This window comes from Durio zibethinus, chromosome 15 (assembly GCF_047325235.1).
Source record: "Durio zibethinus cultivar Kanyao isolate XHJ-2024 chromosome 15, ASM4732523v1, whole genome shotgun sequence".
Classification (NCBI taxonomy): domain Eukaryota; kingdom Viridiplantae; phylum Streptophyta; class Magnoliopsida; order Malvales; family Malvaceae; genus Durio; species Durio zibethinus.
In genome coordinates this window covers 19,011,653-19,079,002 of record NC_143176.1, presented here as the reverse complement: position 1 = coordinate 19,079,002, position 67,350 = coordinate 19,011,653, and the positions used below count along the sequence as shown (strand labels likewise).

Genomic DNA, 67,350 nt, shown 5'->3' with positions numbered 1-67,350 from the left:
ACTCGGGATGATACATTTATTCAGATTTACCGAGAGCCCCAAGTGCAGGATTCATGGAAAAATTTTCAGAGCTGGCCATTCAAATGGTGGATGATGGAGAAAAGAAGAGTCGAAGTGAAGAGCTATTCGTGTACCCTTGTCCTTCAGATTTTGAGTTGGATAATTGGAAAGTTACAGAGCTACCTGTTGCCTTTAAAACTTTGGAAAAGTAATGTGAAACTTAAAATCTCTAATTACTTTCTACGAGTATTAGGAGATCTTTTATGGTGTGTTTATGTTTGTCATTTTAATAAAAGACTTAGAAGATGCATCCGTATTTTTTCTGTCATTTTTATCTTCGTTTTACCTTTCATCCTTTTCTTTCCTACATTTTCTTGCCATTCCATTTTTGTGTGCCAATATTCTCTCCATATTACCCTTTTGCAGGCTCTCAAACAATGAACATGAGGATAATCATGGCATTAATCTCGGATTTGATTTTGAAAATTTAATTCATGTTGATGAACTTGATAGTGAGGAAGATTCAGATAACTATACACTGCCTCTTGATTTGTTAAAATTAATAGAACATGAAGATAAGCCAATTGAACCCCACCAAAAAATTACTGAATCAGTAAATTTGGGAGATGGTGAGAATAAAAGAGAGGTCAAAGTTGGTACATCTCTTTTACTAGCTGAAAGACAGAAGCTAGAAGAGCTGCTACGAGAATATGTAGATGTGTTCGCATGGACTTACCAGGATATGCCAGGACTAAGCACTGATATTGTAGAGCACAAGTTACCTTTAAAACCAGGATGTAAGCCGATGCAGCAAAAGCTAAGGCGCATGAAACCAGAGATGCTGCTGAAAATTAAAGAGGAAGTGAAGAAACAATTCGATGCTGGATTTTTAGAAGTGGCAAAATATCCTGAATGGGTAGCCAACATAGTGCCAGTTCCTAAGAAAGATGGAAAAGTGAGAATGTGTGTTGATTATCGAGATTTGAATAGAGCAAGCCCTAAGGATAACTTTCCTTTACCTCACATCGATACTCTAGTGGATAATACTGCTAGGCACTCCACATTTTCCTTTATGGATGGTTTCTCAGGCTATAATCAGATCAAGATGGCTCGAGATGATATGGAGAAAACTACATTTATGACCATGTGGGGAACATTCTGTTACAAAGTCATGCCTTTTGGGTTGAAAAATGCTGGTGCTACTTATCAAAGAGCAATGGTGACTCTTTTTCATGACATGATGCATAAAGAGATAGAAGTGTATGTAGATGATATGATTGCAAAATCTCGTGAAGGAAAAGATCATATAGTCAGTCTCAAAAAGCTGTTCGACAGGTTGAGAAGGTTTCAGTTGAAGTTGAATCCTGCCAAATGTACATTTGGAGCCAAATCAGGAAAATTATTAGGCTTTGTAGTCAGTGAAAAAGGAATTGAAGTTGATCCAGATAAGATACAAGCCATTCAAAACTTATCTCCTCCTCATACTCAAAAGAAGTGCGAGGTTTCTTAGGGAGATTAAATTATATTGCTCGCTTCATCTCTCAACTCACTTATAAGTGTGATCCTATTTTTAAGCTTCTCAAAAAACATGATCCTGGAGAATGGAATGATGAATGCCAAGAAGCTTTTGATAAGATCAAAGAATACTTGTCAAATCCACTTGTGTTGGTGCCACCAATGCCAGGAAAACCTTTGATTTTGTACTTGACAGTGCATGAAAATTCAATGAGGTGTGTGCTGGGGCAAAGAGATGAAACTGATAAGAAAGAACGAGCAATTTACTACTTGAGCAAGAAGTTCACTGATTATGAGTCAAAGTATTCACCATTAGAGAAGATGTGTTGTGCATTAACCTGGACAGCTCGAAGGCTTAGACAATACATGCTTTATCACACTACTTGGCTCATAGCAAAGTTGGATCCTATTAAGTATATCTTCGAAAAGCCCTCATTGACAGGAAGAATAGCAAGATGGCAAGTTATGCTTTCAGAATATGATATCATTTACGTGACTCAAAAAGCTATTAAAGGGAGTGCAATAGCTGAATTCCTTGCTGATCGTGCAGTCGAAGATTATGAGCCAATGAAATTAGATTTTCCTGATGAGGATGTGATGGCCATTGAAGAAAATAAACCTGTTGAAAAATCATGGAGGATGTATTTTGATGGAGCTGCTAATGCTTTGGGTCATGGTATTGGGGCAATTTTGATATCTCCTGATGGACACTATTACCCCATCACAGCCAGATTGAATTTTAATTGCACAAACAATGTGGCTGAATATGAGGCCTGTGTTATGGGTTTACAAGCAGCAATTGAAAAGAAGATCAAAGTGTTAAATGTGTTTGGAGATTCAGCTTTAGTCATCTATCAGTTACGAGGTGAATGGGAAACAAGAGACTCTAAGTTGATTCGATACCATAAATACATCTCTGAGTTGGTCAAGCAATTTAAAGAAGTTCAGTTTGAGCATCTACCTAGAGAGGAAAACCAAATTGCTGATGCACTGGCTACTCTAGCTGCAATGATCAAAATAGATGCAAATACTGAAATCCAACCCATTAAGCTGGATGTGAAAGATGTACCAGCACATTGCTCAAGTGTTGAAAAAGAAATTGATGGAAAGCCATGGTATCATGATATCATGCAATACATTAAAAGCCAGCAATACCCAGAACATGCAACTGAAAATGATAAGAGGACTATTAGAAGATTGGCTATGAATTTCTTCATTGACGGAGATATCCTTTACAAAAGAGGTCGAGATCAAGTGCTCTTAAGATGTGTAAATGCAGCTGAAGCAAAGAAGATTATTAAAGAAGTGCATGATGGAGTTTGTGGGGCACATGCAAATGGTCATATGATGGCTAGACAAATTATGAGGGTTGGCTATTATTGATTGACAATGGAGAGTGACTGTATTGATTATGCTAGGAGATGTCATAAATGTCAGATTTATGCTGACAAGATTCATGCTCCACCATCAACATTACATGTTTTAGCTCCTCCCTGGCCATTCTCAATGTGGGGCATGGATGTCATTGGTCCCATCACTCCAAAAGCTTCGAATGGGCATAGATTCATTTTTGTGATGATTGATTACTTCACCAAATGGTAGAGGCTGCATCATATGCTAGCGTGACCCGATCTGTGGTATGTAAGTTCATGAAAAGAGAGATAATATGCAGATATGGGCTTCTGGAGACAATTATTTCTGATAATGCCAAAAACTTGAACAACAAAATGATGAATGAAGTATGCACTCAGTTCAAGATCCGCCATCGTAATTCGACACCATATCGTCCAAAAATGAATGGGGCAGTGGAGGCTGCGAATAAGAATATCAAGAGAATCCTGGAGAAAATGACTGAAACTTACAAAGATTGGCATGAGAAGTTATCTTTTGCCTTGCATGCTTATAGAACATCAGTCAGAACGTCTACTGGAGCCACACCGTTCTCTTTGGTATATGGTATGGAAGCTGTGCTACCAGTCGAAGTGGAAATTCCCTCACTGAGGGTCCTGATGGAAGTGGAGTTAGAGGAAGCAGAATGGGTCCGAAATCGCTACGAGCAGTTAAACCTTATCGAAGAGAAAAGACTGTCAGCACTTTGTCATGGTCAATTATATCAAAAGAGGATGATGAGAGCACATGACAAGAAAACTCGTCCCCGTTGCTTTAGGGAAGGAGACTTAGTGCTAAAAAGATTCCTTCCAAATCAACATGATAATCGGGGGAAATGGACACCAAATTGGAAAGGCCCGTATGTGGTGAAAAAGGCTTTTTTTGGCGGGGCATTGATTTTGACAGAAATGGACGGAGGTGATTTGCCTGCCCCAATAAATTCAGATGTTGTGAAGAAATATTTTGCTTAAAAAAAAAGAAAAAAAGAAAAAAATGATGACTTATCTAAGTTGAAAACCTGAAAAGGCGGCTTAGATGTGAAGTAAAAGCATCATCAAGAAAAGATCTCACAATGCAGGGGCAAGTGTAGTTTGATGAACTCTGAATAATCAAGGAAGTCATCTGATTTAGTTTTAGAGAAAAAATCTGAGAATATTTTGTTCATGATTATCTTGTGATCATTCTTTTAACACCTTTATTTCAATTCAAACACTTTGACATACACTTGTTATCAGCCATAAGAAATACATTATCCTTCATTTGAAATAATGCCTATCCTTTCCTTTATCCTTATTTGATATTTTTTATCCATCAGAGAAATGTGTGATTGCATTTTATTTGTCTTGAACTTAAAATGATGAAAAGAAAAACAAACATGAAAGATCTCAGCATTACTTTTAACGTTGACAAAGGCGAATGAAAAAGGATGAGAAAAGCATGACAAGACATTGAGGTTGCAGACTTTTGAAGAAAAAAAATATTATGGTCAGATGTTGAAGACAGATTGGTCATATAAGAATTTGGATAAAAGAAGCTGAAAGTGAGAGATTTTGAGAACCTTTTTACTACAATGAACGATTTTGATTGCATTACATGCATTGCATCATGAGCACTCAGTACATGCATCCATGAGAAGTTGTAGCAAAGATAGAAATTTTCCTTTTCTTAATGAAAAAAATAAGATTTTGGTAAAGATAATGATCAAACAAAGGAATTCAAAAGAGAGGAATTTACTTGTTCAAGGATGAAAACTCAAATTTGAAAACAAATGAGATTTTTAAAGTTGTTGAGCCTCTGTTGAGAGGAGCTTTTTCAGATGAGATTTTTAAAGTTGTGGAGTGGAGCCTCTGTTGAGAGGAGCTTTTTCAGATGAGATTTTTAAAGTTGTGGAGCCTCTGTTGAGAGGAGCTTTTTCAAGAAATAATTTTAAAGTTGTGGAGCCTCTGTTGAGAGGAGCTTTTTCAAGAAGAAATTTTAAAGTTGTGGAACCTCTGTTGAGATGAGCTTTTTCAAGAAGAAATTTTAAAGTTGTTGAGCCTCTGCTGAGAGGAGCTTTTTCAAGAAAGAATTTTAAAGTTGTTGAGCCTCTGTTGAGAGGAGCTTTTTCAAGAAAGAATTTTAAAGTTGTGGAGCCTCTGTTGAGAGGAGCTTTTCCAAAATGAAATTTTAAAGTTGTGGAGCCTCTGTTGAGAGGAGCTTTTTCAAGAAAGAATTTTAAAGTTGTTGAGCCTCTGCTGAGAGCAGAGGAGCTTTTCAAAAATGAAATTTTAAAGTTGTGGAGCCTCTGTTGAGAGGAGCTTTTTCAAGAAAGAATTTTAAAGTTGTTGAGCTTCTGCTGAGAGCAGAGGAGCTTTTTCAGATGAGAATTTTAAAGTTGTGGAGCCTCAGTTGAAGAGGAGCTTTTCCAGATGAGATTTTAAAGTTGTTGAGCCTCTGCTGAGAGGAACTTTTTTCATGAGAATTTTAAAGTTGTGGAGCCTCTGCTGAGATGAGCTTTTTAAGATGAGATTTTAAAGTCGTTGAGCCTCTGCTGAGAGGAGCTTTTCCAAGAGAATTCACTTTCGGACAAAATCGTTGTCTTTGTCTTTGCCCTATTCCTGATTCTCAGTAATGTGCAAAGAGGGGCAGCTGTAGACACCGGTTTTGTCCGGGTCTACCGTTTGATTTTTAATAATAATATTTAACAAAACAAACAAAAAAACAAAAACAAACAAAACAAACAAAAAAAAATGAAAATAAGATAAAAGTCAAGGGGTTGGTACGGCGCCGAACTGGTCCGACCAACTACCCAACCGGCCTTCTGACAAGCCACCAATCACGGACGGTAGGTATGATTTTCGAATCCCAGAAAATCTGAAATTTGAATCTCAAACAAGCTCTATAAATAGAGCTTGCAAACCAGAGGGAAAAAGAGGGAAGGACCAAAAAAGAACGGCCAAAAAAAAAAATCTACAGAAACGAAAACAAAAACCAAAAAAATAACACAGTCCTCGCCGTAGGCGAGGAACCTCAGCGCCGAGCCACCTGCAAAAGCCAAGAAATCATCAGTTTCACCGAAAAAAAAAGAGAGAAGAAAAACCGAAAACTTCAAAACCCGATCTACGCGAATCAAGGTCGTTTTCGGTGAAAAGGAGGTCAGATCTGTGCTCAGGGGGTCGAGAAGAGTTCGTGAGAGAATTTTGGGGTTTTTCCGACCATCGGAGACGACGACCGGCGAACGACGGCGGTACCGACGACCGGCCGGCGTGCGGTTGAAGAAGAAGAGAGAAGAAAAAAAAGGGGCTTCTTTTTTTTTCTGAAGATCGAAAAAAATGACGAAAAAAAAATAATTTTGACTTTTATATAAATTATCATTGGCCAAAACGACGTCGTTTCAATAAAACCCAAAACGACGCCATTTTAACCAAAGAAGGATCAACGCGTTGACCCGAACCCGACCCGAGATCCGCGCAACCCGACCCAATGACCCGTTCCAGCCAGCCTTGAACCGATTCATACGAACCGCAGTGGACCGGACTGAACCGGTCAGATCGCCCGGACCGCCGATCTGACCGCCGAACCGGTCATATAGCCCGAACCGCCGATCCAACCGCCGAACCGGTCAGACCGCCCGGACCAGCGTTGACCGGACCGTTGACCGATCCGGTTTAGGTAAAAAAAAAATTTTTTTTTTCTAATTTTTTTTATTATTATTATTATTTTTTGTTATTTTAAATATATTTTTATATTTTTGCATGATAAATTTATAAATTTGTTAGAATAATTGTTTAATCGTTTTAATAATAATAAAATTAAAAACAAACAATAATTAAAATATATTAAAATGCTTTAAAATAATAATAATAATTTTCCCTGCCTAGATGTTGGAGGGAATAAAAATATTTTTCTAGAACAATAATTCTGCCTAGATGTTGGGGAATTATTGTTAATAATAAATAAACATAAGAAATTTTTAATTAATTTTCAAAAATTATTAAAATCGAACTTGCTTCAAAAATCCGTCTAGATGTTGGAGATTTTTAGAGATGTTCGTATTTTCTTAAAAACGAAACCTTAAGCGCTATTTCTTAATCCTAGGTTTTTAAAACCCTTAAAAATCCAAAATCCATTAAATCCAAAACCGCTCGAAATCCAAAATCCTTGAAGTCCAAAGTCCGAAAAATCCTAAGGACACGTGTGAAAATTCTATTGGAAGCAATTTGTTCCCGAATGCCGCCTAGATGATGGAGTATTTAGGAAATTTTACTTCATTAAGTCTTTTCACACGAGTTCATAATTCATATTAATAATAAGATTAATAAATAAAAAAAGTATAATAAAATTGGGATTTTAAATATAAACAGTCGCACCTAAGCTCTGCCTAGATGTTGGAGAGTCGGGGTGGTCTCATTATATTTAAGAATCCAACTCTTAAATTGCATTTTATTAAAAATAAGATTAATAAATAAAAAGTATAATAAAATTGGGATCTTAAATATAAACAGTCGCACCTAAGCTCTGCCTAGATGTTGGAGAGTTGAGGTGATCTCATTATATTTAAGAATCCAACTCTTAAATTGCATTTCATTTTACATGATATTCATTAGCATACATACGTTATCGTATTATCATCAATAATTGTCTGCATTATTCTCTCTTTAATTTACTCATGGTACTCTGCCTAGATGTTGGAGAGTCACCAACAATTTTCTGTAAAGAGTGTTATTTCATTTTAAGGATTGTTGTGTTAAATCTTAAGCGAAAATGGTTACTTTAAATTCTGCCTAGATGTTGGAGAATTTTAAGATAATTCTTTAACTTAAAGATTTTCTCAATATTCCTAAATAAAAATTTTAGCAAAAAAAAAAGAATATTTTTTTTAAATAAAGGAAATTAATGTTAAATTTCAAATTAAAACCATTTTTATCCGATATTGAAAATAGCGCATAGTTGAATGGTACCAATTTATGGACGTTGTGGGGGTGCTAATCCTTCCTCACGTGTAACCGACTCCCGGACCCAACCTGATTTTTTGTAGACTGAAATATATCTTTTTGATAAACTTTAAACAACCCGTTTTTATAGTTTTATTAAAAAGATAAACTTTTGGGTGGCCAATCACACCCTAATAAAGATTGGTGGCGACTCCCTTTTTTTTTTTTTTTTTTCTTTCTCAATTTTAAAACAACTCGTTTTTACGTCTAACGGTCTCAAAACCGTTACGACATGTGTATATATATATTTTGATGCCAATCAACTTTTCTTTTTGAAAAGAGCAAAGAATATTGTAAGAGGTAATAACAATTTAAATAATATTTAACTTATGTTATCTTCCTAAATGAGTATGAACTATGATATCTCTTTTAAATGAAATATTTGAATTGTTTCTCTCAACCCATATAACGCCAACTTAATCAATAAATGAATGATTATGAACTCATTGATCTAGATTAACATTTTTGCCATACAAATTTTAAAATCCTCAAATGAAGATTTATCCTTTAATTTGAGCAAGACTTAGACATAAAGATTTTCGTCTAAAATTTATTAGTGTCTCCATCATTTTTGCACTTAAATTTTTATTGTGTTGTGTTCTCATTTTATTTTGAAATTTATTATCAGTATCACAAAAATATAGCTAAAATAATATAGATTAATCATTTCAAATTTGAAACTATTCAAAGCTCGAATTGAGTATAAATAAAATTTACTTATTTTAAAATTTAATTTAATTAAAAATAATATAATACACATAATTATAAATATAAACTAATTTGACTCTATTTTAATTGATTTTAAAAGTCAATAATTTAGTAGTTATTTAAAATCTGAAATAATTAAATATAACTAAAATCCGAATTGAAATAGTAATTCAATCAAAATCTAATATTTTTTATTTATCTTTCCTAACAATTTAAAAGTTATTTATTTAAGTTTTTTTCCTTCGTCTTCAACGTCTTATTTTTATTGTTTTTATGATTGAATTAATTAATTAATTAATTAATTTTAAAAGTATTTCTAAAATAAAATTACCATATTCTAAGTAATTGAGTATACTTTTTTTATTTGAATTTTGGACAATTTGACTCTATTTTTTTAAATAAAAAGAAATATACACCAATTATTGAGTCAAATTTACTCAGTTGTATAAATGAATAATTTAATACACCATGAATAAAAATAAATGATAAAACTTAACACAATCTAATTAATTGTTGATCTTAAGTCTAAAATGTAACTCGAAATTAAAAAGTCAAAATTCAAAATGATTTAAATATAAAATATACAATTAAATAAAGATTTATCAAATGAATTTTACTAATGAATTCCTTTAAATCACTTTTAAGTTAAGTTAAATTATAATTTATAATAATTTTTATATTAAATATATTAATGATAATTATTCGATGAATTTCAGTTCTGTTGAATAAATATTACCTAATATGATAACTTTAAAATTTTTAATACAACAATAAATATTCTTCAACTGACATAAAAAAAAATAAAGAGGTACATAATATTTTTCAAAATAAAAAAATTTCATATTAATCCTAAAAAAATTTGAAACCAATACATTTGTATTTTTTTCATTGAACTTCATATATCCCTAACCTTCCTTATCATATGAAAAAAATGGAATTATGCTTAATCAATCAATCTTTTGTCTTATTTTTTTGTTTAAGATAATCTTCCATTAATACTTCTATCAATTGAATATAATTGTATGTTCTATTAATTAAAAGCTTAAATTTTCTTTTATTTAAAATTTTTTATTTTAAATAAATTTTTATTATAAAAGAAATTCAAATACATAATTTTAAAAAATAATAATAATAAAATAAATTCCTAACTTTGGCGCTTATCACATTTTATTATGAAATTTTCAATTATAAGAATAACAAACTTGTTATATAATACGTATATAATTTATAATTATATCATTTTCAGCATTAATAATATAAATTTTTATAAATGAATATAACTTTAATATAAATATATTTAAAAGATAATTCCAATAAATTTTGTCACACTTTAAAGAATTCAACAAAAATAATTAACTTTACCTCACTTGATAATTTTTTACTTAAAATAATTCATGTTAAATAGTTTAACCACTTGATAATTTTTTACTTAAAATAATTCATGTTAAATAGTTTAACCACCTAAATGACCAAAAAAGGCGAACAACTTAATATAATTGAAAAATATTAAAAAATTTTGAGAGATAAATTAATCATATATGAGCATACTAAGATAAAAGTTGAAAAAAAAGTTAAATTAATATTATTCTAATTAAAGGGAACAATTCTTATGACAATTTGACAAGATCTAATCTTAAACTTTTGGTAGTTCCATCAACTCCTGAATTATTTAATTCTACAAAAAAAAAGTCTAATTAAAGTTTAATTAATCACATAGTGCTAATTATTGATGAAGGAGAAGCAACTAATTTGTATTTGATTTGATATTAGGTTTTTTTTTTTTTATGGGAATCACAACTATAAAATTCTAAAGGAAAAAATAAAAAAGAAAAATTAATTATAAATGTTAGACTAAAGTGTAAGAATGATATATTAAAAAATTATTTTAAGGGACTAACAAGATTTAATTATGTTATTAATGATCAAATGATGAACTCATAAAACATATAAATAGTAAAATCATTATCATACATATATAGTTAATATATTAAAACAAAAAAATTGAAAGGCAAAAATTTTATAAAAAAAAGCAAATATGCTTAAATGACTTAATTATGATTATTTTTAGTAAATTTATTTATCAACATAAATTACATATACAATTGTTTTTACAACAACTAAGTAAACAAACGTTAATTATTTTATTCCTATGCACGTTAAGTTTTAATATTGTTTTATTTATATTTTCATCTGATGTGAAAATTCTACTTATAAAAAAAAGATTTAATAATAAAAAAAAGTCATTTAAATTAAATTTATAAAAAATTATTAATAATATTTTAATTAATCACTTTCAATATTTTTAAAACTAAAATTTAATTAAGGGTTTAATTAATCAATGTTAGTACTTTTTACTCTGATTATATTTAAAAAAAAATCTAATAATAAAAAAATTATTTAAATTAAATTACATAAAAATTTTACTAAAGATATTTTAATAAATCGCTTTTACTACTTTTAGAATTAACATTTTAAATTTTTAGGTAGTTTAATTTCTCAAACACTATTTTTTAATTATAGTTTACTTAAATTAAGTTTAAATAAATTAATAAAAATATATATTTAACGATAAATTTATTAATTTAAAAATTTATAAAAATATTTAAATCGATCAATATTAATACTTTTGAAGTTACCATTTATATATATATATTTATATTTATATTTATATACTGCAATAAATTGATTTTAAAGGCTTTTTCCACAACTTTGATTACAATGGTCTATATGGTACAAAATTCTTGTATTACTCGAGGTTTCTTATGTATCCATTTACCATTCAATCTTAATTCATTTATTGTACTGCCCTCAGAAGACTGTTTTGAATTGGGTTCTTTTATTTACTGTTAGATTGTTTACGTAAGTCAATCAGCTATCTTTGCATATTTATCAAATGTGATCCGAAACAACCTCTGGAAACATTCCATCAAAGACTTATCGCAGCACTACTTATCGAGCTAGAACAATACATCCCGTCCACTTCCTACCAGCCACCTGCACACCCCTATTCCAATATATTTATTTACAGGCTGCTTTGATTGTAGACCCACTATGTCCCTCCAAGCCATCGATGTTTTCTTCAGTTTCATGCCATCAGGAATCCAAGTTTGAACATTCTCACCATATTTCACCACCACCACTTTCCACCGTAGAGAATTTTGTTCATTTGCATATCTCCACCACCACTATGCCAGCAATGCAAAATTTTTTAGCTGCAAATCTTGTATACCCAACTCCTTGCTTTCCTAAGCCGACACTCTACCCCAACTAGACTTCGACATTTTCTTCTGGGAGTCACTTCCCTCCAAAGGAAGTTTCTTCTAATCTTGTCTATCTTATTAATTATTCTGACCGGCACTTTGAAGATGGGCTTATAATAAATAGGGAGGCATGATACCATCAAATTAATTAGAGTAACTCGTCCCCCAAACCAAAGGAACTTTCTTTTCCACATTGCCAACTTCTGAAACTTCTTGAGCACAGGTTCCCATATAGACAGTTCTGTTTGGGTTTTACCCCAGAGGAATTCCCAGGTATTTTAGTGGAAAATTGCCCTTAGCACAACCAAATTTGTGAGCCATACCATCCACTAATAGATCGTCACTCCCCATAGGAAACCGTATAGCACTTTTCATAATTCAACCTTAATCCAGACATCAACTCAAAATATTTCATAATTTTCCTGACATTTTTTACATCCTCAATGTCGGCCTCCAAAAATAGAATAGTGTCATCTGCAAACTACAAATAAGAAATAGTGAAAGCATTAGAAGAGAAGGGAATACCCTTTATTAGCGACTTGTTTTTCGCTTGCATTAACAGCATATGCAGAGTTTCTGTGATTAGAGTAACTCATCCCCCAAACGAAAGGAACTTTCTTTTCCACATTGCTAATTTCTTCTAAAACTTCTTAAGCACAGGTTCCCATATAGACAGTCCGTGTGGGTTTACCCCAGAGGAATTCCTAGGTATTTTAGTAGAAAATTGCCTTTAGCATATCAAAACTTGTGAGCCATACTATCCACTAATAGATCGTCACTCCCATAGGAAACCGTATAGCACTTTTCACAATTTAACCTTAATCCAGACATCAACTCAAAATATTTCATAATTTTCCTGACGTTTTCTACATCTTCAATGCCTCCAAAAATAGAATAGTGTCATCTGCAAACTACAAATGAGAAATAGTGAAAGCATTAGAAGAGAAAGGAATACCCTTTATTAGCGACTTGTTTTCCGCTTGCATTAACAGCACGTGCAGAGTTTCTGTGATGAGGATGAATATGAAAGGGGACAATGGATCACGTAACCTGCTTTCCATATGAAACTGATTTGTAAGAGAGCCATTAACCAACACTACTACCCTTGCCGTTGAAATACATTCTCAAATCCAATTTTTTCAAATCCTCCCAAAACCCATCCTCTCCATCACCCGATCCAAAAACACTCATAACACTGTCGTATTCTTTCTCAAAATCCAGTTTCACAATGATCCCTCTTTGTACACACATTTTCTTGCTTTAACAAATGAATCACCTCATTTGCGAAGAGAACACCATCCGTGATCTATCTTCCCGCCACAAATGCACATTACGTGTCGCTAACCAGTTTACCTATAACTCCTTTTAGTCTCCTTGATAAGACTTTTGCCAAAATCTTATATAGGGAGTTAATAGGCAATATGGGTCTATAATGATTCAATGCCATTTGATTGTTTACCTTAGGGATTAAAGAGATCAAAGAGGAATTTATTCCTTTTTCTAACCTTCAACTCCTATGAAAATCCACCATGAACTTCATCACATCATCTTTGACTATTTGCCAACCCTTCTTATAAAAGCTAAAGTTGAAGTCGTCACAAGCGCCTTATCCCCTTCACCATCCCAAACCACTTCTTTCATTTCCTCCATTGCAAATGGCCTTTCCAATGCTTCCACCTCCTCCAAGGACATCCTTTTGAGTGGGTGAGAAAAGTTCACAAAGCCTTCCCATCCGCTTATTTAGAAATGCTTCCTACAGAATTCAAACACCATCTTTTTCACTTCTCTCAGATTTGATGCCTATTGTCCATTTCTAAAAAACCTGGAATAAGATTCCTTTCGGCTCTGTATTTTGCTTTATAATGGAAAAACTTCGTATTTCTATCACCCTCCTTCAGCCATAGTGCTCTAGACTTTTGCCTCTACATTGCTACCTTTTGCCTCCATACGTCCCAAAGATCCTGTCTAGTCTTTCTCCTTTCCTCATCCTCTAATTACTTACCATTTCCAATATCATCCAACATTTCAACTTTCTTCTCTAACCTTACAATCTTCTCATTAACATCACCAAATTCGTAATGATTTCAATTCTTTAAAAAAGTTTTTAGAAGATTAAACTTTTTGACAAGGCAATAACCCACCCTTCCCTTGATATTCATATTCTTCCATTCCCTTTCAATATTTTGAAAAAATCCATCTTTCATCATCCCACAATTCATGAACTTGAAAGGCTGAGGCCTCAAGTTAACTATCTTTGACTGAAGCAACAAAGGAACATGATCTGAGACAGATCTTCTTTCACCCCTTTAGCAGAGGTTTGTGAACTTAATAATCCACTCTGGTCGAACTAAAAATCTGTCAATTCTACTTTTTTTATTGCTAACTCCAAACCAGGTAAAATGCTTCCTATTGAGAAGGAGGTCAATAAGTTCACTTACATCAATAAACTCGTTAAATTCAATAATGCCAACCTCATTAGACACGCAACCCATCCTTTCAGTTGGTTATCTAACAATGTTAAAATCACTCACCCGCCACACATCATGCCCTTTTCACTATATCCATACACTCTAGAACCTTTTCCCATATTTTTTTTCTTTGCCCCACTATCACCAGGCGCATAAATATTGCATACAACGCACTTGAAGTTGCTTCTCATCCGGTATTCTTCAACAAACATCAAATTTCTCCTGCAATCAAGCCTTTTCTCTGCAAACTCATATGCATCCCAAATCATCAACAAACCATCCGAACCCTCTTTTGCCATTGAAAAAACACTAGTAATAGTCATCATCAGGCCAAATTCCCTTAATCACATTATCAGAGACATCATCCAATTTTGTCTACTGTATTAGCACCATATTTGTTATATGCAGATTCACCATTCTTCTGAGTATAACCTTTTTTGTTAAACTACCCAATCCATGAACATTGCACGATAGGATTTTCATAACTACACGTCTTACCCAGAAAACCTTTCCACCTTAATATCATATAATAAGAGAAATTAGAACCGCATGCCACCTACCTTTTACTGACTGACGGAATCCAGCTCTCTTAACTTTCCAATAACCACCTCTTTCCTACAGCTTGCCGTCATTCCTAGCAATTTGCCAATTTTCCAAGTCAATTTGGCCTCCTTTAATGCTAGCACTTGTCCCCTATAGCAAAAATCCCCATCTGACAAAGAGGCATTTGCAATAACCTCTTCGTCTAGTGCTTTTGAGATCACATTCTTTGTCTTTCTTCCTTTTAGTTTGACTTTTGATAGAGAGAGCTTCATCAATTTCCCATAAGCTTTTTGCTTTTCTTCTTTTTCTGTCAATTTTCTTTATCAGCACTATTCCTTGATCACTCTCTTCAGCATTTCCAATTTCCTTTGAGGGCTCAAACAATTCATCTCTTCCTCAAGCCCATCAAAATCCAATCCATTATCATTTTCACCTCCCTTAATAGCTCCAATATTGTCTGGGCCTTCATAGGGCCTTTTCCCACCTCTCAGCCTAAAATCATCTATTTTATTGGACCCACCTAAATATTCTAATTCAGCCATTTTTTCCATAGTAGCTTAATGTGAAAGCGCCCCTCCTGCTTTTGAATCCCTTACACTCTTATATGCCAGGTTGTCATCATTCAAATTATCTTTTTCTAACTCAATTAACTCAGCATTGTCAGCTTCCATGTCACCTTTTCCCACAGGTCAAGGAGCAATTCTCAAATGCTGCTACCCCAATCCCACTTGTCACATTCATTTCATCGTCCCTGTCACCACCTTTCATGTCTTCCTCCGCCTATTCATCTTCCAACCCCATTAAACTATCGCAGGAATCAAATTCAGTGTGTTGCCTAACCGCGTTACTTTTGCTGTCATTGAAATTCTTAGGGTAGCAATGAAATATAGATACAAGCTCCTACTCTACTTTTGTTACAACAATTCAAAACTTTCTGCCATTACAATATAACTTCATGGTTTCATCTATCTTGTCAATCTGATCATCATAACCATCGTCGCGCCTTTGTTAAAATCTTCATACTGCAGTGTCTTACCATCCATGCATACAAGATCGCCCCATAAATTTGCAATATTCATTAAAGTTGTCTAGTTCTAAACATGTAAGGGGACTCTATAGCATACTACTCAAGTAACTATTTATTTCATCGCCACAAGTTCAGACCATTCCACGATCTCCACAAAGCATTCCTTCAACCACTACCACTTAAAACCTTTCATAGGTTTCTTTGTTTCTTCATTCTCAAATTCAACGAGGAATTGCCTTCCAGAGATCTTTTTTACACTTATATTAAATACCCCTTGCATTATGAAATTCTCCATCAATCCACATGTCTCATAGTACCCTCTTGTTATCCCCACCAAACACTTCTTCAATCTATGCGGGGCTTTGTTCTCCACTAGCCCATTGCCCATTTTTGCCTTGTGACATTCCTTCACTGCGATTTTTGATGGCCCTCAATTTCCACCTGACCCTACTTCTGACATCAGACTGACTTTTTAAATCATTAAACAGTACCTAAGCATATGTTTCTCACATTTTAGTTCCACCCTCACCCTTTCTTGTAGATTCAACTTCTATACCTTTAACTTCCCTATGACTTTGCCTCTCATTTTTCCTTTCAAAGTTTGTCATTTCTGTTCTCCCAAAACCCTAGCACCCTTATGTTCTTACTTTTCTCCGGTATTTTGCTCTCCTATTGTACTTTGCCAAATTCACCCTTATTTGGCAATCCAATAACCATGCACCATTCAATCTTTTATTGGCTCTTATTGCTCCATCCACGATCCATGTTCCCAAATTGTATAAAGCCATATCTTGTTCCACTCCAGCTTTTCTTCAAACGCAAAAACATATCAACAACTTTGCCATGATTCTGAAACACTTTCCATAACCGCCTCCAATGTACTCTAGTAGGAATATTATTTACAAAAATCGTTACTATTGTGCATGCCATTTTTATTTTCCACCTTGTGATAAGCACCTATATGGTGTTATTCTTTTCTAATTATGCTTTTTTATATTGGAGTTGCAATTTTCTGTTGAACAATTTCAAGTACTTTTTTCAAGAATAAGAATGAAGTTTACAAGCTATTCACGCGAGAAAATCAATCTGAAAACATAGATGAATTGGTGAGTTCACTATCTTCAACTCAAGTAGCCAATATGAAATATGGATATGTGTAAAAGGGTTCCTTGTTGAGGTGAAAAAGTGTTGCGAACAAGTAAAACAGGATGTGAAAGGCTACAACAGAAAGAAATATCGGAGTAGACCCTAAAGTATTGAGTGCAACAATAGGTGGAGGTAGGTGGTGAAGCAAGGCTAAGGAAAGAATAGAATGAGACTGAGCAAAGGATTTAAAAAGAGAAAATTGCAAAGAGAACTGAGTAAGTTTGTCAAAAGTTTCCTAAAAATCCCTCAATGAAATGTGAAAACTCTTATTTATAAGTTTCAAGAATAAGAGTTACATATCTTGAATATTGAATAATAAAAATGATGAAATTGATAATTATAAAAAATGTTAATGTATTAAATATGATTAATGGTGAATAATGGGGAAATTGGCCATTAAAAAATGTGTTAATGTATTGGTTAATAAAAGTTTAATTAGCTTTTGGTGATAGGCATAATGAGCACAAAAGTTCATTATCTGTTCTGAAAGAAAAGGAAAAGCACTTATATTTCAAAGAAAGGTTAAGAGAAAACCTTTTAACTATCTCCATATTTGATCTGCTAAGCCAAGCTTTTCAGAACATCTTAATAGTGAAATTAACCCAAGAGCCTTACTATATTCTAAGGTTATTTTCACTTCTTCTTTCTGTGAAGTAACATTCGGTGAAGCATCTTTTATGAAATAACTCTTAGTGAAGCAACTTTTGATAAAAAAGCTTTTGATAAAAATATTGTTGTTCTGTAAGGAAATTATTTCATGAACAACTATTTCGTGAAGGTGTTATCCTGAGAAGGAGTTGTTTTTTGAATAACTGTTCTATAAACAATTGTTTTGTGAAAGAGGTGTTCCATGAATAACTGTTCCGTAACATAACTTTTACTAAAACAACCTTATCATTTGTTCTGACTTATCCTCAACAATAATAACTTTTGAGAAATTTAAAAGAATAAAATATTAGTAATAAAATCTAGTATCTACATTTTGCCCTATGCATGAGAATTTTTAGTACAAGATGTTCTCATGCACTAGTACAATTAAAAAGTAAAATTAAGATATAAGGTATATTTATTCTTATAATATTAAAGATGAATGATATAAGTTTCATGAAAAGAATAAGAAAAAAAATTATATTGTTTTATGACTACATATGTGCAGATTCATTGCCCTTATATAGAAATTGTTTAATACAAATCAATGAATGTTCCATGTATGGAATAAGCAAATTTTAATATTATAAATCAAAGAATTACCTATTAGACAGAAGTGTTTCCCAAAAAATAAAAGAGTTATAAAAAAATCATTTATGAAGGTGTTTCCCTAAAAAAGTAGAATTATTAAAGGAACAAGTAATGAGAGTGTTTATCTAAAAAATAAAAGAAATATCAAAAGGAACACAACTAATGAAAATGTTCCTTAAAAAATAGAAGAATTATCAAATAAAATAAATAATGGAATGTTTTCCTAAAAAATAAGACAACAAATAAAGGGAATGTTTTCCTTAAAAAAAATAATGGGAGTGTTTCCTTAAAAAAATTGGAGAACAAATAATAAAAGTGTTTTCCTGAAAAAAAGGAGAACAAATAATGGGAGTGTTTCCCTAAAAAATAGGAAAACAAGTAATAGGAATATTTTCCTAAAAAATAGGAGAACAAGTAATGTGAGTATTTCCTTAAAAATAGGAGAACAAGTAATGATAATGTTTACTTAAAAAAAAAAAAAGAATAAGTAAAATGAATGCTTTTCTAAAAAAATACTAAAACAAGTAATGAAAATATTTTCCTAAAAAAATAAAAGAATAAGTCATGAGAATACTTCTCTAAAAAAATAGAAAAACATATATTATAAAATAAATCAAGTATTATTTAGGAGAACAAGTATTAAACATTAGTTTTATTTTTCTAAAATAAATCAAGATAGCTAAAAAAGACAAGACAAATTGAATCACTATTTTATTAAAGAATAGTTCCGCTCATGAATCATTTTTTAAGATGATATGCCAACAATTTGAGATTTTTTTTATAATGAAAAAAACTTCGTGGAGTGACGGATGAGAATTACTTTTTAAAGAACAATGAATGGAAATTTCTTTGTGGAAACATTTCTTGGAAGTGTGCTCAAGGAATACTTTTTAAAGAAAAATTTTTTAAATGTTGAGAAACACCTTTTAAAACTATATAAAAAGAGTTCTTTTAAGAAAAACATGCAAATACATCATAATTTATTTTAAATACATTTTAGAGAATGCATAAGAAATGACTTTTGGAGTAACATGCTAAATTTTTTTTTTTTTTGTAAGAATGCTAAATAACAAACATTTCTTAGGTAGATTTTTTATGAATTATACATAAATAAATAAGATGCGTTTCTTGACAACACCATTTTAAAATGTAAGAAACATTCCTTGTAAGAGTGCGAGAAATGTACTTTTCAACAATTATGAGCAAAAATACTTCTTGGAATAACAAATGACAAATTCATTTTTTAGGAATCAACGTCGACGCTTCAATATGAAAATATGAATGAGATATACTTTTCCTAAAAAAAAAATTGATAGGTAATAAGAAGTATTTCATGAGACGCATCTTTTAAAAATACACATGAATATTTGAGAATTCTTTTGAATAATAAGAAACAGCTTTTAGAAAGATATATGTGGAATAGTTACTAAGATATCACAAAAGTACACAAAGAAAAAAGTGAGAAATGCTTCTTAGAGTGACTTGAAAAACACTTCATTATGATGATTTATGAAAATTTTCTCATGATAAAAACTTTTAAAATAACACATAGGGTGCTCTTCTTAAGAAATATTTCGTAGTGTGAAGTAAAATTATTAGTAAAGTGTCTTTTAAAAATGATTTTTTTTTTTTTTTGTGATTTTGTGTGAAAATATGAAAGAACCAATTCTTGAAAATTACACATGTAAGACATTTTAAGATATTGAATAAGAGGCATTTTTTTAGGATCATTTGTCAAAGTAACATAAGAAATGAGTTTTCGTAAAAAAAAAATTTCTTGAAATGATACATAAGTATCAAGTATGAATGAAACATGTTTTAGAGTAGTAATGCAAGGTCTCTTAAGATGTTTCATAAAAAATTTTATACAATAAAAAAAAAGTATGAAAGATATTTCAATTGTTTTTTTTTTTAAAGAACTTATATATAAGAGTAAAGTTGTGATAATAAGTAATGTAAAATACTTCAATTGTCAACTTTTTTTTCTAGGTTTCTATAATGCAATAGTATATAATAGCTTACTAATCTACTAGATTTTCAGAAGAACTTGTACGAGAGTAGCACAAATTTTCTCTTTACATAAGAAAGTTATAGAAGAAACTTAAACGACCATAACATTTAACTTTTTTTAAAAAAGAGATTATAAATGAGAGTGGTGCAAGACTACAAAGATTGATTTTCATTTTGAAATATTTTATATTTGATAATGATGAAAATAAAGCAACGCCACAAACTGGATATTTAGCTTCCTTTAGGAAGATTTTTTTTTTAGCAAAATTTTTAAGATTGGAATTAACTATTCTATCAAATTTGTATCATCATATATAAGCACCATGCATGTTTGCTTAACTATAGTCCAAAGAGTTTTAAGCATTTCATATGCACATTGCTTTCATAGCAAAGTGAACTTTTTAGCAAAAAAATATTGATATGATAATATGTATATGATATAGTGTTTGTGAGATTTTTTAACTTTGATGCACGAAAAGCCTTAATAATATTAGCATTTTATTGTAATTATAATACCTTAAATTATAAGGTAGGTAAAGTGTATAATAGTAACATTAATATAATTATGTACATGGCCTAAGAGAATTCTCGACTTCATATTAAGAAGAGAACTCTTCAACCTAATACAAAGTAGATGTTCAATCCAAATAAAAGCAATGAAGTAGCAACCAAAAAGCATCAAGAGAAATTATTTACATCATAATGCTTAAAAGATTGAGGCTAAAAAATAAACGATAAAGCTACAACTAATAATCGTATTCTCAATTTATAAGAGAGATAATTCTCAACTTGATATCAAGAGAGTTTACTTAATAGCAAGTATAAACAATAAAATTGTGGCCAAAGAACAATTTTTAATTTGGAGATAATTCTCAACTTAGACTAAAGGGATTCATTTGATAGCAAGTATCAACAATAAAGTAACAACCAAATAATGAGCTATAAAGCTGTAGCCAAGGAATATTTCTCAATTTTATATTAGAGAGGTGAATTCTCAACCTAAAAAGAAAAAGATCAAACTCCACTATGTATTAAGGAGATAATTTTTTCTCAACTAAGTACCAAGGAAATTAATGTGATTCAAAGCATGAACTATTAAATTACAGCCAATAAAAGTGGATTCAACACAACAGCCATATCAACTTTGTATCTCAATTTGATTTTGAAGATTAATCTCATGTGCAATTAAAGAAAACTCTTAGCATAGTTTAGGGTAATGATTTTTTTTCTTAAAGTTATAAAAAGGTAAATACTTTCATCACCTTTGTAATATTTGGTAAAAAAGCCTACATTAGAATGATCGTTTGTTGGAATAATACATGTTTTTCATTTTCTCACTTTTTTTTTTTGTTTATTGAAAATTTTAAACCTGTATGTACTAAATAATAATAATAAGACATGCTTGGATAGTTGAAAATAGTAAAAAGTAAAGATTAAATATTTGTAATTGATTAAATTTCTAATATGAAAGAATGAATGTTCTAATCAAATTATTGCCTCACCATTGAGTATTCTTGTGGCATTAGGATTTTTCATATTTGGTAGAGTTACTCATGTCATTCGATAGTAAAAATGTCTCAATTCATATTTTACTTAATGCAATCGCTCATCCCTAATTGAGTCACCAAAATGTAAAAAGGTTCCTTGTTGAAATGAGAAAACATTGCAAACAAGTAAAACAAGATGTGCCGAGAGATGGTGGATAGGAAAATTGGAGTCAGCCCTGAAGTATTGAGTATAGCGATAGATGGTGGTAGGTGGTGCAGCAACGCTAAGCAGAGTAACTTATTTTAGGTTATAAATAACCTAAAATAAAATCATTGTGGAAACTGCTATTTATAGGTTTCAAGAATATGAGTTACATATCTTAAGTATTGAATAATAATAATAATGATGATGAAATTAATAGTTATAAATGGTGTTAAATGTATTAAATATGAATAATGGTGAATAATGAGAGAATTGATCGTTACAAAGGTGTTAATATATTATTTAATGAGTGTTTAATTAGCTTTTGGCAATAGGCATAATGAACATAGAAGTTCACTATCTGTTCTGAAAGAAAAGGAGAAGCATTCATATTTTAAGGAAAAGTTAAGAAACCTTTTAATTATCTCCATATCTAATCTACTATGCCAAGCTCTTTGGAACATCCCAATAGTGCAATTAACCCAAAAACCCTGCTATATTTTAGGGTTATTTTCACTTTTTTTTTCGGTGAAGTAACATTCGATGAAGCGTATTTTGTAGAATAACTCTTAATGAAGCAACTTTTGGTGAAAATGTTGTTGTTGTTCCTTGAGGAAATTGTTCCTAGAACAACTGTTCCGTGAAAGTGTTATTTCGTGAAAGAGTTACTTCTCGAATAATTGTTCCATAAATAGTTGTTTTATGAAAGAATTGTTCCATGAATAGCTATTTCATAAAATAACCTTTACTAAAACAACCTTATCACTTATTTTTACTTATCCTCAACTTTAACAACTTTAAAAAATTTTAAAAGAATAAAATATTAGTAACCAAAATCAAGTATCTACAGTCTACATTAGGTTATTTAAACTCGAGCTCATTTATCAATAACACCACCAAGAATGTGGAAAATAATTTGGTGACACAATCTAATAGAAAACAAAACAGCCAAGCTATTGTATAAAAGCTGAGCAATGAAGTTGAAGCAAGCTTAACCAGGGGTTTTCTTAGTGTGGGAGGTGAATCAAACTGGCCATTCTTGCATCAAAAGCTTGCCAAGTTTGCTTCAATGGTTCAACTCAGCCATGGTGTTGACATTTGAGAGTTTAGATGAAACCCAATTGAAAGTGCATAATTGAGTAACATTGTAATGCCTAGTACAAGGCAAGAGCTAGCTAGCCTTGTTGTAGCTAATGAAAGAAGATGAAAGGGAGTCTTGTGAATGAGAAAAGGGTAAGGCAAAATTGGACTATGGTGGTGAACGAGATTGAAGAGAAAGAGACATGGCAGCATAACAAAAAAAGTCATTTTTATCAGCACTTATAAATGCCAATAAAAGAGTAAAAAAGATTACTATTGCCAATAGTTTTATTACCACTACTTGACTACCAACTAAGTGAGTGTCGATGAAAACTTTTCGGAGGTCAAATCACCAGTGCCAGAGTTACACATATATTTGATGACATGACTTTTCTTGACCATTTAAATTGCCCTTATAAGTAAAAAACTATTAAAGGCATTTTAAAATGCTAGTAAAAGTCACATTTATTCAATTTTTTTTATATTTATTAAACGAGCTATATTGACACTTAAAACCGCCCTTAAAAGTCTTACTTTATTTTTTTTAAAAATAATGTTCATATTCCAAAAAAAAAAAAAAGCCAATACTTATTAACATATTTCAATCCATGGCCATGAAGCTAAAATCAATCCCAAGATTTCCCTGTTATATCACTGTTATTATAAAAACCAGGCATCAATAATTAAGAGAAGAACCAAGTGCTTCCAGAGAGCCGAAGATTTCTTGTAAATTTGAAAGTAAACATATTTTGCCTTTGAAAACCAATCAAGTTTTCTGCATTCCAAAGTTAGTTTATTTCAAAGTCTTTTGGAGAATTCACATAAGATCCATTAGTAAATCACCCCCAAATAATATTGGTCATAACGTTTAAGTTGGAAAAACCTACCTATTAGACACAAAAATCATAAAATCGTCACCAATTTTTTTAACTATAAGTGATTGGCCATCTATATAAGTTTATCCTTTTTAAAGTTATTCTAAACCTAAGTTGAGGATCCATAAAAAGAATAAATTCTAATCTATATCAACAAAACTAAAGTTCAGAAGTCGATTACGTACAAAAAAAGTATTACCACCGTTTTACGCCCAAAATTAGTACTAAGTTAATTATGTTTTACCTTACCTAAGCTTTATAAAAGATGATTTTATCATGTAAATAAATCAATTCCAATCTTTTTATTTATTTATAAAACATGGTAATAAAAAAAATTCTATCAAAAATATCATGCAATCATGTAATAAATATTAAATCATACCATGCAAAAATTATGACACAAATGTATTATAAATCATACCAAATATCATGTAATAATATCATGCCTAGATCATACTAAAATATTCATGCCAGAATGTCACACAAATATATTAATTATCATGCAATAATAATAATTATATAAATATATAATATCATACGAATATATTAATAATGCAATAATATAAAATACCATGCAAATATATTAATAACCATTCATGCAAATATATAATCATGAAATCAAATATCATCACACAAATATATTAGTATTGGTGTATAATCATGCAATTAAATATCATTCAAATATAATATTAATCATGCAATAACATATAATATCACATCATGCAATAAATATAAAATCATGCAATAATAATCATATAAATATATAACCAAATAAATAAATATATAAATAATCATACAATCACACAAATAAATAAATTAATAATCATGCAATTAACAATGTAAAATATGCAATTATACAAATAAATAAAATAATAATCATGCAATTACACATGCAATTAAATATATAATCATGCAAATAATAATATTAATAATCATGCAAAATAACATACAATTAAATATATAATCATGCAAATAAAATTATATAAACCATGTAAATAAATATGCAATTAAATATACAATCATGCAAAAAAAAAATACATAAACCATGCAAATAAATATATTAAGCAAATAAATTATCATGCAAATATAATATTAATAATGCAAATTCATGCAAAAATAAATACTACGCAATAAAGATAAAAATAAAAGTAAATAATTAAATATTATAAAAGTTATGCAAAAATCACACCAAAAAATTGAAAGCAAATATTCCCTTAATAGATTACGGGTTCTAACAATTTTTCACTTTAAAAAACTAATGCTTTTTACTATAAATCTTAACATTTCTTTCAAAAACTCCAACTGGATCTTTTTGTAAATTTTGTTTACATGATTGCTTCTTCATTGTTGATTCAAAACTTTCCCTTTCTTTTTTCTCAATGACCTCTATTTGATCTTGAAATCAATTACTTTAAAACCCCTTTTTTTATTTTAGATTCAAGATCTTTATATAAGAATTGAATCCGTTTCACTTTGGAATAAATTAATTCAACCAAATCTAAAATTGCTCGCCAAATTTTATTCTCTGTTGAATTTTCCCTTTTTCAATACATTGAGCCTCAAATCTTTCCAAAATTATTCAATCATTAAAGTTAAAATCTAAGATAAAATCCCAAAGTGGATTTTCAATGCAAAATCCCACATTTTTTTTCTTTTTTATTCTTTTTTTTTTTTTACCAATTGATTTTGACTCTTTTGACTTAAAAAATTAAACAAAAAATTAAACTAAAAAATTAAAATACAAAAAAAAAAAAAATTAGGGCTTAATCTTTGAACCCAAATTTCACTTTTCTAATTAAGGCTCAATTGTAGTATCAAAATTAAAATTCGAAACCCAATGAATTTCAAAAAATCCAAAGACAAAATAAAGTGTCTACATTGTTTACAAAAAGAGATTGGTTATGATGACAAACTAATGTCTAGAAATTCTAGGGCTGACTTTGCCATTACAGAAGAAAACTCATTGAAGCTAATGACACTATTCTTGTACTTACTTGGGCACAAATATTGTGAAACATAGAACTTTTAGCATATACAAAACCATTTAACAAAAGTCCTCAAACACAACTACAAAATGGTTCACAACATTAGAGCATTCTAACTTGAAACAACCTAAATATTTTCATACCATCCCACTATTTTTTCTTCTTTTCCTCAACGACTGCAGAAACAAGACTTAGGAATGAGGTTGTCAATGTCATGATTTATAAGTATTAAAATCAACAAAATTCAATAGTAGTGTCATTTGTCAATGTCTACAAGCTGTTAAGAACATCATATAACCATCAAAGGAAAATTGCAACTTAATACCAATCCTATTACAAATACCGAAACTATCAATACACCAAAAAGTTATCAAATTACCAATTATCACCAATAATGCAGTAGTATCATCTTCAAAGTATAATAGTGAACATCATTCTAATGCTATGAAATTACCAAAAAGTAATCAAAATACCAATGCAATGCAATGCAATGCAATAGCACATGATGATCCTAATGAACTCAATGCACCTGAAACCTACAATATAATACAATTTCTGGATTAGTAAATAACTATTATTTACTAATTAATAATACTTATTGTTGTTACCTGTCTACTACCTATTGGTATAGCACTTGAGTTGATATCCATGCTTGGCAAATGACTTCCCTTAAAAGTTTGTGCTTTCTCATTCCTTGCAAAGATCCAGATTGGTTAAGGGATAAAATCATTCAAAGTATTTCAAAGCCCTGGGTCAACAAGTAGCTGACTAGGATTTAAGATACCAAGGGTCCAGGGAAATAAGAAAGGGTATGTGATCAAACTTGTACAAGCCAGGAAACAAACCAAAAGGCCATGCTGGTTTTGTTCCTTGGAAATCAGAACCACAGATAGAAGTGCTTTCATTGACAATAGAAATTAACAAGACAAGTTGTTAAAATAATGTTTGTTACATTCTAAGCACATCAACCTTCTAGAAAGTTTTGAAAACTAATTGAACAAAAAAAATTAAGCATTATATGATTTGGAAAGAAGCTTAGATATTGTATTTGCAAAGAAGTGATTCTACTTGGATATTCTAGGATATGATGGAAAAAGATGCACTAAAATTAATGAAGTATGATATTTGTAAGAGGTTGGGATGAAAGACTTACAAGCACATAAGGATCCCAAGCAGGATTCTTGGAATCTGAAGCCATTCTAGTTGATGGCCTGAGAAAACTTTCACAGACTTCTCGCACACAAGACTCATCTGCTTCTCTGCAAACAAAATATGTATAGTTTGTCAATTATTTATTTTTATACTTGCAACCTAATAAGCAAGAGAGAACATTATTCAGCAAAAATACATAGATTCCAATTTCTATTACATTGTACTGAATACAAGCTTTGCACCACTAGTAACAAAAAAGTATAAGCCTGTACACCAAGGAAGCTACACGATAAATGCATTTGGTAGGGGAGAAAAACAAACCTTGCTAGGAAACATATGTAGGAAAGAAGGCTCCGGCGACATTCATTAGAGGATTTCAAAGCCAAAGACAATACCAACTAAGCTTCTAAATGAGCACGTGTCTGCACTCCATCATCAGTTACCCTGTGGCAAAACATGATGATAGGTGAAATTCTAGGATCAACGCAATAAAAAGAGCTTCTTAAAATAATTAAAAACTGGGATTTATTCAGAATTATTTCTTTAGCAGCTACTGTGTCAAAAGGAACTTTAGTAAGGGAAGAGTATAATTGAAATTCATGCCACCCACTGATATAAGATGTCAAACAAATACTTGTACCAAAAATCTGATATAGCTTCAGGATTTTAGGGCAAAAGAGTGTTAGCGACAAACCTATTCCAGCTGGGCTTTCTGGCCAAACATATCCTAACATCCACCTACAGTGCAGCCAACTCACCAGCCTGAATTGAACCCAAATTCCAAGAACTAGAAAATTTTGACGTAGGGAAGCAATCATCTACAACCCTGAGCCAACACATGAGACTCATGTCAAAGAGAAACGCATACCGAGTAGCCAAAACAACAAGAGGAAAACCAGATTTTGATAACTTAGCAGATATAACTTTGATTGTGCTTAAAAATAGTTATAAAAATGTTAGAAATATGTGTAGCATCCCACGTGAACAAGACATTACGAGTTGTCAACCAAGTACTACGAAATAATAAGTTTTCTAGGATCATATGAAGGTTCAAATTATATCGAATACATATACCTTGCGGAGACAAGCTAAGGTCCAAAGTGATTAGAGACGCTAATGAATCATGGAGGAGACAGTTCCTATTGAAGAGATCCCATAAATACAAAGATCCTTTCCTTGTGACCAATAATAATTTCCAGCTCTCATCACAATCTATACAGGTTGCTGCAGATCCCATTGTAATGGTACACTAAATCAACATGTATGACAAAGTAAACTAGGAAGTTCTCCAAGAAGCACAAATGACAACTGCAAAAATTTCAAAGCAGGCTGAAGATCAATTAACTGTAAACACATTCTGGTTTATCATCTCATTACCCACTAGTGCATGTGCCATAATGCTCACAGTCGAATTGAGAATCTTCTAATAATAATACTAATAAAAGACAACAGTGACAGAATGAGATTATTTTTCTTAGCCGTGAGCTCTTTTTTATGCATGATCATCATGCTTTTAGCTTAAGGGAACTAGCTGTAAGGAAATCATTATATTATTATCTTACTATGTGACAGTCACTGAAATTGAAACTGTTAAGAGGTTGCAAAATTTCACTTTCCAGAAGTAGAAGGGAATTTGAGCATATATGGCTCGTGCTACTGCATCCAATCAACTCAAAATAACATATCCTGGATCAAATTCACTTCTGTTCAAACTTCAAAAATATCATCACCACCAAAAATGTCAATGCCAGGGGCAGCCATAGAAAGCATTTGTAATAAATAAAAACCAGAATTTGTAATGAATGAATACCTGAAAGATGAATATACAAAAGGAGATACACCAGGGTTAGGCATATAAAAACAGCAATAAAAATGGAAAGTAACACACTTGCTAGCAGCAGTGGTTTTTTATGATCTCTAAAACAGGGATAAAATCTAAATTCCAAACCTAAACCAAGAAGTTTTTCCAGAACATCAAAATTTTCCACTTAAACAGACCATGCTATGCCAATCTAGCATATAGCACAAAGGATGTCTACTGGCATACTATCTAAGCACTAGAAAGATAACAAAAAATCTAAAAATCAAAATATCAGATCATATCTCCACTATACACTTCTAAATTATTAGGTATTCAGGATTTTGGATTTTTTGTGTAAGTAGTAAGTTCTCCTACTTAATACTTAACCCTGTTGTAAGCTTCTGAATTCTTACCATAACACTGTATAACAGTAAGATATTCTACAAAGAATATCTTACAAGGGTTACCTTAGAAGACAGGCAGGGAGGGGTCACTTTAGAAGAGGCCTTTGCACTACAAAGAAAACCTGCACAAAAAAGAAAAAGCATGTCAGAAGGAATACATATATAAAGATAAAGTGAAGAGGCAAGCACAAATTTAAGACTTACCTATTTAATCATCCAAGAAATCTCTTAATTACAAGAAAACAACATCATAGTAGATTCAACCTTCTTCCTTATTTGATTCCACACTCATATCATACAAATCTCTTGGTATTGCATTCAATACAATTTCCAATTCTCATATCAAGGATCTTGTACATAAAATACCAGTTTTGCTTGGGATGCAAATACAAGAGCTTCATCTTTTATATCCTTGCCCATATGAATTAAATTTGAGAAATTCACAAGGGTAAATCCATATTGATCCTTCTTAATGCCCTTGCCTTCAATAAGGCTAATTACATCCAAACAATAAACCATCAATCTATTAAAGTAATTAAGTTCTATTATGTTCTATTAAGTTCTATTAAGTTCTATCAAAGTAAGTAATCACATCTTAAATGCTTGAAATGATATTAGCACACAATCTAAAAGTTGTTCCTTAATTACATAATTTGTATCATATAACAATTATTTTCATGTATATAAGAATTCCAACATTATAAGAGAATATTGCTCTTCGAAACTTTTTTAAAATTCAATTTTCATCCATAATTTTTAAAAAATATGTCAAGTTTATTCATCCCCATCAATCATATTTAAAAATTTAAAGAAATATACCCTGTCAATGCCACATAGACCAAAATAAGAATCTCTTCATATGCATAGGAGTAAGTGCTATTTTTTATGTGTAAGTATTCTATTTAATAATTTTGATGGTTAAATTTCTACAGTTTGAAAAAAATTTTGGACTTCTATGTAGTTCATGTAGATGAAGAAGCTATTGTTTGCAACAGTGTCAATGAAGCAAAGGTTTGTCAAATTTTTTTGTTCTTTTTCAAATTTGCACAATCATCGAAGAATGAAATTAATTTGTCTAACATAAATAAGAACATTAAAATCAGAATGAATGATTACAACAAAATTTTTTCTCTCGAAGGGTCTAGTTTTTAGTAAGTCGATAGAAAAAACTTTATTAGTCTTAATCTAGTTGAGTGACACATTGTTTCAATGATAATTATCATGTACCTGTGTTTGTTTTTAACTCTCAAGTAGTCTTAGTATACTGCCCTTAGCTGAACCCAGATAGAAGCTCTTGGGTTTGGTGCAGTCATGGCAATGGCATTTCTCATTCTCACAGAACCCTCATCATTCAAATCTAATGACAGTTCGAGTTGCAGTCACCTTTAACATTCTTTTGCCAAACTATAACAATCATTTATGATTAATTCTTTCTTAGGCATTCTAAATTTCAGTCATGGAATTATGGTGAAATCAAAAGCAAACCTTGGTAGTAAGTCTAGATCATATAATAGTAATCGAAAGTAAACAGTATGCTGCCATTAAAGATCAGGGCTGTTCATACCTATTAGCTTTAAGAGGTAAGTGGTAGAGTTCAATCAACCATTGATCCCACTCAACTTCTGAAATTGTATATTATATATAATTAGCATAAACAATTAGTGTTTTTCCTATATAATTAGTATATTGACACCACTAAAATTTATTAAAATTTTTTAAGAGGTCAAAAAATAAATTTTATCTTTACTTTTACATTCATTTTAATTTGAAAATTCTAAGAATATTTTTTCACTACAAGTATAAGTTTAATTTATGATTTTGAAAATATATATTTATTTGAAAGTCTTATCATATTTTGAGATATTTTCTTCTATATTTAATTTTATCAATATTGTTTTTAAATAATAAATAATATAAATAAAAAATATAATACTATTATTTTAATTCCAATAATACCATTTCTTAAATACACCCCTGAGATGATACTGTTCATTACATATAATGATGACATTGTAAGGGTACAGATTTTCTCCTCAATTTTTTAAGATGAATGAAAATATAGATCAGCCTTTAAAATCTTATTTTGTGGCATTCCCGGTATCTCTATATGAAATTGTTGGATATTAAACTTAGATTAAGTTTTCATGAATCTAGCTATCTATGAAGCTAGCTATAGCTATTCATGAATATGTGTTATGAATGAATTTAGTTAATGATACATAAATGTGCTTAATTGAATGTTCCTAATTTAGTTAATCAAATTTATCCACAAAAAGCTAAACAACAAGGTTAACTCCAAAATTTGAAAGATACCTTGTCCTTGTCTATTTCTGCACTAACAGATAAAAAATTGACGAACTACAGAGGAGGAACTACTTCTGCACAACAATTGAGCAAAAAAATAATAGATTTTAAAAAAAATTAAAGAAAGATTCATTAGATTTGGAAAATAATAGATGAAAATCGAAGAAATGCAGAGGAAATCGTGTATACCTAGCTACAAGCAGAGGAAATCGAAATTTCAGCGAGGAAATCAAAGTTTGCTGCAGAGAGAATCGATCGAAGAGAGATCGAAGAGAGATCGAAGGTATATTAGGTGAGAATGAGAGTAAGAGAGATCGAGGTAGTAATCGAAGAGAGATTGAAGAATTGTATCTGGTGAGAGTGACAATGCGAGAGATCGAGTATTGAGAGTGAGAGTCGAGAGATTTCCAAAAAAAAAAAATAAAGTGAAACTATAAAATAAGATTTTAAAAAAAAAAGTGAAAATAAGAAATGAGATTTAAAAAAAAAAAAAAAGAAAGTTATTAAGTCACACGAGGCAAAAGTAAGCAAAGAGTGTTTTATAACCCTAATGTTTTATTAAGCGAGAGAAATAAGATTATTATGTGCGGGTTAGAAGTAGCCTAAAAAAATAATCTATTAAAGGCAATTTTATTAAATTAGTAAAATAAAAACAATAAATTATTAACATTTTTATGAACTCTCAAAATTTTAATGTCATTAAAAATAAGAATTTTTGTAGTGCAGTGTTTGAGCCCTCGTGCACATAGATTTTTCAACTTTTTTTTTAAAAAGTAGTAACAATTATAGTTCTAGTATTAATATTTTTTATGTTTTAAAAAAGTAAATAGTATGAATGATTCTTAAATTTTGGATCAAATTTGACTATTATCTTTATATTTTTTTGTGTATAATAATACTTTTAATTAATATAAAATGAAGTGGGATAAAACATTTTTGTTAATTCCACAAAATTGTATTTTCTCTATTTCAAAATTATTGTTTCTTATTGACTTTTTTTTTTGTCAAATTAACTCAATTTTGACCATTATTTTTAATAAAATAATAAATCTTAAAAATAAATTTTGTAAACTTTGAGTTTAAAATTTTTTTTAAAACATATATTTTTTAAAATTTTAATTTAATTATATGTTAAAAAAATAAGGTCAAAGTAAAATTACTTTAATAAAAAAAATCAATAAAAGACAATTATTTTGAGGTAGAAAAAGAAAATTTTTATTATTAAACTGTGAGGATTTCCCATCATACTATGTAAACCGTAATGATTCTGCAGATTATCTCATGAAAATTATCCCAATACTTAACCTCACATCATTAATAACCAAATTTTTACTTTTTTATTGAATAAAATAATGAATTACATTTTACATTTGAGTGTATAATTTATACAATATCAACGAATAATAAATTGTCATCCCATCAAAAGACATAATAATTTTTTTTAATATGTGAGTTATGATTTATTATAATTAAAATATGTAATTATAATTTCTTTTTTTTTTAAATTATAACAAAAATTTTAAAAGAAAAAAAATGAAATTAAGAACACAAAAGAAAAAAGAAACCTCAAAATTCAATCTTGATAGCAATTGACTCTCATCACATATATACTGGCATGATACAAATAGGATAGAACAGAAATCGAAATATAATTATTGAAAAAGGAAATAATAATAATAATAATAAACACTCACCATCTTCGTCACCACCATCCAATCCAAAATCATAGCTAGATTAAATGGAGCCCCCAACCCAATTCCCATCAAAATTACATTTTTTTTTTCTAATGGTCACAAAGAAAGTGTAATAACGATAGCACTGATTCCAAACAAAACTACATTTTGCATGGTGATCAGGCTCACAGCTTTGGAGTTTTCAGTTGGGGTGTTATCATCAGGGCTATCAGCAACGGCAGCAGCCTTCTTCTTCTTGGACTTTGCCGGTGCAGGTGCTGGAGCTGGAGGCCTAGGAGCAAAAATTTGCAAAGGTTGAAGCACCTGATCGACTTGATAAACAGCAAGCTGACCATCTGTGTAAATGGTGCCAGAAACGCTGGTGTTTGTCAGCCCTGTTGTTATATTGACTGTGTTTCCTGAACTAGTGATATTGAGAGGAAACTTCCCATCACCACTATCTCCAGCTTGTGTTCTCAAAGGGTTACTCACGGTTTGGAATTGGGACGTTGAGAGGTACATTGGGACTATATGAAATTGCACCAGCTCCACCTGTTGTTCGTCGTTGAGTGAATTCAAGGTACCGGATTTCAGGCTTGAGAAAGCATTATCTGTCGGTGCAAAAATGGTCATCCCATTGTTTGTATTATTGAGCTGACCAAGAAGTTGGTTGGTGACTTGGGTGGCTTTCAGAAGACGAATGAAGATGGTGAATTGGCCAGATTTTTCAAGGATTTTGGTAACATTAGTGGGACCAGAAGGTGCCGGAGCCTGGGCAGGAGCTTGGGCTAAGATTCTTGAGCAATGGAGGAAAAAGAGAAGGAGAAATGAGAGAGTGAAGATCAGATGTTGCTTCATTATCATCATCGTTTGTAGCTCCTTTTGGGATGTATGGGACGTTGTTGCTTTGGCAACAGAACAATTCAAAATGGAAGAGAATATGAGGGCGGTTGTGGGAAGGAAAGTCGTCCTTCCACAAAATGTTTGGCTAATTTGTTAGTAGGAAGAGAAAGGGGAGGGGTTTATCAAGGCGAGGAGAGCATGAAGTTAGGTTAAACGTTGGCAAAATTATCAACTCTCAATGTTTTTTTAATATATCATTTAATTCGATTTAATTGGTATAATTTAAAAAAAAAAACAATATTTAATAAATTTAAATTTAGTATCTAAAATTTGTTTTCCTTTTATAAATTACGGCTTTTTTTATCAAAAAAAAATTTTTTCTTGAGAAGGTTGGAGGAAATGAATGGAGAGAGGAGGGAAAGAAATTGATGATACAGTTAGAGCAACTAGATTGCTTGGAAAAGCAGGAAAAACAGGAGATTTGGAGTGGATGTGTGGACAAATAATAAAGATGTCAAGTGATTGCTTTGCTTTTACTTGTATGGATATTTTGGGCTTAAAAACTTCGGTTTTGATTGCCACTGCGCACCTTAAGAAGCAAGTCTCCATGAAGTTGGCTGGTGGTTCTTTGATCTGGCCATTGGGCCCTTTCCCGTGAATGTTATCCTGTGCCTGGGTGCTAATGTCAACGCTTATGGCTCCTTCTGGGCCCTTCATTTCCGTCTGTAGATCGATCGAGGACGATGATCCAGCTTTATAATTGTGCTGCTCTCTCCTTTTTCTTTAGCCTCTCTTTCCCTTCTTTTGATTTTTTTTTTTGTCTCATTAGGCATGCAGGGAGATTCCTTAAATTTTAGGTTATTTCAGGAAAAGTTTTAGACCAAATTTCTTAAATGAAATTCTTTAAGTTTTCAATTAAAATTGATTAAATAAAATTAAAAAAAAATAAAATAGATAAATTAAAAGATCTTATTATATAAATCAAGTATGTAAAATTTGAAAAAATTTTAATATATAATTTTAGATAGATATTTTTAATAAAAATATTGATAAAATTTTTATTATTGAATAAACATTAATCAAATTTAAATTATAAATAATTTTTTTTAATTTTTTTTTTACATATGGTTGATCTTTATATTAAATTTTATCAATTTATTGATTTAAATTTTTATTACAGTTTTTATTAAATTAATTCTTTTTTTAAATTTCACAAACTATGTAAATTTCTTCCACTCATTCTTATCAACACACATTTTGTCCACGTCAATAGTTATAATTTAAGATGCTCATCTAGGGTGCATTTGGATCTAAGCCCTGTGTCTCAATTGCTCTGTGAGATGCATTCAAATAGCACGGGAGATGCAATTCTATTAGTAAACACTTGTCATATCCAATTAATTATTATTATTATTACATTTAAACATACATTATTACAATAATTTTTTTTATATAATAACTAATTTTACTATCATTGATATTTTTAATTTCATTCGAAATCAATTTCTATGCAAAAGAACCTTTATTTGGAGCTTTAATTTTTAAATGAAAAGCGCAGCATTCCATAGTTCATTGAATGGAAGGAAATTATGGCCCTTTCTCTATTCCAAGACCCCATATTTGTTATGTACAAAAAAAAAAAACTGAAAATTTCGAATTGTTGAAATTTCAATATCTCTTTTAAAAATGTTTTTGTTTTTCTTTAGTATATTAGATAAATTTGAGTTGAGGAGGCCCATACCTAGCCAAGCTAGGCTAAGTTTAAAGCTGCTTCTTTCTCAAGTCAAGACTACATGTGTCGCTTTAACAGTTAATACAGCAAACAATTGGTGTTGGTTGGCGCATGATCGGACAAAACACTCGTGTTTAAAATTCTTTTGGTACACAAACATACGAAGATTGTTGCTAATATTTAGTTGAGTTCGATACAAGCATATGCGAGTAAGTTCGTATGTTTGCATCTATATTGTTGCAAGAATTGATAATTCTTTACGCTTTCATTTTTGTTTCTTTCTAAGAATATATTAATCTACATCTCATCACATCATTACAATCCAGTTAGACATATTTTAGATCAAAAGTAAGATTCTTTCTTCCTAGTTTTAACTACTATCATTGTTGGGGGCTAATGATAAATAGGGCAATGGACCAAAAATTAGAGGCTTTACTATAGATTGTAATTTAAATTAAATCTAATAATTTTAAATATAAAAAATAATGATACAATATAAAAATACATAAAAAATATAAAAATAGTATAATTTAAAATTTTAATAAACATTATTTACATATTTGATAAAAAATATATATATATTTCGTATTTTATATGTAACCATAAATTTAATTAGAAATAAACACAACACCAAACTGGTGTCATGAATTGCCAAATGCAATTCAAGGCAATTTATAACTCATGGGTCCATGAATCTTGCAATGATATACAAGATAATCCATTTCATTTTTTCTTACATTGAGAGAATATAAACTTGCAATTTTGACATCAAAGATGTTAGAGGGCATCTAAATATACAGGATGTCATAAGTCAACCTTGTATAGGGTCATGATCGAGACTTAGGTTGTCATGAACCACCAATGTATAAGGTCATGACCGGATAGATCTCTTGAGTTAAGAAAAGTGTTTCCATTTCAAATATTGTAATGGTTAGTGGTAACATAGCTCTAAAATCTCTAAAGCTCTTTAGAGGGGGTGAACGGGTGAATGGGCAGCGTACTGTTGGGCTGTCTCACCGATCGTGATACGAGCATAAGCCATCCGCAAGGGTTGCCCCCTGAGCCTGGCGATGGTTAGAAGTCCCGATGTACTATCCTCGATTATAATAAAATTCACCTCTGATTCGAATGTTGTCTTGATGTGTTTTTCTTTTTGTCGATGTGAATGTGTCTTATTGTGTATGCTTGAGATTGATCTCGATATGAATGTGTCTTATCGCGTATGCTTGGGACTAACTCTGACTTATGATTATTTGTTCAGATATCAAAACTATTAAGAGCTAACTTAGGTGGAAGCATCCATTCAAGTGCCGCACGATCTATTGCTTGTTGAGAGAAAGTTTAGTCCGTGACACGTGGTATCAGAGCACAATTGAGAAGTGCTAGAAAATGGAGGAGATGATCACAAGTGATAGACCCAATTATCAACAGAGACTTGAAGAACTTGAGGCCGCAGTGAAAACTCACATGGTGACTAAAGATCGATTGAGGAAGATCGAGACAACCCAGCAGGAGTTATCCGATACTTTTCACAACGTGAGCGATGAGGCTAGAGATGCCTTGAATGTTTTCCAAAATGAGTTTGAAGAGCTCAGAGCACAAGTGAGCATCATACAAATGGTTATGGCCAGATCGAGTTCGAGCTTGACGGAAAGGGAAAAAAAGACCAAAGTGCTGGAGCCTCAATGCTATGAGAGGGCAAAAGATGCCAAGGAGCTTGAAAACTTTCAGTTTGACATGGAGCAGTACTTTCGAGCTGTACACACGGATTCAAAAGAGGAAAAGGTAACACTGACGTCGATGTACCTCACAAAGGATGCCAAGCTATGGTGGCACTCCAAGTTTGTCAATGACGAGTGTCCAATTAAGACTTGGATAGACCAGAAACAAGAACTGAAAAACCAGTTCTTCCCTGAGAATGTAGAGTATATGACCCGAAGAAAACTTCGAGAATTAGTGCAAACAGGAACAGTGCGAGAGTTTGCAATGAGTTTTTCTACCCTGATGTTGGATATTCGAGACATGTCTAAAAAAGACAAGATGTTTTATTTCCTTGAGCCCTCAAGCCTTGGGGCAGGACAGAACTACAAAGATAAAAAATGTAAGACATGACCACAGCCATAGCTGTAGCTGAACGTCTCCATGATTATAATGATGGCTCTTCAAAATAAAAAAATCCTCCATCAGTTGGCAGTAACTTCAACTTTGATAATGGGAGAAAGATAACTAGATTGGACCAACCCTTCAGTGGGGGATCAGACAAGAGGTCTTTTGGTCGAGATAGCACCCAACCTAAGACAAACAATACAATAATTTTTAAGCCTAGGCAACCACTAGCTTGCTTTCTATGCAAGGGGTCGCATCAGGTGACCGAATGCCCACACAGAGGAATCCTTAATGCCTTAAGAACCCCGTCTCAAGAGTCCGTAAAAACACCAAAGATCATTGAAGAAGTTGAAGATAAGCTAGCCATGATGGGTTTAATAAGGTTTTTGAATACCTTTCACACCCAACTGAACACAATAAAGAAGAAGCAAAGATAGAGGCCTGATGTATGTGAAATTAATGATCAATGAGAAGCCCACCAGGGTCATGGTAGATACGGGTGCAACCGATACCTTCATCATGCCAGAAGAAGCAAAAAGATGTGATCTCCAAGTTAACAAGGACTGTAGGCGAATAAAGGCAATCAATTCGCCAACATTTGCGATCAGTGGAAGCTCCAAGAGTGTGATGACCAAATTGAGGTCATGAAAAGGGAATGTAAACTTTACAGTTTCCCCCATAGATGAATTTGATGTCGTCCTCGAATTGGACTTCATGATGTTAGCTCAAGTGATCCCTATCCCCGTCGCTAGTTGCCTGTTGTTCTTAAGGGAGCACCCATGTGTGGTGCCGGCCACTATCTTGCCAAAGAATGAGAAGAAAATGATTTCAGCTTTACAATTCAAGAAATGAGTAAAGAGAGGTGAACCCTTCTTTATGGACATGCCGATTTACAAGAAAGGGTTGGGAGTGAAACCGATACCCAATGACGTGAAAAAAATGTTGAAAGAATTCGAAGAGGTGATGCCAGGGATATTACCTAAGGTTCTACCTCCTCGAAGAGTCGTGGACCATGAAATTGAGCTCCTCCCAGGAGTTAAACCCCCTGCTAGAACTCCTTACCGCATGGGCCCGTCAGAGTTAGCCGAACTAAAGAAACAGTTAGATGAACTTTTACAACCGGGTTCATTAGACCATCAAAGGCTCCTTTTTGGAATGCCAATGCTATTTCAAAAAATGCATGATGAAAGTTTACGATTATGTGTTGACCACAGGGCCCTGAACAAAGTCACCGTGAGAAACAAATATCTCATCCCTCTTATAACAGATTTGTTTGATCAACTAAGCCGAGCCAAGTACTTTTTCAAATTGGACTTGAGATCTAGCTATCATCAGGTCAGAATTGCTGAAAGAGATGAGCCAAAGATCACTTGTGTAACACGATATGACGCATTTAAATTTCTTGTTATGCCCTTTGGACTGATCAATGCTCCTTCCACATTTTGTACATTGATGAATCAGGTGTTCCATGACTATCTAGACAAATTTATAGTCATCTATTTAGATGAAATAATGGTATATAGCTCTACTCTGAAAGAACATCAAAAACACTTGTGCTAAGTGCTTCGAAGATTACAAGACCACCAGTTGTATGTGAAAATGGAGAAATGTGCATTTGCTCAGACCCAAATCCACTTTCTCGGTCACATTGTCCGTGACACAGGACGTGAGCTATCATCGAGCATGTATAGATGGTAAAACAGATGGGCATGGCTTAAGAATTATTTCACATGGCTTGAGCATTATATGGTAAAAACCATGGGCCCATCATCTTCATAGCAGGATATTCATCATTTCACTAGTTGAATATGCAAATTATCCCATTACAGACATGTATGGACATGCATTAGTTCAAGTTGGGATACACTGTTAGAGAAATAATAGCAGACCTGTAGATCAAATCCGTGTTAGTGAAAGAAGTTATACCACAGCAATATCCTCTTCTAACTGACAACGATAAACAAGCCAATGACAAAGCCTAATTGTCCAAGCAGGTCAGTGCCGGATCATCATCTCTGTTTGTATGTATCCCAAGGTCCTATCCAGCCTCTGTCTCAGTCAAATTTTTTTCTTTCAATGCATCTTCAGCTTTTATTTTCTCAGGGACATAATCTGGAAACACAGGAAAAAAAATTCCAGCAAATGTTAAATAATAGCTCAACCAATGCGGAAAAAACTTGGAACCAGGATAAACTTTGGGAAGATAGCTGGCAACGAGAATAGGATAGGACAGCAAAGATGCCAGTTAGTTTAGCTACTAAAGTTTTTTTGCAGTTCCAGGGATGACTTGGAATGGAATTCCACCCTCAACATATATAAAGGCGCTAAAGGGAAGGAGAAGGTGAAGAACATTAATTTCTATTTTGTAGCCCGGCAATTGGCTAAATAAAAATAAATAAACAAATTAGAGAGAAAAGTACCTGATAGAAAGTCATATCTCTTCCGCTCACAAACAACCATTGCTGCAAATATGGGAGGAGCATCTTAATACTACTGCAGTCAAATATGTTAACAGCTTTTTGCAACAAAAATATCAAATTCTTTTAAAACGGGTTTGAGCAACACGATAAAAGCAATATGAAGTTGTATACAATCCACTTTTCAAGAAATGAAAAATATAATATCATTCAATTATATACTTCATAAAATATTAAATTATAGATGAAATATATATATATACATGGAAAAAACATCCGGAGAATCTTAATATAATTTCAAGCACCCATAACATGTATACCAATCACAAGCAATGGAAAGAGACTAGGCTTTTTGAGATATTTAAGATTCATACTGGTGCAGAGAAACGGCAGATTAAAATTTTGAAATCATCAGATCTCAAATTAGTTCATGGTTCACCTACATGATCCATAATAGAATATCAGAATCAAGAGCCAAATTCAAACCCCTAAAATTTTCAATTCTAATGACACAAGCAGAGGGTCAATTTTGATGTGATATAGAAATCGCTATATGTGTACAACTCTAGCCCTCATAACTAGAATTTAAACTCTAGTAATTAGTAAATTTTTCCAAACCCATCTGCAGAAAACTTTCTTCTTGGCTATCAAACCATGAGACTGAAATGGCAGTATCACATTCCATAAGAATCTTGACTTTTTATTTCAAAAAAAAAAAAATACTATAACTATAAATATCAATCCTTATGAACAAATAACAGATCTAAGGAAACCACTCGAGAGATACCATCAGATCAATTTCAGACACAACATGCAAATGATACAAAAAAAGACATGAAAGTTACACAATTTTAAATTGACGAAAAACATATGTGGGTTTGGCAAAAACCAAAATATGTGTGTTGTATTTGGCATGTGACACAAATCGTGACATGGCAATTTTCGTGTTTTAGAAATGTTTTATGGCAAACAGACACAACATGGATAGACAAATTGCCAGGTCTACCATCAGAGTTCCTACTCCTATCTTTACCAGAAAGAATTACTAGTTTTGATCCTCACAGTATTTAGTGTTTTGTAGGAGCAAATATTAATAAGGTAGAGTAAGTTATGGTTCATGCTAATATTCTACATTTTAAAGACATTATGACAATGCAGGATAAAACCAGCACATATACAAAGAGGATAGAAAGGGAACTTACATAGGTGCTTGTAACTAAGCGATTTCTTGCGATCTTCCACAGAGCATTTGTATCCATCTTCACAAAATTGTTCGAGGAATTTTTCCTGCAAGAACCAAGAATACATTGAGACATAAAATAACATGTTCAAGGACAGAAAGAGATAAAATGAAACAGAGTGATAATTACCATTGTGGCAAATAATGTTCATACCATTATTCACAGAGAAGAAGAAACAACAGTTACACAAAAGAACAAGTATCTTGAACAACAAAGAAAAAAGACCAATTTTGAGAAGAATTCGAAGCAAATAACTAATAACAACAATTAGAAGAAAAAAAAAAAAACAACCTTTCAATATATTTTTGTTCTCAATTCTCTAACTTACTTCCCATTTTTGTCAAGCATGCATTCAAACAAGCATAGACCTAACGAATAACAGCAAGAGTGAATCTTTTTTCAAGCTTTGACATTGGAATATATACATATTGAACCCACATTATAATTTGAAAGAGTAAAATGAAACGGAAAAGGACAACCATACTGGCATTAAAAAAAAACCAAGAAAAAGCAGAGAAATGAGAATTACCGTGGCTTTATTAACAACAAAAACAACATCTTGAGAAATAGCCATACGGGAATCTTCACTCTTAATTATCCTCTTTATTCTATTCATAGGAAACGTAAACATCTTTGCTTCTTCTTCCTCATTCTCTTCTACTTTTTCCTTGCGTTTCCTCTTATTGGGTTTAACATTCTTGTTGGTCTTGTTTCCGTTTTCTTGTTCTCTTGATTCAGTGTTTGAAGATGGGTCAGCAATAACCTCGGACTCGACCAGGGTTCCATTGCTGCTCTTGTTTTTGTTATTGTCTGCCTTTGGCTTTGACTTGTTAGGTTTTTTTTGGGTACTGGCTTTCTTGTCCGGTTTTTCTATGGCTTTTTTTGTCTCTTTAGCAGGGGTGCTGTTGCTCTTCTTCTTGTTGTTTCCTTCTTCTTTGGGTTTCTTGGAGGAGGCCATGGCGCTCTCCCCCTTTCTCTCTCACGGATTTTGGGGAAGTCTAAAACTTCAAACTCCAAAGCAAGATCTAATATCTGGGCCCTATAGATTGGGCTAAGGTGTTTTGATGCGCTCTATCTTTCCATCTTTCCTAATTTTAAGATGGGCTGCAGTTGAATTTGTTACATTCAATTTTTAGTTAAAAACATCATTGAATTTCTTACAACTCCTCGAACGTTTCTTACTATTTTTTATTGAATCTTTTGTTTTTTTCTATTTAACCTTCTTAACAAATCAAATGCTCTTCACGTTATGTTCATCTTTTCACTCAGATCGTTTGGTCAACATTTTAAACGTCAACTTAACATCTATTGATGGTTATATTCACTATCACCTCAACTAGTTTTGTACTTAATTAATAGCAACTAAGCTAACTAATTATGTCAATGCCAATCCATTATAACAGATAAAATCAGGACAGGGATGTCTCATTATGAATTTTTCACTCCCATCTCACATACTCTCCCCTACTTTCTTACCTTCTTTTTCTTCTTTGCTCTACCTTTCCTCACCTCCTATATTTTGTTGACTTGAAAATTAAAACGTCTCAAAATCTTACCTTTGACGCCCCCTGAACATTCCATTTATTATGGGCCACTCCAATCTCCAAATCAACCATCTGACCAGTTTTCCAACATGCATTCTGCCATCAAACCCAAAAAGCCATCAACATCAATCATCCAAGTATTTGTTGCATAACAATACACACACACACAGATATATATATATATATATATATGATGTTGTGCTATACACATTATGTGTTAATTAAAATATGCAAATTGGTATAAATTGGTTGTTGAACAATTTACCCTTTAAACTCTCAAATAGCATTAAATTAGTATATTGTACTTCCTAGGGGTACTTTAGTATCTAAAGGATAAAATAAACATTTTTTTAAAGTATAAGTAATTAAGAAGCGAAGTCAATTTAATTATTTTATTGAGTTGATTTATTGAGTTTAATCAAAATTTTAAGATTTATATTAACTCGATCATCTTAGTAATCTAACAATTAGTATCTCAAGATATTGACTTATCATACTTTAAGTGGATAGTCAATTGTTAACTTAGTTAGGACTTATAAAATTAACCCTAATCTCCTATACTGATCTCGAGCCATCTAAGCCCAAAATCTTCTATCACACAAATATAAATAACTTCATCCATATATTTCTAATTTATTTGACATTCTTGACTTTGAAACCTTTATTTAATTTTTTTAGATCAAACTTTAATGTAAGTGTCGAAATACAAATATCAAAATAATTCATAATCTTAATCATTAACCGATATTTTTTTTCTTGTATTTTTAAAATTTTACCCCTCACGAACAGGTAGGCACAAACAATACTATACGCATATCATGTGTTAATTCAAAAACACAAAATATTTTGTGAAAATTCCATATGCATGTCATGTCAATTGTTCAATGTAAGGCAGACATTTTGTTGATTAAGGGAAAATATATTCAAATTTTCTTAATTAATGTTGAAAAAAAATGTTGATATTTTCGTGTAAACATAATTTGATAATATTAAAGCAAATGTCATGTAATAACTTGTTTAAGTTAATGGTGTTAAAATTCCGATTATCATGATACTCGATTTAAAAGATACAAAATTTAAAAATTCAAGATGCAATGTGACTAATAACAGAGGTAGATCCATTGTTAAAGGGTGTCCACGGACACTCTCCAAATATTAAAAATTAAGAAAATTTAAAAGAACAAATTTTTTGAACACCTTTTAAAAATTTTTTTAAATACCCCAAAAAATTGAAAAATAAAAAAAAATTTGAAGGAAAAACATTATTTTCATCAACAAAATTGATAAATACATTAAAAACATTTTATAATATTTGATAAGTGGATACAACCAAAACAAATCTTAAATGTGCCACTGACTAATAATAGTAACTAAATAGAGCAACATCTAAACATGGGTCGGAGACCAGCCAGTGACTGTTCTGTGATGGAGAGAACATGGGAGTTGCGGTTGTCATGTATCAGATTAGGCATTCCCAATCTTTTTATTTTCACAAAATCTACTGCCAAGTTAGCTAATGGTTCTGACTAACAGTGACTAACGATGATGGTGGAAAGTAGGTTTTGAAACAACACCGGGAAACTATAGTTAGGGGAGCTTTTTAGGGGAAGTAACGTATTTTCCCTATCATTTTTTATAACTGTAGTAATATGTGCAAATGGGTCTGTCACATGAGCAAATAGCAAGAACAATTTGTACCAAAAATAGCAAGAGCAACGATCAATCAGAGCCTAAATGTAAGTTTAATTTACATTTACCATATAGAACCAAACTCTTTATCTGTCTCAAAACTAAATGTCACCTAAAAGAATACTTGTCAAATAGATACTAATCTTTCGAAAGATATTTATAAATCCACAAACATGGAGACACTACAAGTGATGAGGAGAAAACAGAACAGGAAGAAAAAGAAAAGAAAAAAAAAAGAAAAAAACTAAAAATAATCTCATCGCCACTGTTGATTATAGAAATATAGGAAGATCATATCTTGTTTGTTGGTTAGAACTTGGATCCCCTCTGCTGACTGCAACAATGGCATTCGAGGTTCCCTCTTCAACTTCGCTTGCCATCTTTAGAAAGTAACTATGCCTGCACAAACGACCATTTAGAACCTTGGCTTAGCATTGAAAAGAAAATCCATTTAGAACCTCAGATAAGATCACAAGAAAAATGATAACTTGAATGGATGATTTAACATCTTTATACCATCTAGTATCTGCAGTCAACTCAGGGTGGAAAGCAGTCCCTAGCAAGTTTCCTTGCTTTATGGCAACTATCACTTTCTTTTCAGGCACAGCATACTCCTGAAATACCCAAAAATATAGATAACAAGAATTAATACAGCCGAAGGTAAAGAACCAATAACAGACATCTTAATCATGTATAACGACATTATGCAAAATCAAGTTCTTTGCTGGATCAATAAAAAAGATGAAGGGACCATTAAAATTCAACCTATGTGGCTAACTTTTTTAACTAAAGAAATATAAAAACAAAATAGATTTATGACACATTGTAGGAAAAGGTATAGGAAAGCATAATTATCAAATCCAGCCTTCTTCAATTGAAGCAATGTCTTTAAGTTCTCATTGTTTTACTTTTAATTATTGCAATGAAGAAAAATTCACTAGAAAGAGCGCAAGTATACCTCTTGGATTTCAACAGCTGAACTGGAGTATAGCACTTTATTAGATGGAATAGGATAGTCAGCCAGCACTTCAACTCCTGGCCCCACTTCGAGGACTGCAGGAGCACGGATGAAAACACCACGAAATGTCTCAGGGCCACCTTCTTTGGACGCAAGTTCTGGTACTAAAAGCTCTGCCTCAAAGCTTTGGATCTAAATAAAATTGATTCGTTAAATAACAAATAATTTAGTTCAATATTAGTAGTTTAAACAAAAATCAAATTGAAAAACCAGGACAGGAGGTTATTGAACTCTTCTTCACGGCCGTAAAATCGATATCACATTTCTCCAAGTAAAGGAGATTTCTACTTTCTAGATATAAAAAAAACAGTGCTAAGCTAGTTAGGTGAAGCATATCAATTTACTTACAAAACATAATACTGACTATAACATGTTCTCAAAGTAGCTGTCACTGTTTTCTTATAGTATATATTTCAATACTTGTTGAATTTCACACACCTATTTAAGCAACTTATCAGCACAAATGGGATGTTGAAAGAGATATCTTCAAGCAATAACAACCCCCCCAACAAGCAGAGGCTTCTGTCACAATACGGAGTTCAACTACCATATCCTAGTGAAACTGGTAAAACGCAAGGTATTTTTTGGATAGTTTTCATCCATGTCCTGAAGTCTCGGGTCCTCCCCTACCCACTTGACATAGACATTTTCTAATTCATCCGGACATCCATTATAGCATCCTCATTACCTATAATCCTTTAACTAATCCCACCATTACTTAGGTTTTGGACCCATGCTAGTGGCTTTTTGCCAAATAAAAGATTTGCATCTGAAAATGCTGATAAGAAAACATGGGAGTTGTGCAATTTCTCTAGATTTCCATTCTACTAAATGCATGTCTTTTAACATTTAAATTTCCATTATTCACTAACCACTACACAACCTTCGGAAAGATGCATGTCTTTACAAGCATCGTTGGACATACAGTAAAATAGAAGGCATATGTATTACCTGACTGCCAAAGTAATTTCTATGGACAGTGCAATCCAGGCCCCCAACTAATTCCTGCCCTCCTTCTTTCTGTCCTGAAAAAGTTGCAGCACTAATTTCAAATTCAGAACTTTTTGAATGATCTCATTTTGATAAATTGCTTGGTGCAAATCATAAATACTTTGCAAATTTAGTATGCAGAATCTAGAAGGGGGAGGAGAAATGAAAGAACAGAAACCTACCAACAGCTTTGTTTGCCAAAAATATAAGACCTGCACAAGTCCCCCAAACTGGCTTCCCCATTTGCACAAACTCCCGCAGAGCTGGAAACTGACCAGAAATTAAAAATATTAACCGATTAAATGCAAATCAGACACTTATAAATGTTCCCAATTGTGATGTTCCAATAAATGCAAGAACTGACCCGTGTGCATAACAAAATGTTTAGGCTTGGGAGTGCATTTTAATTAAAAATCAAGATCAAGATGAGGTTGAAGACTCCATATCTTTTTATCTTCAGATATGACATGCAGTGAAGAAATTTGGTCGGTTGGTTGCAAACAACTCATTAATAACTATACTCAACTCAATCAAGGTCAGCTAGAGTAACTCTTTCCCTTATATGCTGAGTCTTTGGCTACATATCCTTCGAAAGATCTAATAACCAAACTCAACCTTATGATACTTAGACTGCAAGCAATGATCGTTTAGGCTCCATTTCGTCAATATCTTTACTTACTTTTTTGCTTTTGGTTTTGGAAGTAAAAACAAAAGAAATGTGTGGGAACTTTGGAAACAAAAGCAAACAATAAAATTTTAAAAATAACTTCCATGATAACAATTAAAGTCCACGAATTTACTTTTACATGGAATATCTTTGTTTGAATTAATACTTGATTCTAATTATCTACTCATTTTTTACCAAAATGATCTTACATCTTAACATTTGCTTTTGCTTTAAATACTAGCAAAAGGCAAGTAATAACATAACAGGTAAACGGCTTCTCGGGTATTCCATGCTTTTTAACGGAAGAAATATGGGAATACAGAAAGAAACCATTTTTTCAAAATGCATCAGAATTTAATCTCTTATACTTGGATGTCTGCCTCAAGAGAAAACAGTAGAAAATGATGAGAGTAAGAGAGAGAGAATACTAGATTGTGAAACTCAGCGAGCTTCGCCATGGTGGTGCTTTCTCCACCAGGAATGATAAGAGAGCTGATATTTTGAAGCTGCTCTGGCTTCCTTATCTCCACTCCTTTCACTCCTAGCCTCCTAAGCGCTGCAAAAAAAAAAAAAAAAGAAGAGTACAAATATGTTCAACCAAAAATAAAACTCATCAATTAACAGTTTGAATATCAGAGTTAGAGATTATTGCCTGCTATGTGTTCGTTGAATGATCCCTGTAAAGCCAATACTCCGACGACGGCCATGCTTAATTATTCCACTCGACGAGATAAAGGGAGACGTCGAGTGATGTAACTCTTTCCTTCTTCTGTTGGCCAACAATTCTTTCCTTCTTTAGTTGCCCCTACGCCTGTTTTCAGGTATTTTATTCTTCAGCAGCCAAAACGTCAACCAATTGTAGGAAAATTGGTGGACCAAAAACTGGAGGCTGCTGGCTTGCGGTATTGGCGTCTTGCCCACCTGCCACCACTGGCTACTAGACCTGTCCATAGGTGGGGTCGGACCGTTTGGAGGCATTATATTAATAAGTTGTAAATTTATTTAGATCCTAATTTACTCCAAAAAGGAGTTTAACTTTATTGTCGAAGTTCGATTATTTTTAAACGGAGTTGTGCAAATTCGTTCGAGTCCGTTCATATTTTAATTTAAAAAGTAAATAATTTTTATAATAAATTATAAAAAATTAAATAATCAATAAAATAATATTTAAAAATAACTTCATTAATTTAATTTTATGTTTGGATAAAACTTTACCTATGGTATTAATGGGAACATATATATTATTTAATTATTATTTATTTTTATGTATTAAAATTATAAATATAAAAAATATATAAAAATTATCCAGATCGAGATTAACTTTCAAATTTTATGCTTAACACTCAACTCATTTTTTAAACAAATTTAAAATTTAAATGCAAATTTATTTAACAAATTTAAAATTTATATTTAAATATTTTTAAATTACAAATAAACTTTCGGATTTAAGAGGATAAGTAGCCTTTGAACAAATCTACCAACCACTACAAATATTTTTAACACAGCAAAAAGGTCAAAAAGATGGAAATTACAAAAAAATGAGTTTTTTTTTTTTTTATTGAAAACGCTAAAAACTTATTTTTAAAAACAATAAATAAAGTAATAATATTTTTTAAAAAATAAATTCTTTATATATTGAAAAAAGTTTTATTTGCAATGATTATGACTGTTTAAAAACATTGAAGAACAAGATATAATCAAAATAAATTAAACTTAAGGAGTTTTATTATGAATAAATTATGTCAATATTATAAGTGTTTGACTAAAAAATTATCCATTTATCTAAGTTTTACCTGATTAAGATTATCAATTATTCAAAAAAAAATTTAAAAATCAAATTGAGTAGAGCTAGATTTCAAATTTAAAATATATAAATATGTGTATTGCATAAAAAATAAAAAATAAAAAAATACTAATTCGTGTTTAATAACACGGATTAAGGTGATATTTAAGAAAAATAATTTATAATTATTATATTATCTTTTATTAATTTTTGTGAAATTATTGCATTAAATAATTTTTTTAAATAATATTTTAATTAATCTTAATCAATGTTTATAAACATTTGTTAACTGGATTCAAAAATAAATTAAACTTTTCAATTAAACTCATAAAACATGTGAATTTGTCTCAACTTTAAATGCAAATAGCTTACAACTAAATTAATTTGACTTTGAATAATCAAATTTAGAGTTCCTTTTTTAATATTTTTACTCTTTTATTTATATTTATATTTTTATTTAAAAATAAATAAATAAAATATCAATTAAACAAAATATAAATAACTGAAAAAGCAAGGTAATTTGTTAGGGAAATTTTAAAAAGGTGCAATATAATATAAATTTTTATTATTTGATATTATGAAAAAAAAAATTAAAGAAATGAAAATGTTAAGTTTTTAAATTATTCAAAAGGAAATTACTTTTACATTTTTAACCTTAAACTTCACAATTGTTTTTTTTAAAAGCAATTATGAATTTCATTTAAGTATTAAAAGGTCTCACGATCCTTCTCAACTACAGCGATAAGGTATTCTGGGCAATCCTCCACCTAGCATTTGGTTTCATATGTTCCTACTGCTAGTTTCGTTATAGTGTGGGCTGCTTCATTTGCTTTTCTTATGATGTGGGAACAGTGTGAACCTGCCATATGGCGAGGCTTAAACTGTACCTCTTTCATGATGTTTTCAATAAGAGATAGATCTACTTCCTCATGCTTTAACAGTTTGATAATGCTCAAAGCATCACCTTCCAATTCTATTTTGTTAAATCCCATATAAGAGGCAAATTCGATAGCCTTAACTACTGCTAATCTTTCTACATGCATGGCATTGTCTACATTTGTAACCGGTCTGGACATTGCACCTAGGACATCTCGTTTGTAGTCCCTAATTACCACCCCAATGCCAGCTTCCCTCGTTGCAGCTCTAAAAGCGCCATCAAAGTTGACTTTATAATGGTTATACTTGGGTGCCTTCCACAGCTTCTTCTCACTCCCTGGTTTGTTTGTTTGTCGCTTTTGAGCCTCATGGCATCCTACCAGCACTGTCTGTTGTCTATTGTCGCTCTTGAAACTACTGTTAAGTGTTGAGCTCTGCTGATGTTGTTTTTGACCTCGTCATTTCTGCTCTTCCAGCTTGCCTCGTAGATTGTTAGCCAAAGATCAAACTTCTTGTTGTCCATAGTTCTCGCCATGTGGGTTGTTCATGCCATGGTGTTTTGGTAGTTTCCTCCCTACCACTTATGGTCCATATTTATAGTCTTCCAAATATCTATTACTGCTATACAATCTTTTATTGCATGCAAAACTGAATTGTCACAATTATGGCATCTCGGGCATTCTGCATCATTCATGATTCGTCTCCTCTTTAAGGTTCCAAACATTGGCAGCAACTCCCTGGCTAATCTCCACCCAAATATTTTTATTTTATTTGGCAGCCGGGCCTTTCATAACTTCTTCAAGATTTCCTATTCCCCCTCATTTAGACATCCTCGATTATTCTTTGGTCGTTTCCACTCCTATGTCCTTTTACTTTTGTTCCTTTCAAAACTTTTTAATAATAATGGGGAAATAATTAGGTGATTAAGACAAAATTAGAATGAGTAATGAAGAAATATAATAAGGAAGATAGGTAATATTTTTTAAAATTTTAATAAAAATAATTTTTTTTTCAAAAAAAAGAGAAAAGATATAAATATATATAAATAAAAAAAATTTCCATAAGCATGTTGCACTTGTCCTTACATTACATAATTTTAAAAGTAATACGGGTTTCTGATGATGAGACTCCAGAAAATCCGAGTAATGATTTTCAAGAATTCTTTAAATAAAAGAAGTTTGCTTTAAAAGATTGGAATATTTAGTATGATTCTTAATACAAAAAAAATTTCGTTTATTTTTCACTTCTAAAAATGAACTTTTATATAATACAATAACATCATAAATTAATCCATAACATACTAAAAAAGATATTAAAAATAATAATAAATATAAATAAAATTTCAAGGACAAGATCATAAAAAAGTTCGAATAGTAATTTTTTAAGAATCTTCAAGTAAAAAAATTTATCTAAAATGTTATCAATATATTGAAGGATTTAAAATAATTTTCAATAAAGATTTCTAGTCTTTTTTAATAAATAGAATAAAAATGAATTTTTTAGAAAATATTATTTGGATTAAATTATAAAAATCATACTATACACTTGATAAATATAAATATTGAAGATAAATATGAATCATCATGGATAAAATTTTTAATAATTATGAATAGTGATTCTTAAAAACTCCTTAGGTGAGAAAATTCTTCTTAATATTACCAGAGTATTGAAATATTTTTAAAAGTTTTGTAATAAGCAAGATTCTTATTTATTTTTCAAGCGAACCATTAAAAATAAAAATATGATTTTTTACAATAATGAAAATAAAGAAAATTAATTTTAAATACCAAAATTAAGATTTTTTTGTCAAAATTAAAAGATAACATATAATTAATAGGTATCATTTTTAATGGGTATTGTGGGAGTGCTAATCTTTCTCCATGCATAACTGACTCTTGAACCCAAACTGTTTGCAGACTCCAAAAATTATCTTTTTAATAAGTTTTAATTAGTTTCAAAATTTTATTAAAAGGATAAATTTAGTAGGTGACCAATCACACCTAGCCAAAAAAGTTTGGTGGTGACTTTTTTTTTCATTTTTAAAATTCATCTAGTAGACCCAAAAACCATTACGATATTATTCTAAACAAAAACTGTTCATACTACTTTAATGGGGTGTTTGGCTGGGAAAACCTGAGATTTTCCCTCGAAATCTAGTTTGTGGGAATGTGATTCCCATGTTTAGTTCATAAGATCTAATTCCTAGGAGTAATCTTAGATTTTTGGCAATATTCAAAGTTACGGAATCAAAAACACACCTCTCCCTATGATTTTTTTAATATTCCGAGGGAAAAATTATTTTGTCCCATATTTGACCTAAATAAAAATTGTTTTCACTCTATTTTACCTTTTTGAAAGTCAATGTACGAAAAGAAACTTAATTTTGTTTTTTATTTACAAACATAGTATTGAAAACAAATAGCACAAATACTACGTTAGTTGTAAGTTTTAATGTAGTATTTGAGTATTCTTTTTTTCCAATGTCAAATACAACGTTTGTAAGGAACCAAACATAGTAATTGTGGATTAACTTTTTTTGAAATTTTTTTAATACAAAGACGATGTTTTTTATGAACAAAATGCATTATTTGAGAACTCATTTTTGTTATATATTTTTCCATTTGAATACTACGTTGAGAGGCTTTGAAACCTAGTAATTTAGATTATTTACTACATTTCTTTAAATAGAAACGCAATATTTAAGTACTCTTTTTTTTTTCTAATTTCCTACTTAAATCTTGTGTTTCAAGACTGTGAAATGTAGTAATTGTGCTTTGTCGTTTTGGGGTTAATACTGCATTTTTGACGTAACAAATGTTATTCTTGTTAACAAAATCAAAACCCATTTTTTAATAAAAAATAAAGCGTTTTATTAGTCAGAAATGTAATATTTGAATATATAATAACGGTGTTTTTGACATAAGAAACATTGTATTTGTTAAAAAAAAAATTTTGAATGACAAAAACTTCTTTATTTTCAGACAATATCTTGAAGCTCTAATCAAAACCTTTTTTATTTTAACCAACATCAGCTTCAACTTTTGTGATTTCATATTTTTGCTGTTCATTTCATATTCTATTTATCAATAAATGGTGAGTCTACTATCTGTTAAATTATTATCTATTTTGCATTATTTGTTTGATTCAAATATCTTCTTGTTTTATTGATCTAGATCTCATTTAGATCTTAATTGAAAAGTTGTTGATCTAACATATATGTTCTTGATTTTGGTTTTTGTTCTTGATCCACAAATATTTTGTTGTTGGTTTTTTTTTTTGTTGGACGTGTCTTAGATTCCATCTACCAAATGCACATATTAGCTTTTGACACATGTTTTCAACATTAACAAAAAAAAATTTTTCTAAACAGTTATGGCTCGTTTATCAATAAGAAAAAAGATACAATTGGTAACAATGTTTATTTTGTAATCGAACCAGATGGAGATATGTTTCAACTATTACTTATTATTGTTGTGACATTAGTTGTAGTGAAACTTAAAAAAATACATAGATTATCTTATGCTAATAACACTCATGATAGGCTTCAGATTAAGGCGTTGAACTTAAACAAAATATTTTTTTAGAGTGATAGATAGGGTGTAGATAATTATAAAATGGATAGGAGAATTTTTGTAAAATTATGTCAATTACTTCAAACACATAAAAGATTAAAAGCATCTAGACATATATCAATAAAAGAAATGATTATGAGCTTTCTTCATATCATTACCCATTATATAAAAAATATAGTTACAAAGCATCAAGTAGCTAGATCTAAAGCTAGGACACCAACCAATGACACCTCAAGAATTTTTCAATATGAAACACACTCAAGCAAGAAATTATATCAAGAGATGTTTTGGTATATTGAAAGCTAGATGGGCAATTTTAAGGGAAAAGTTATTTTATATAATAAAAACATATTATAGAATCATTTCTGCTTATTGTCTTATCTATAATTTTATTATATCTGATATGGTAATTGATCTTATTGAAAGTGATGTTACTGAAGTGAGTAATAACTAATCAGATGTATCTGAGCATCAAGATTTGATTAGGCATATTGAACCAAGTGATGCTTGGATTAAGTTTAAAGATAACTTGGTATAGAAGATGTTCACGAATTGGTTGCAACTCATAATTAAGGACATTGGTTTTTTTTTTCCCTTTTTATTGTTTATGTTTGTACAATATAATTGAGTGTACAATTTGTTACATATATATATATTCCTTTTTTTATGAGTGTACGATGTATTTCACTATTTTTTACAACAATATTTACTTTTGTTTCCATGTCTATTGGTTTACTTCCTGCATAATTATATGTTAATCTTCATTGGTTTTTTTTTTGTTTTGTTGCATGGTGTCTAACTATATGATAATGATATCAAAATGTCTTCACCTATTGCCAAGGTAAGAAATACATCAAGAAGAATAAAAGAAAGCTCATCAATAGGTAATCACACATAGACAAAAGATGAGGATGCAATAATTACCCAATACCTACAGACATTGGCAGATGATCCTAGTTGGAGAGTTGAAAATGAAATGTTCAAATTTGGCTATCTAAGACATCTGGAAAGGATGTTAGAGTCAAGAATTCCCCAAGCCTAGCTTAAAGCAAACCCACATATCGAGTTGAGGGTAAAGCTACTCAAGAGACAATGTTATGCTATCTATGATATGATTAAATATGCAAGTGATTTTAGCTAGAATGATCATGACAAATGTGTCACTATTGAGAAGGTTATTTTTTATAAGTAGGTTCAGATAAATAGTTTAACATGAACTTAAGAGTTACTTTGCTTGTTGATTTCTTATCAAAATATTTGATACGTATTTATTTAAACCTTTGTATAGACTCATCTTTATACTAAAAGGTTAATGAACAAATATTTTTCTCACTTTTAAGGATGTCAATCTTACTCATACCTAATGGAGAGCCCAACTTTTTACCCGAATAAGGATGAGGATGTGTATTATATTATGAGTACAGGGATGTGGATGGGTATGATTTTAAATATTTATTGGGTATGAAGATGGGATTGGTAACATAGCACTTGCCTGTACCTGTACTATATATATTTAGTGAATAAATTTTTTATTAAATAATATAAATTATTATTTTAGATTTAATTAGAATTAATATATTTTTATTAAAAATATATATTAATATATATTTATAAAAAATTATTTAAATATACAAGATAAAAAAAAGCTAAAAAATAAATTTTTATTTATTTATTTGTTAAAAGCTATGGTTATAGAGATTATCCATACCCATTAAATATCCACGGGGATGAAGATAAATTTAAAATACCTATTAGGTATAGGTATGGGGATAAGTATAATATAAAAACCCAGGAATAGGGATGGAACAATTGGACAGAGCAATTGGTGAAATAGGGATAAAAACCTAAGAATAAGGATAAGTATAATATAGGTATACTCTACCTTCTCCATATGCTACCTATTGACATCACTTTGATGACTTTATGACAATATTTGGATTGGACAGAGCAACTAGTGAAAGAGCTAAAACAGTAACTAATGCAATTGAATCATTGTTTTGTAAGAAATGAGGATGTTGTCTTTGACTATAATGAGAATAAGTCCGACACTGATCATAAGAGGGAGAAATTAGATAATGAAGAAGTTGAAGGTTCAAGTTGTGCAGCATTTTCAACTATAACTAGAACATTGTCAAACAAGAAACGTTTTAAGAACAACGATGGATTAGCTAATTTAGTTAAACAAATAAGCAATATCGATGTGGTATATTATAAGGCAACAAGTGAAATCAAGGGCATTTCATATTTTTTTAAGAAAGTAACCGAAAGTAGTGATAGATGATTGTTGCTTTACAATTTTATTAATTTTGAATAGAAAAAGAAAAACAGAGTATTGCTATAGTAAAGGCAACCAAAAATTGAGACCAACGTATTTTAAGCAAAGAAAAATTATTTTACTTAACACTAAAAATATTACAATTTAAAGCTTAATTAATAACGATCCACTAAAATCATGGTCCTAAGATTACGCAATGACCATAAACATGAACAACAAAAAATAACCAACACTAAAAAAATAAAAACAATTTGAAACATTCAACTAAGCAACGTTTATAAATCTACATCAACAGTCCTAAACACGTCCTCTAACATTTAATAAAATAATGAAACTAGACAGTTTCTCTCAAAATGAAATGTTTTTTATTGGTGAGTATATCTTGAGGGATACTTATAAAGTTATACTTACTTGACAGAAACTAACTAGATTATCTTTCAATTTTGATAATTTACTGTAAGTAAAAATCTAGGTACGATTTTGCCCTTTTGCTCCCCTTTATTTTATGCACCAGAGGAACATACAATAGCCAAGATTAGAAGCAAAAAATTATGGGATATGTAAGATATATTGTGTTTATTTTGTTGGAAGCTTCAGTTTGTGAAGGTTTCAATGTATAACATTTGTGATTGACATTTTACTGAAAATTATGAACTATCTTCTCGTTGATTTCTCAACAATGAACTGATTGTATAGTGACCTCATCAAATGCTTCAAATGAGAATTTATTGTTGAAAGAGCATATTCTACCTATGTTGGGAAATTTTGATTCTGTAGCAAAACCTTATCGCTGAAGTCTTTTCAGCACACATTTGCATATATTGTAATGCATAAATGCATTACAATACTGTCCCATTTAAAACAAGATGCCTTTATGGACAATATTCATTCTCCATATTCATCTTTGAATGTCTGTGGCAGATCAGTGTGATGTAATATAACATGTGGTTGGGTTTCAGGTTGGCCAACACATCTAGGCATATCAATAGAAATGCAATTATTTGTTTAATAATAAACATTCTGAAAGTACTTTCTCTATTAATGAAGACTACTATTATATTAGTATTAGCATCATTTATGATTAAACATTGGCTTACCATTACTGATTAGTTCATTGATGAAATTGCAAACCTGTCACATTAACAGGTCTTCTTCCATTGAAGGAAAAATGAAAGATTGGCATTTCATTTATGCAAACCAAAAATCACATCCTTCACGTTGGGTTAAAATGAACAGAAATGATGTGTCCTACTCAGGATAAGTCTTGACCATGAAATGGAAAATCTGTAGGCATCTAAGCCTGTATCTACCATTAGTTGAACATCTTTTTGCAAGAGACTCAAACCTATCATTTATCATTTTTTTTTGTGAATGTTGTGTTATGATCAATTTTAACTAATTAACCTTAAATCAATGCCCTTATTATAGGGAAAAGAAAAAAATATGCATTTTGTACTTGTGATATATAGCCATCACATGTTATGTCTACATTGGCATCTTGTGTATTCCCCAACAATTTTCAATTAGGCAATTAATCAAATATCTCAAATGTCATCCCAAATATATCACTTTTATAAACAGATGATTGAGACAAGGATTTGTTTTCATATATTTATCTAAAGGCCATGCTGTTATTTTTGAATAAGAAAAGAAAAATATAGTATTGCTATAGTAAAAGCAAATGAAAATTAAAAGCAACGTATTTTGAAGCAAAGAAAACTCAATTTCACTTAACATCAGAAATATTATAATTTAAAGCTTAATTAATAATGACCCACTAAAATTATGGTCCTAAGATTACGTCATGACCACAAACATGAATAACAAAAAAATAACCAACACCAAAAAACAAGAACAAGTTAAAATATTCAACTAAGCAACCTTTATGAATCCATATCAGCAGTCCTAAAAATGTCTTCTAACACTCTTCCTTGCTTTAAAAGCTGCAAACACCAAGTTTTGTTCTAAAAAATTTAAACTTGCTAACCGACAATGGCTTGGTGAAAATATTTGCAACCTGATCTTTTATTTTATAGTAAATAAGAACAACAACTCTATCTTTCTGTATTTTTCTTAAGAAGAATAACTTAATATTAAAATGCTTAGTTTTCTCGAACATAAGATTTTGAGAGATAAAAATAGCAGTTTGGTTGTCAATAAGAATATTTGTGCTTTTCTCCTACTCCAAGTTAAGATCGATTAAAATCTTTCTTAGCCACAAAGCTTGATTAACAGTAGTTATTGCAGCAACAAACTCTACTTTAGCTGTGGATTGAGCTACAGTTTCTTATTTTTTTGAGTTCCATGAGAAAACACCAAAACCAAGTGTGAAACAGTAGCCTGAAGTGCTCTTCATATAATCAATAGAACATCTCCAATCACTATATGAGAAACCAACTAACTTGAACTTTTTGCTCATTATGTATTTAATGCCAAAATCACATGTGCCTTTCACATATCTAAGCAACCTCTTTGCAACCTTGAGATGCCATTCGCTTACACAGTGCATAAACCAAGACAAAATGCTTATAGCATTCAAAATGTCACGTCAAGTTACTTTGAGATACATTAAGCAACCAATTAGGCTTCTGAAATATGCTTAATCAATCTTTTCTATTTTATTTTCTTTACAAAGCTTTTTCTTTAAGTTTTATCGATGTACTCATTTCTTTACATTCTTTAAGTTTAAATTTCTTCAGAATCTCCTTAGCATATTTTTTTTGAAAAATGAAGACTTCATGTTCATTCTATTTAATTTTCATTCCAAGAAAAAAGGTCATTAATCCAAGATTTATCAACTCAAAAAACTTCATCATCTCTTGTTTAAACTTTTTCACAATATTTGTGTTGTTTCCTATCACAAGTAGGTAATTAACATATAAGAAATGATAAGAATGTCAGCTTTATTTTTGCTTGACATATAATATTGATTCAGATAAGCTTTTAGTAAATCTTAAGTTCTACAAATGTTCATCAATCTTACTATACCAAGCTCTTGGAGCTTGCTTCAATCCGTAAAATGTCTTTTTAAGAAGATAGACCTTATCTTCTTCTCTTTTCTTTACATAGCCTTTCGGTTGATCTACATTAATCTCTTCTTATAAAAAACCATTCAAAAACGTTGACTTGACATTTAATTGGTACACCTTCTAATTTTTTTTACGCTGTAACAGTGAGTAAGAGCATGATGGTGTCGAGTCTAACAACTGGTACGAAAGTATCTGAGTAGTCCACACTGAGTATTTGAGATATCCTTTGATCATGAGTCTAGCTTTATACTTGTTAATTGAGCCATCAGCATTAAGCTTAGTTTTGTACACCCACTTGAAGCTAAGTTCACACACAACAATATTACATCTTTGATAAACATCAAAAAGTAGTCATGTGCCTCTAATAGGATTATCATCCACCTTTTCATTCTTTCAATCTCCAATGCTTTGTTTTGTTGTGTCCAAAATAAAAAACTTAAGCTTAGGCTCTTATAAGGTTAGATTTATCTTCTTTGCATCATCTCATTCCACTCTTCATCTTTCATAAAGTGCACATCCCTGCTTATGATAAGTTTTTCAGTTTGTGGCTGGAAAACTTTATAAGCTTTTGCAACAGAGCTATAGCCAATGAAGATGCCTAGAAATGCTTTTTTTTTTTATCTAGTTTATCTTTTTTAATCTATGAAACATGAGTGAAACACAAACATCCAAAAGTTTTAAAGAAATTTAAAGATGGTTTATAATTATACCATGCTTCAAATGGTGTTTGATCCTTCACTGCTCTTGTGGAAAGCCTATTTTGCAAAAAAAAATAATAGTGTTTGTTACTTCAACGTAGAATTCCTTTGGCAGATTCTTCTCATGTAGCATATATCGTTATCATCTCTAATATAAATATATTTCATCTCTCATTTACTTCATTTTGTTGTGGAATGTATGGAGCGATTAATTGATGTTGGATGCCTATCTCCTTACAAAAATGATTGAATGCTTCAAAGGTGTACTCCTTACTATTGTCTGATTTGAGAGTTTGAATTCTACAGCCATTCTCGTTCTTAACTCTAGCTTTAAAGTTCTAGAAGACTTGAGCCACCTCTGACTTGTGCTTCAAAAAGAAGATCTAACATATATGGGTGAAATTGTCAATGAATGCAACATAATAAAGGTTGCTTTTTAGAAAATGTGTTCTTTGTGGGCTTGCAATGTCAATATGAATTAATTGTAGCTTCTTTGGTGCTTTTCATATTGCCTTGAAAAATGGTTTCTGACTTTTTTTCCAAACTGACATGCTTTATAGTTTGGAATATGATCATTAAGTTCTGAAAGATAATTTACCATCTTCTTGGATTTCATCTGTAGCAACCCTTGATGATGATAGTGCTGAGCTTCTTGTGTAACTGCTTAACAATTAGGACCATAAGGCAATGCTATTTTAATTAAATTATTATTCGAGCCATGATAATTTATTAATTTCTAATATGACATGAATGACTAAATACTAAAAGCTCTTTGTACGTGTGTACATAATTTGAAAAATCTTTTAGAGATAATTTGTTGCAAGTCTTAGATTTTTTTGTTTATATTATTTGAAATACATCCATCTGAACAGTTCATTTTTGCTGGGATTTCAGGTTCCAAATTACCTTTTAGAGAAAGCCAAGGTTGTAGTTAAGGCTGCACTAAAGGAAATGGATGCTGATTAAAGAATGACGAAACGAGAATATTCTAGTTATGATATTAATCTCAACCAATTTCCTATTGTTATGAACCTGATGTTTAATGTAAGATCAAGTCATTGACTGATTAAACATGTTTTTCCTTAGATAATTTCATATGGATGTACCGACCTTTTATGATAGGACCATGAATTTCAGACAACTATGAACTTTTGTTACAGGCATCAACTGTGAGACTTGGGCAGTGGCAAGGATGAAAAGGATGGGAACATTTTTCCATTCTAATCCTACTCCCTAAATATAGGACGAAATTAGAATGGTTGAGATTGGGAAATTGTAGCAATATATTTTCAATTAATAGTGTAGTTTTAAAAAAGTAATAGTAATAATAATTTATTTATTTTATTGAAATAGCTAATAAACATATAGAATGTAAGATTTTTTTTTTAAAATGTCAACAATTTATTTTACCAATTGGATAAAGTTTCATTTAAAGACATCTACCATTTACCATCTCTAATGCAAGGGGAATGGTTCTCCAATGTCAAACCTAATTTCAGCAGTTGTCCGCCTTTTCAGTCTTTTTTTTTTTATGGAATTTCAGTATGGTTGTTGTTTCTTTTTTTTTGTGTGTTTTTCTCTTTATGTATTTTTACACATTTTTTATTTGATGCATAGTATTGAGCAATCGGTTGATTTGATTCGAAAATCGATTTAATCGACTTAATCAAAAATAAAATTGAACCAACTGAATAGTAATATGAAACCAAGAAAACCGAATCGATTTAATCTTGTCAGTTTTGGTCAGTTTTTTCAGTATAATTGGTTTTGATTTCTTATTTCCTATATTTAACTTTCAGGGGGCATTTGGTTCAAAAAAATTCACACATTTTCCCTCAGAATCTTATTGTTGACTGTTTAATTTTAACGTTTGGTTCAAGGTAATTTGATTTCAGAAAAAACTAATAGATTTTCAATAGTACCTAAAGTCCTGAAAATAAAAACCCACCTCTCATTATGGTATTCTAAGATTTTGGGGGGAAAATAGTGTTATTTCTAAATTTGAACTGACTAAAAAATTGTAAAATAAATGTTACCATTTTAAAAATCATGTCTAAAAATAAAATGCAAGTAAGTTACAGGTTTCTGCTGATAAAAATTTTGGTTTATATATGGCCTTTAGCATGAAAAATACCTTCAATAATCTTTTACAAAAATTAAATAGGGTTATTCAATATGTTTTTGGCTAAAAATGCGTCTTGAATAATCCTTAAAAATTTTTATGGAAAGATTATTGAAAGCATTTTTTGGTCAGAAATGCCTTGAATAATCCCATTAAATTTTTTGTATGGGACTATTCAAGGCGTTTCTGCCTAAAAATACCTTAAATAATCTTCAAAAAAATAGTAGGGGATTATTCAATGCATTTTTGGCCAAAAACACTTTGAATAATCCCTTACAAAAAATTTAATAGAGGTTATTCAAGATGTTTCTGTCGAAAAACGCCTTCAATAATCTTTTTATAAAAATTTTTAAAAATTATTCAAGGCATTTTTTGCTAGAAACATCTTGAATAATCTCATTCAATTTTTTGTAAGAGATTATTGAAAATGTTTTTTGAGAAAAACACATTGAATAATCCCCTTAAATTTTTATGAGTTTAGAGTTTAAGAATTATTCAAAGCTTTTTTAGTAAAAAACGTCTTCAATAACCCCATTCAATTTTTTATAAGAGATTATTTAAAACATTTTCTGAGCAAAAATACCTTGAATAATCTTTTAAAATTTTTAGGAGTTTAGGATTTAGGGTTTAAGGATTAAGAATTATTCAATTTTTTTTTGTCACAAATGTCTTGAATAATCTTACTCAATTTTTTATAAGAGATTATTTAAAACATTTTCTGAGCAAAAATACCTTGAATAATCTTTTAAAATTTTTAGGAGTTTAGGATTTAGGGTTTAAGGATTAAGAATTATTCAATTTTTTTTTGTCACAAATGTCTTGAATAATCTTACTTAATTTTTTGTGAGGATTATTCAAGATTCAAGAATTTTTTAGCCAAAAACATTTTGAATAATCTCCTTTAATTAAAAATTAGATTATTTAAGTTATTATCATATATGCTAAGAAAATTATAATAATTTTTCAAGATTTAATATATGTAAATTTCTCCCAACTAAATGAATGAATCTAAATACGAAATACCTTAAAAATGAAAAAAAACTCTAAGTATAACATTTTTTTCAGAATCACATTTTTTTTCGGACCCCTTTAGTTAATTTGTTTTGTGTAAATTATAAAATAGAAAAGATAAAAATATTAAAATTATATTAATAAAAATATAAATATTTTAATAATATTTACTCAAATTTTCAATTAATTCAATTTAAAAATTTTAGAATAAAAAACCAACCGTCTAAATCAATTTATATATCAATTTAACCAATATATAAATTGATTTAATATGTATAATAAAAAAAATCAAAATTAATTTAATTTATAGATCAATCTTTGATCCATTTTTTCGGTTAAAATCGATTTATGCACAACTCTAATTTATACTCCTTTCTCTCCCTCATCGGTATCATAATAGCAAAGATTTGATTTGACAAGAGAGCCGAAGATCCTCATTATCTTTGTCGGCCTTGTGATCTAACCCATTACGTCACTAGAGTGGTCCAGAAAAAATGTATAAAATGGATAACATTTCTCTAAACATGCGCGAAGGGCCCACTTTGAGGCAAAGTGTTTTACCGTAAGTTAGATAAGAAACAAGTAATTGCCACGGTAGCCATACAAGGTTGAGGACAGATTATAAAGAATGTTCAATATGCATGGAGGAGTTACATAGAAAATCCCAGTCAGTGAGATCTAGGAGAGCGAAAAAGAAAGAGAAAATAGGGATAGACATGGCGAGAACAGAAGGAGAACACTGTCCAAAAGGAGCACAAATAATAAAGAAGATGTATAGGCAAGGGGTGTGAACAGGAAGAGAGACATTTCAAACATATTAATATTCTCTTATCCAACAAAATAAGTCCTGTATGGCTGTTACATATCTGAAGATCCTGCCCTTTTACCCTATCAGACACAGGCTTCAAGTTGATCTTTTCATCTTTTTGTCATGTCCAGATACCTTTTTCTGGCTAATATGCTGATGGAATCTGAAGTTAATCCTTTTGATAGTCAGAAGGCAAAGTGTTTTTATATCCCTACCTTCTAAATATATCCCCTCTATCTCTCCTCATTGCTATTCCTGCAGGTAGAAAAATGACCCTGAGATTTTGGCGATGACAAATCTAATATATTGAGGATGTATTGAAGAATGTCAGAACTCAGGTGCTGCTTAAGCGTATAAAACCATACACAAGAATCCGAATCCTTTCCATATCGAAAGTGAAAGCTACTGTTTTTCCTTTCCCTTTCAATCAGTTGCTTCAACGTTTCATTTTATTTTGTTTTTCTATTAATTATTAATACAGTTAGCACTTTTACCTTGAACTTTCTTTTATTTGATAAACGCTAGATATGTGGTTTTTAATACATAAATATCGTTCAACTCTCCATTAATATAAACGCTAGATATGTTGTTTTAATACATAAATATCATTCAACTCTCCATTAATTATTAATATATCAAACCATCAGCAACAGGGTTTATTGAGATTGCAAATATCCTATACGATATCCCTTTAATGAAGGTCTCCCTTTTTTTAATGTTGTTAATTTAGGCCACAAGAATATACTTTCTTATCTTAGGTGATTTAGATAAGCAATCAGGGAAAGCTAAAGCACCCATCTAGATTCGTATATAATATGTTTGGTTAGCCAAAGTTTTTTTTCTTGTTCAATGACAGAAAAAAATACATATATTTTCCTGATTGCAATAATTTTGATTCTGAGATTGACAGTGGTCATATGAACTACCTGTTCTCTACCAAAGTTGCGGATAATAAATTGCCAAATGCTAACCCAGACTGGATGCTGTTTGGCATGCTTGCTGGGATGAGCTATGGTGGAAGGGAAGGGAATGTAATCTAGCTACCTACATTTTACATTGACATTTATGGGGAATCTTTATAAGTTCAATTAATAAGGGTTCATTTGGATGTACAATGATAATGATAATAGCGATAGTTATGAATTTAATCACTATAGTTATAAAATTAAAATTTATAATAAGATATGTATTGAAATGCAAAAACAATAATGATGAAGAGGTGAATTGTAATGAGATAAAAAAAATAATTATTAAAGATATTAAATTAAAAAATATGTATATAATAAAATTTTAAATTATTTGGCATTTATAAAATAAATGATTAAGAATTATTTTTATATCAAATAATATATATTTTTAAAATTGATAATAATATATTTATATCAATAAAAATTTAATAAAATAATATTAAACAAGTAAAATATAAAACATTTATTAATTTAAATATAAATACAAAATAAAAAATAATGATATTATAGTGAATGATCCAGTTCAATGATTCACTGGACATTTTTTATCGGTAAAAAATTGTTGCTCCAATGCAATGAAAGAGCTTAATCACACTGCACTGATAGACATTTAAACGAAATGAAATGATGTGATTATATCAAAATGATAAAAATTCTCCTCGCTTTGATGCTCCGAATCCAAATGAAGCCTAAAACTGCATACGGTGCGGTGAGATTCCCTACCACCTCGCATACAAGGGGCCTCCGAATATTTCTAGTTTTTGCCGTAAAGGGGGTGCCTTTGAATCCAACCTTTATTACTCTTTGGGTGGGGACATGTGTCCCCAATCCCTATTATTTCTATTTTTGTTGAGAAAAGCTGGATTACTTGACCCACGTTTTCCTCTTTTAAACTCAGTACCATTTATATATAAGAAAGAACAAAAAAAGGAAAAGTTTTTTTTTTTTTTCCTTTCCTCTTTTTAACAATGAAATTGTTATTGAGTGCTTCTTTTTTTTATTATTTTATCCTTTACAAAATGAAATTATCAATTTTGGGTCATCCAAATTCCAAACATTAATTTCAATTTTGAATTCCATACAAAAACAAAAATATTCTCAACAATCTTGCCTATTGAAAGTTGGAAGTGCTTTATAAAGCCTTTATGCAGCAGCTCTAATAAAGAAGAATGGCTATAATGCGAGGCTCTTCTTTTGTGTAAAAGAATTCTTATAGTATAAATGGTGCTATGTTACTTCTATGTTTATTTTAGTGAATTATGATTTTACTTATTGTTATCATTTTTAATATTTTTTAGAATAAAAGAAAATGACAAAAAACAAAAATAAAAATCTCATATATAAAATCCATAAATTTAAACTAAGATCTCATAAACAAATTTAACTTATTTTTTAAAATGCTTTTGTTGATCATGGTCAAAGTTCAAACAATGATCATAACAACAATAATCATGAAAAATTGAAAATAGTTGTCCTAAACCAATAAACCAATGAATCTCTTGTGGGTTGTTGTGGTGGGGCCCTTCAGACATAAATGGTTAGAACAAAGAATGGGTTGATTGGACAGGGTGTTGTCGAGTGCGTGGACATAATTCTCTTTCTCTTTCAATCATTTATCATTTTATGTTTTACAGTTGCACGTTCACCAACATCAACGTTTCCATCATGCTCCAATTGTTTCTGCGTACTTTTTTTTAATTTTTAATGACTAAGAAAATGGTTGTTAAATATTGAATTATTGATAACCCAATTTGCCTGCTTTAAAGAAAAAGATGAAGTAGCGGTAGGCGAAAGTTTGTCTGGTAGTAGCAGCACCAGCTCAGATGATAATCATCAAAGTCTTTTAATTTGGTTTTTTTTGGCTGTATATTAGACTCTTGAGCATAACTCAAAAGCCAAAATTTCCATAATTCCACCCCACCTTTTTTTAATTTCTTGTTCATCTTCTCAGGTATATCCTTTTTCTCTTCTCACTCTTTCAATAATTCTTTCTTTTTCAATTATACACGTTTTGAATTATTTAATTATACTTTGTAGTTTGTAGTGCCGTTATTGAATTTGCTTTGAAGCTTTTACCTTTCCGTACATAAAAGATTAAATTTTGACTGTCGATTGATGTTTCTTGGACCATTGGTCTCGGCTCAGTTCTTTTGAAATCAAACCAAGCTCCAAACTTTAAGTTATTTTTCTGGGTAATTCTTAAATTTCTTGAATCAGCAAAAGTTATAGACTTTGATCATCTTCCTTGGCTTTGTCTCTAGTGGGCGTGATTAGTTTGAAATTCGTGACTTTGGCGGGGCCTAATGCATGCTTTTCTCAACTTAAATGATTTAATTGTTTTGTTATGATATTTTGAGGTTCATAATTTTTTTATTACCGTCAAAACATTGTGGCTTTAAGCAGCAGGAAAGATTCACGTGGGAAATATTATATGTACTAATTCATTTGTTCTTTTTTTTTTTTTTTTCAATTTACTAGTTTTTGGGTATTCTATATAAGGTTGGTGCAAAGTTGGTTTTTTTTAGCTGAATTGGCCTGATTCCTGCTGCCAGGGAATCGATCATATGGGATTCTGCATTTTTCAGGTTGTTTAGCAAAATGATTCGAGTTTTTAGTGGGAAATTTTAATCTATTTGGCTGTTCTACTTAGCTGGTATTTACCCCTTTTCTGGTTCTTTGTCATATGTTTGTTTTGATGTTTGATGGAATTTCAATGGCAA

The 67,350-nt window shown here is 30.9% G+C and overlaps 4 protein-coding genes, 1 long non-coding RNA gene and 1 pseudogene across 24 annotated transcripts in view; 2 read left to right on the top strand and 4 right to left on the bottom strand.

Annotated features, from left to right (window-relative positions):
• Positions 1 to 12,894, top strand: part of LOC149514742 (uncharacterized) — a 16,142-nt gene extending 3,248 nt beyond the window's left edge. Inside the window, 5 exon segments of the mRNA XM_089744246.1 lie at positions 266 to 1,484; positions 1,487 to 2,883; positions 3,422 to 3,554; positions 12,069 to 12,118; positions 12,838 to 12,894. Coding sequence (XP_089600372.1) covers positions 266 to 1,484; positions 1,487 to 2,883; positions 3,422 to 3,554; positions 12,069 to 12,118; positions 12,838 to 12,894 — 2,856 coding nt within the window.
• A 12,732-nt stretch (positions 12,895 to 25,626) lies between these two features.
• On the bottom strand, positions 25,627 to 31,999 carry LOC111302016 (uncharacterized). Of its 12 annotated transcripts, none has more exons than XR_016328262.1 (8): positions 31,758 to 31,987; positions 31,578 to 31,642; positions 29,328 to 29,386; positions 28,134 to 28,869; positions 27,754 to 27,885; positions 27,381 to 27,503; positions 26,516 to 27,166; positions 25,627 to 26,083 (listed from the first exon to the last, which is right to left on the bottom strand). It is a non-coding gene; the product is annotated as an uncharacterized LOC111302016 (long non-coding RNA). The 12 variants fall into 12 exon arrangements; XR_016328253.1 differs by lacking the exon at positions 25,627 to 26,083 and adding an exon at positions 29,469 to 30,886 and having other exon boundaries at positions 26,167 to 27,166; positions 31,758 to 31,999; XR_016328252.1 differs by lacking the exon at positions 25,627 to 26,083 and adding an exon at positions 30,829 to 30,886 and having other exon boundaries at positions 26,167 to 27,166; positions 31,758 to 31,989.
• Positions 32,000 to 33,127: 1,128 nt separating this feature from the next.
• On the bottom strand, positions 33,128 to 34,253 carry LOC111302018 (fasciclin-like arabinogalactan protein 12 pseudogene; annotated as a pseudogene).
• Positions 34,254 to 39,694: 5,441 nt separating this feature from the next.
• Positions 39,695 to 42,692, bottom strand: NF-YC10 (nuclear factor Y, subunit C10). Of its 5 annotated transcripts, none has more exons than XM_089744684.1 (4): positions 42,110 to 42,692; positions 41,542 to 41,626; positions 40,343 to 40,437; positions 39,695 to 40,034 (listed from the first exon to the last, which is right to left on the bottom strand). In XM_089744684.1, exons 1-4 carry the CDS (start codon positions 42,536 to 42,538, stop codon positions 40,014 to 40,016), a joined length of 630 nt encoding a protein of 209 aa, XP_089600810.1. In that variant the 5' UTR covers positions 42,539 to 42,692; the 3' UTR covers positions 39,695 to 40,013. The 5 variants fall into 5 exon arrangements, with proteins under 5 accessions (XP_089600810.1, XP_022753697.1, XP_022753696.1 ...); XM_022897962.2 differs by having other exon boundaries at positions 40,343 to 40,412; positions 42,110 to 42,688; XM_022897961.2 differs by having other exon boundaries at positions 40,343 to 40,415; positions 42,110 to 42,685.
• A 2,158-nt stretch (positions 42,693 to 44,850) lies between these two features.
• Positions 44,851 to 48,433, bottom strand: LOC111302020 (putative pyridoxal 5'-phosphate synthase subunit PDX2). Of its 2 annotated transcripts, none has more exons than XM_089744683.1 (7): positions 48,138 to 48,433; positions 47,917 to 48,044; positions 47,004 to 47,091; positions 46,783 to 46,856; positions 45,772 to 45,963; positions 45,330 to 45,427; positions 44,851 to 45,212 (listed from the first exon to the last, which is right to left on the bottom strand). In XM_089744683.1, the coding sequence occupies exons 1-7, from the start codon at positions 48,193 to 48,195 to the stop codon at positions 45,086 to 45,088; spliced, it is 765 nt and encodes a 254-aa protein (XP_089600809.1). In that variant the 5' UTR covers positions 48,196 to 48,433; the 3' UTR covers positions 44,851 to 45,085. The 2 variants fall into 2 exon arrangements, with proteins under 2 accessions (XP_089600809.1, XP_022753699.1); XM_022897964.2 differs by having other exon boundaries at positions 48,141 to 48,431.
• Positions 48,434 to 66,441: 18,008 nt separating this feature from the next.
• The window catches only part of LOC111301206 (CBL-interacting serine/threonine-protein kinase 3), an 8,597-nt gene continuing 7,688 nt past the window's right edge, over positions 66,442 to 67,350 (top strand). The window contains exons 1-2 of one of the 4 annotated variants that reach the window (XM_089744681.1): positions 66,510 to 66,581; positions 67,183 to 67,283. Coding sequence is in view for 1 of the 4 variants with exons in the window: in XM_022896705.2 (XP_022752440.1) it covers positions 67,195 to 67,215 (21 nt within the window). In the remaining 3 variants the exon portion in view is untranslated. Of the gene's footprint in view, positions 66,582 to 66,638; positions 66,823 to 66,858; positions 67,284 to 67,350 lie in introns of those variants that run through there. The other 3 variants (XM_089744682.1, XM_022896710.2, XM_022896705.2) reach the window with 3 other exon arrangements.

Excerpts from the sequence above, each read along its gene's own strand:
- NF-YC10 (XM_089744684.1), bottom strand. The coding sequence starts at position 42,538 with ATGGCCTCCTCCAAGAAACCCAAAGAAGAAGGAAACAACAAGAAGAAG. Across the intron at positions 41,627-42,109 it reads TTGTTGTTAATAAAGCCACG|GAAAAATTCCTCGAACAATT; the intron begins GTAATTCTCATT and ends TGGTTCTTGCAG. Across the intron at positions 40,438-41,541 it reads GCTTAGTTACAAGCACCTAT|CTGTTAACATATTTGACTGC; the intron begins GTAAGTTCCCTT and ends TGTTGCAAAAAG.
- LOC111302020 (XM_089744683.1), bottom strand. The coding sequence starts at position 48,195 with ATGGCCGTCGTCGGAGTATTGGCTTTACAGGGATCATTCAACGAACAC. Across the intron at positions 48,045-48,137 it reads CAACGAACACATAGCAGGCA|CGCTTAGGAGGCTAGGAGTG; the intron begins ATAATCTCTAAC and ends TTTTTTTTGCAG. Across the intron at positions 45,428-45,771 it reads CAGCTGTTGAAATCCAAGAG|GAGTATGCTGTGCCTGAAAA; the intron begins GTATACTTGCGC and ends TGGGTATTTCAG.